At 41.7% G+C, this 72,089-nt stretch overlaps 1 long non-coding RNA gene across 3 annotated transcripts; it reads left to right on the forward strand.

The window, feature by feature from the left end:
- The first annotated feature begins 48,534 nt into the window (after positions 1-48,534).
- LOC138798805 (uncharacterized) lies at positions 48,535-56,573 on the forward strand. Of its 3 annotated transcripts, XR_011364172.1 has the most exons (5): positions 49,951-50,141; positions 51,514-51,614; positions 55,183-55,252; positions 55,420-55,595; positions 56,518-56,573. It is a non-coding gene; the product is annotated as an uncharacterized lncRNA (long non-coding RNA). The 3 variants fall into 3 exon arrangements; XR_011364173.1 differs by lacking the exons at positions 49,951-50,141; positions 56,518-56,573 and adding an exon at positions 48,535-48,680 and having other exon boundaries at positions 55,420-55,701; XR_011364171.1 differs by lacking the exon at positions 56,518-56,573 and having other exon boundaries at positions 55,420-55,701.
- Positions 56,574-72,089: the final 15,516 nt, after the last annotated feature.

Consider the following 72,089-nt stretch of genomic DNA (forward strand, 5'->3'; position numbering starts at 1 on the left):
TTTACTTCAAAACAGTCACCCCCTAGAGAGAAAAGGCAGTGGGACCTATCCGCAGTAGGGCACAGATGCAAGTTAGCTGATCTCCACTGATACAAGATATACACTTCACACACATCCCGGCAGTGTACTGTACTAATTAGGCATGGTCTCCTATCCGGCCCCTATCTACTGCTACAGCTTTTTTCTACTTTACCTTTACCTCAAGCTATTGTCATATCTTCTGTTTAGTGTACTACTAAAGCGCTGTTATATTTTTTGTATTGCATCACTAGAGAGCAGTGACATCACTGAGAATGTAGCCTATCCACTGGTCAACGGCCAAAAAGGTTCCGGCATGAAAACAGTTGATCTTAACTAATTTTGGGGTGCTGAAATCGAAAATGATGTTCAAATTTTGAAATTGGCTCTAATTTTCAAGATATGGACATACTTTCTATATTTCTCACAGCCTGTGATACAATACTGGGAAAAGTTTGCATCATCAGTATTGCATCATCAACTGGTATATTGCATCATCTTAGAATGACCAATATGGAAAAAAGGTATCAGGGTAAGGCTAGGTTCACACTGCGTTTTTGAAATCCGTTTGTTTTTTTGCAAAAAACGGATGAAAAAAACGTATGCATTTGTGTGCATCCGTTCTTCCATTGACTTCCATTATAAAAAAAAAACGGATCAAAACGGATCAGTTTTTTTGACAGACACAAAAGTAGTGTTAGGTACGTTTTTGTGTCCGTTAAAAAAAATGGATCCGTTTTTTTTTTTTTACAATGCTAGTCAATGGAAAAATGGATCAAAACAGATGCACACAATTGCATCCATTTTTTTCATCCGTTTTTTGCAAAAAACGAATGAAAAAAATGGATTGCAAAAACAGTGTGGACCTAGCCTCAATGGAACCCATCAATGCTTGCAGATTACTGTTGGACAGTTATCAGAGACATTCCCATGTATGAATACTAAAGACATGTGTAAATGCACTGAGTAGCCATTGAATAAGGAGCGACATCCCAGAGTTCAATAAACATCATTAATTTGTAAAAATTCTTAGCTATGCCTGTAAATTGTAGGTGATTTCAGTTAGAACTAAGTTTCCTATGAATATATTTCAAAAGTTTATGAACAGTAAACTTGCTTCCTTATGATTGCAGAAGTAATAAATCTGTTGGCTATTATACTGTATTCTATACAATTCACAAAACAGTAACATGAGAACTCTTCCATATCATAGAAACTAGAGACAATTAACATTTTTCCTTGTGATATTTGAATTCAGCACATAAAAATCATTAAGAAATGGCTAATTTTATTTCGGAACCAAACAACTTTTGAAAATTTGTTGGCCAGTGTAGAGAGCAGTGACATCACTGAGAATGCAGTCTATCCATCACTAGAGAGCAGTGACATCACTGAGATTACAGCCTATCCATCACTAGAGAGCAGTGACATCACTGAGAATGCAGCCTATCCATCACTAGAGAGCAGTGACATCACTGAGAATGCAGCCTATCCATCACTAGAGATCAGCAGTAACATCACTGAGAATGCAGCCTATCCATTACTAGAGAGCAGTGACATCACTGAGAATACAGCCTATCCATCACTAGAGAGCAGTGACATCACTGAGAATACAGCCTATCCATCACTAGAGAGCAGTGACATCACTGAGAATGCAGCCTATCCATCACTAGAGAGCAGTGACATCACTGAGAATACAGCCTATCCATCACTAGAGATCAGTGACATCACTGAGAATGCAGCCTATCCATCACTAGAGAGCAGTGACATCACTGAGAATGCAGCCTATCCATTACTAGAGAGCAGTGACATCACTGAGAATGCAGCCTTCCCATCACTAAAGAGCAGTGACATCACTGACAATGCAGCCTATCCATCACTAGAGAGCAGTGACATCACTGAGAATACAGCCTATCCATTACTAGAGAGCAGTGACATCACTGAGAATACAGCCTATCCATCACTAGAGAGCAGTGACATCACTGAGAATGCAGCCTACCCATCACTAGAGAGCAGTGACATCACTGAGAATACAGCCTATCCATCACTAGAGAGCAGTGACATCACTGAGAATACAGCCTATCCATCACTAGAGAGCAGTGACATCACTGAGAATGCAGCCTACCCATCACTAGAGAGCAGTGGCATCACTGAGAATACAGCCTATCCATTACTAGAGAGCAGTGACATCACTGAGAATACAGCCTATCCATCACTAGAGAGCAGCAGTGACATCACTGAGAATACAGCCTATCCATCACTAGAGAGCAGTGACATCACTGAGAATACAGCCTATCCATCACTAGAGAGCAGTGACATCACTGAGAATGCAGCCTATCCATCACTAGAGAGCAGTGACATCACTGAGAATGCAGCCTATCCATTACTAGAGAGCAGTGACATCACTGAGAATGCAGCCTTCCCATCACTAAAGAGCAGTGACATCACTGACAATGCAGCCTATCCATCACTAGAGAGCAGTGACATCACTGAGAATACAGCCTATCCATTACTAGAGAGCAGTGACATCACTGAGAATACAGCCTATCCATCACTAGAGAGCAGTGACATCACTGAGAATGCAGCCTACCCATCACTAGAGAGCAGTGACATCACTGAGAATACAGCCTATCCATCACTAGAGAGCAGTGACATCACTGAGAATACAGCCTATCCATCACTAGAGAGCAGTGACATCACTGAGAATGCAGCCTACCCATCACTAGAGAGCAGTGGCATCACTGAGAATACAGCCTATCCATTACTAGAGAGCAGTGACATCACTGAGAATACAGCCTATCCATCACTAGAGAGCAGCAGTGACATCACTGAGAATACAGCCTATCCATCACTAGAGAGCAGTGACATCACTGAGAATACAGCCTATCCATCACTAGAGAGCAGCAGTGACATCACTACTAATAAACCCTCATCTATTTAGCCCACACAATGTCTTCCTTCCTGCCCACACAGCAGGTTAATTTAGTGAAATTATAATGGCGTCAGATACAAGGGGGGGGCGCACTCTCGCTCCCCCTATCGCTCACAGCCGCGCGCCCATCTCTGCATTACTCTTACACGACATTTATAACTCGCCGCTCTGATCAGGCTACAACTTACTACCCAGATTACTTTTCTAAGTAGGAATATGTTTAAAAAGTAAAATCTTTATAGCTTCTTAAAACGCGCGGCGCCTCGTGATAAATTTTCGTATTTTGACTGTTAATATGTTTGAATGAAAATTATTTATACATTTCGGTGTGGTTGAACGCTCTTCATTTGATTGCTGCCTGTGGGAATAAAAGCAGAATAGCAGGAAATGTGGATGTCACGCGGTGATGTATACCCAGATTACCAAGCGATAGCGATTCAGATGAACACCACGTAAAGTCATTTGCATCAAACTATGACAACTGCAATTCCTGACAAGGCCTCTTAGTTTTTGGGCATAATATCGTACTGCAATCTAATCTAGCGGTGGCGGCGGCGCCGCGGCTTCTTAATGCATTTAAAAGTCAGGCAATGGAAGAATTCCTGAGTGTTGTAATTCGCCGCTGCGCCTGGGACTACCGAGGATATTAGATTTAAACATATGCACGTATGATAAGATGCATGAGATCCATCAACACGCTTAGTCACGGTTAGGCAGAGATGGTGGATCCGATATTACCGCCATATGTGCGGCGGAATAAAGATGTGATAATACAAATGGTATTGCAGGCTGCTGTAAGCAAATAAACAGAGCGCAGCCTTAGAAGGAAGGCTTAGATCTGACTATAATGAATTCATTTGGCAAGTACAGGCCCTGTGTCGTGTGCCGTGTAGGTCAGGGAGGAGTCGTCGCCGGCCTGTGGGACTACAAGTCACAGCATGGCTTGACAGCGGTTAATTGTTTAGGCAGGCTTTGTTCAGATATGTAAATCCTGAGCTGCAGGAGGTGCTCTGTGCTGCCATCTGCTGGACAGGATGGGTTATACAGGTTCCCAATCTACATGTCGATTATCACAGTGCAGTTCTGGATAAAGACTAATATAAATGATCAATTATAGATTGTCAGTCATTGGTGCTAGGATTTATTCTCATGACACGCACATATACCATAGAGCTGTGACTCCAAACTGTGGCTCCCCAGTTGTTGCAAAACTACAACTCCCAGTATGCTCAAAGATTTAGTATGTCAGCCCCTTCCATACACACATTCCCTCCTATAACAAATCCATCCTCATAAACTGTGATGTCATATATACACCACCATACTGTATTAAAACACTACATAGTACTGCCATACCGCACAAATGTATAAAACTACTTTATGTAAACTACTGTATTCATATTACTGGTATACAACATAAACACATATGGTAATACAGCTTGACCTAAACTATAGATAATACCAGTATACTGTACAACTAAATAATACTGTTGTATCTCAACTATAGATAATACCACTATACTGTACAACTACATAATACTGTTGTATCTAAACTATAGGTATAGGTATCTAAACTATAGAATTCATGACTTTTTTTTACTACTCGTTACATCAGGTGCTTATGGACGCGGTCAGGTGAGTGAACGGGCGACAGCCTGTTTCGCGTGATGACGTTCACGCTTCCTCTTGGCCCAGAGGAAGCGTGAACGTCATCACGCGAAACAGGCTGTCGCCCGTTCACTCACCTGACCGCGTCCATAAGCACCTGATGTAACGAGTGGTGAAATAAAGTTATGAATTCTACATGGACCTACGAGGGCCTCATCTTTCATTTCTTTACTGCGCATAATTTGAAGTAAGTTCTTTACCTATTTGGATGATTGAGCACCGTGAGAGACAAAGGGTCGACTATTAGCAGGTCACGCTACACGCGTACTGGGATCTGTAGTGCCGAGGTATCTGTCTCTTGTATGCATTGCTATACAAAACATGCACATACATTTCTTACACACATATATCAATACACAAATTACATATCTACAGAAACAGTAGAAACATACATCAATATTCATCCATGCTGTCAGTTTCCAGATCACACAAGTAGTGTATACTTACCTTCTGTGCTGCTGTGTGATCCAGAATCCCACTCTCCAACTTTCCCTTTCCCGGCAGCCGCCCTGGCTGCCTCTGTTTCTTCAGGCTCCTGCCTCCTGGGATGACTGGGGACTGCTAGATGAATGTTGCAAGGGGCGAGTGTTGCGGTACTGCTGAAGCACTTGTCAGCGGGTCTGAGTGGTATATGCCCTCTCTGTTTTGCCTAGGCCACAATCCAGGCTACAATATTTTGACAGAATTTTAGGTTTAATTATCCAGAACACTCTAGAAGACAAATCCTGCTGTGTTCCTCAAAAAAAAAAAAAAGACCTATCGCAAAATTAAAGGGAACCAATCACGCTTCCCAAACATACCCCTGTACCCTCCGTGCCCTCCTTGTTTAAATTTTTGAAGTCCCAGCTAGGCAGGGTCCAGGGCAGTTGTGAGCAGACCAGCGTTCCTGCGTTCCGCTGACGTCACCCAGGGCCTGAGTTCCACTTCGGCGGCGTCTTTAGCATGCCGCGCATGCGCAGTAGGGCAGGAGAAGACACTGAGGTACTGCGCTTGCATGGCGTGCTAAAGATGTCGCCACGCCGCCAATGTCGAATGCAGGCCCCAGGTGACGTCAACGGAGCGCAGGTCTTCAATCACGCCCCTCTGGGTGTGATTACAGCGCTCGCAACTGCCCAGGACCCTGCCTAGCTACGCCTAGGACCGTGACTACATACAGTTAATTACTATACAGCGCAGGACATTAGAAATGTAAGATTACGGTTTAAACAAGGAGGGCACAGAGGGTACAGGGGTATGTTTGGGAAGCATGCCGCGTGATGTACCAGCATGTTTCCTTATCATTAGGGGCATATTCGGAGTGATTGGTTCCCTTTAAAACCTAGCTTAATTTTCTAGGTTTTTTTGGAGTACTCCAAAAATAAGCCCTAGTTAAAGTCAGCTGACCAGATGCCTGAAACTGGGTGGCCCATCAGCCAATCAATGCCAGGCTTGTTATGCTCCACCCCCACCTGCTCAACACAAGCTGCAGCGGAGGCAGGAGGGGTAAGATGCACAGTAGAGGACAGTGAACATATGTATAGAGTATAGGGGGCCTTACTACAGAGGTGGTATGTATACAGTACGGGGAGAAGAACTACAGAAAGGAGAATGGAGGTATACAGTATGGGGAGGGCCTTACTGCGGGGAAGGGGGTATATATAGTCTGGGGGAACAACTACAGAGGGGGGAGAGAGAGATATACAGTATGGGGAAACGACTACAGGGGGTATACAGTATGGAGGCCTAGGTACTGGTGAACTTACAGTATAGGAGCCTAACAATGGTGGGACCTACAGTATGGCGGCTACCTACCGTATAGAGTAGTGTAGGGGCATACTTTGTTTCTCCAAAAATAAAACCTACCCCAAAATAAGCCCTAGCCCCTTTTTTCAGAGCAAAAAATATTATAAAACCCTGTCTTACTGTATACCTCCCCCTCTATCTTACTGTATACCTCCCCCTTTCTAGTTCTTCTCCCATGCCGTGGCCGAGGTTATTGGGACTGGTGTTGGGCCTGTAGGTGGGCTTTGGTGTTTTGGGGACTACTTTTCACGGTGGCCAGAAGTGGTAACACCCACCCCGGAAACGCAGCAACCGGTCCTTGGTTAGGACAGATGTGAGGTGCGGAGTGTATGTGCAGGTGCGGCGATATAGATGACAGAGTCCCACTTCCTGTACATTACACCAGTGCTCAGCCCATCCCCCTCCTGTACATTACACCAGTGCTCAGCCCATCCCGTTGTTGTACATTAAACAAGTTCTCAGCCCATCCCTTTCCTGTACATTACACCAGTGCTCAGCCCATCCCCCTCCTGTATATTACACCAGTGCTCAGTCCATCCCCCTCCTGTACATTACACCAGTGCTCAGTCCATTCTCCTCCTGTACATTACACCAGTGCTCAGCCCTTCCCCCTCCTGTACATTACACCAGTGCTCAGTCCATTCTCCTCCTGTAAATTACACCAGTGCTCAGCCCATCCCCCTCCTGGACATTACACCAGTGCTCAGCCCATCCCCCTCCTGGACATTACACCAGTGCTCAGCCCATCCTCCTCCTGTACATTACACCAGTGCTCAGTCCATTCTCCTCCTGTAAATTACACCAGTGCTCAGCCCATCCCCCTCCTGTACAGTACACCAGTGCTCAGCCCATCCCCCACCTGTACATTACACCAGTGCTCAGCCCATCCTCCACCTGTACATTACACCCAGGGCCGATTCTGGGGTTTCTGCCGCCTGAGGCAAACCTCAGGCGGCCGCCCCGAGTGATGGCCGGCACTCCCCCCCCCGTCGCCGCAGCCATCCACTCACTTGTCCCACGCCGCAGCCGGCCCGCGCTCTCTGCTGTCTTCACATCCCGTCAGGTCCCGCAATGTCACGGACCTCCAGGCTGTGGTGAGTGAGTGGGGTGATCGAGTCGCGCGGGGCGGTCCCGCGCGACCCGATCACCCCAGCGCGTCCCCCACCGACCCCGGGCACTCACCACAGCCTGGAGGTCCGTGACAGCTGCAGGGTGACATCGCGGGACCTGACGGGATGTGGAGAGCGCGGGCGACGGGACAGGTGAGCGGCCGCTGTCATTTTTGTTAAGTGATACTTAACAAAAATGACAGCAGGGGGGACATAATGCCGCTCCCTGCCGGACCGCAAAATCTGCCGCCTGAGGCGGAAGGCTCATTCCGCCTCATGGCAGAAGCGGGCCTGATTACACTAGTGCTCAGCGCATCCCCTTCGTGTACATTACACCAGTGCTCAGTCCATCCTCCTCCTGTACATTACACCAGTGCTCAGCCCATCCCCCTCCTGTACATTACACCAGTGCTCAGCCCATAACCCTCCTGTACAATACAATAGTGCTCAGCCCATCCTCCACCTGTACATTACACCAGTGCTCAGCCCATACCCCACCTGTACATTACACCAATGCTCAGTCCCATCCTCCTGTACATTACACCAGTGCTCAGCCCATCCTCCACCTGTACATTACACCAGTGCTCAGCCCATCCCCATCCTGTACATTACACCAGTGCTCAGCGCATCCCCTTCGTGTACATTACACCAGTGCTCAGTCCATCCTCCTCCTGTACATTACACCAGTGCTCAGCCCATCCCCCTCCTGTACATTACACCAGTGCTCAGCCCATCCCCCTCCTGGACATTACACCAGTGCTCAGCCCATCCCCTTCCTGTACATTACACCAGTGCTCAGCCCATCCCCCTCCTGGACATTACACCAGTGCTCAGCCCATCCCCTTCCTGTACATTACACCAGTGCTCAGCCCATCCTCCTCCTGTACATTACACCAGTGCTCAGCCCATCCCCCTCCTGTACATTACACCAGTGCTCAGCCCATCCTCCTCCTGTACATTACACCAGTGCTCAGCCCATCCCCCTCCTGTACATTACACCAGTGCTCAGCCCATCCTCCTCCTGTACATTACACCAGTGCTCAGCTCATCCTTCTGCTGTACATTACACCAGTACTCAGCCCATTCCCCTCCTGTACATTACACCAGTGCTCAGCCCATCCTCCTCCTGTACATTACACCAGTGCTCAGCCCATCCCCTTCCTGTACATTACACCAGTGCTCAGCCCATCCCCCTCCTGGACATTACACCAGTGCTCAGCCCATCCCCTTCCTGTACAGTACACCAGTGCTCAGCCCATCCTCCTCCTGTACATTACACCAGTGCTCAGCCCATCCCCTTCCTGTACATTACACCAGTGCTCAGCCCATCCTCCTCCTGTACATTACACCAGTGCTCAGCCCATCCCCTTCCTGTACATTACACCAATGCTCAGCCCATCCCCCACCTGTACATTACACCTGTGCTCAGCCCATCCTCCTCCTGTACATTACACCAGTGCTCAGCCCATCCCCCTCCTGTACATTACACCAGTGCTCAGCCCATCCTCCTCCTGTACATTACACCAGTGCTCAGCCCATCCCCCTCCTGTACATTACACCAGTGCTCAGCCCATAACCCTCCTGTACATTACACCAGTGCTCAGCCCATCCTCCTCCTGTACATTACACCAGTGCTCAGCCCATCCTCCTCCTGTACATTACACCAGTGCTCAGCCCATCCCCTTCCTCTACATTACACTAGTGCTCAGTCCCTAACTGTTTTGTACATTAATGGTGCGTTCACACCTACAGGATCTGCAGCTGATTTTCTGCAGCAGATTTCATTTAAATAACTGAACACCGCATCAAATCTGCTGCAGATCTGCTGCAGATCCTGTAGGTGTGAACGCACCCTAAGGGAGAGATTTATCAAACATGGTGTAAAGTGAAACTGGCTCAGTTGCCCCTAGCAACCAATAAGATTCCACCTTTCATTTTCCAAAGAGTCTGTGAGGAATGAAAGGTGGAATCTGATTGGTTGCTAGGGGCAACTGAGCCAGTTTCACTTTACACCATGTTTGATAAATCTCCCCCTAAATCTGTAAATCTATCACATAATAGATAGTGGATACCCCCTCTGTGGCCCCATATAGTAGTCAGGCCCTTCTGTACCTCCATATAGTTGTCAGCTATTCCATAACCCCCTCTGTACCCCCATATAGTAATTAGGCCTTTTGTGCCTCAATATAGTAGACATGTTCCTCTGTCTCCGCATAGTAGGTAGACCCCTCTGTGCCTCCATATAGAATTTAGCCGCCCCAACCCGTGCATCTATAATCATTCACAGGACTCTCTGAGCAGGTAGCTCCCCCCCCCGCAGTAGGTAGTACTCCCCATGCTGCTGCTCCTCCTCAGCACCCAGTAGGTAGTCATCCTTCTTTTAGGTAATCCCAAGTCAGTAGGTAATATAGCCGTATAGGCACCCCTGTAGGTAATCCCCCAGTATGTAGTTTTCTCCATGTAGGCCCCCCCAGTCCCATGTTAGATGACCCCCCCCCCCCCCCATTTATAAAGGGAGTAGTTAGGAAGAAATCTGTCATTAAAAAAATTGGGTTCAGCAAATATTGGGGTGTAATACGGAATGCCAACCGATATAAGGGGCCAATAAGGTGAGGATATATGAGAGGCCTCCAGCAGCATCTCCTCTAATGTATGAATATTTGCTCCTCAAAGTCAGACTATGGGGAATATTAGCATTTGACTAAATTATTCATCTCCTTCCCGAGAAATCAGGGGAATGATGTCTTGAGAATGGTGAGGTGACAGTGTAGCGAGCGGCAGAACGGGAAGGCTGTCATTTTTTCTTCAATTACAAAAGGCAAATATTTATTATTTATAAGTATTCACCTTGCATGGGCTTAAATGTTATTTATGAACCTGTTGCATAGTGATTTCCAATGTAACTCATTATTTTTAGCCTTAGGGTGTTGTAAAGGAGCCTGCCTGTATTTAATGGTGCTCTGTTAGGCAGTGCAATTACACTGTAATCATTATGTAAAATGTGCTATTAATTAAACCAATTTCTGCTTAGAACATTCTCTTCTGCAGGGCTTAATCTTAATCTTCCAGCATCCTTCACACTGTTTTTCATGATTTAACCCGCTCGCTGACAGCTATAGACCTAAGCGGCTATATCGATGATGTCCACACTATGTCATAGATGAATATTAGTCAAGAATAGAATAAGGAAGGCTATGGTGTACGGTCACAAAATGCGTAACATGTAATAGCACCCCCACCTACCAGTACTCAGTCCATACCCCTCCTGTACATAGCACCAGTGCTCTTATACATTCAATCTGAACCCTTATATAATAGATAAGCCCCCACTCCATGCCTCCATAAAGAAGATTAAGCCTCTGAGCACACATATAGTAGTCAGGCCCTTCTGTGCCTCCATATAGAAGTTAGCCCTTTTCTGTGCCCCAATACAGTAGTTAAGTTCCTCTGTCTCCATATAGTAGATGAATATTAGTCAAGAATAGAATAAGGAAGGCTATGGGTTATGGTAACAAAATGCGTATTATGTAATAGCGCCCCTACCCACCAGTGCTCAGTCCATACCCCTCCTGTACATTGCACCAGTGCTCAGTCTAGACCCCCCTTGTACACTGTATCTGTACCCTCATATAGTAGATAAGCCCCAACCTCATGTCTCCATATAGAAGATAGATCCTCTGTTCCTCTATCTCCATATAGTAGTTAGGCCCCTCTGTGATCCCAATCTGTGCATCTATATACTATTAAGGCCTTTCTGAGCAGGTAACCCCCTCCCAATAGGTTGTATCCCCCATCCAGCTGATCCTCCACACCCAGTTGGTTGTCACCCACCTTGTAGGTAATCCCAACCTACCAGTTTTAATACTAATGTATTGGGGGTGCACAGCTAAATGTTTTAGGATATTGGGCCCCTTTACAACTTAATAAAGCAAAAGCAATGTCACATAGTAAGTGAAGGATGGTGCTTATTTGGATTCTTGTAACAAATTTTTTATTGCATTTTTATTTAGTTGGTTTAAATGACAAGGGGGATTGGCCTAACATAAATAGGCGTGGCTTTATTTCTAAACAATGTCTGCAGTGTGGCCGGGGCATTATCTGCTGCCATTAGGGGGTGTCACTATCATGGGAATTAGTGTGTATAATAGTTAGGTAGGTGGTATGTGTCACAGTAACATCCACATGATACAAGGACAGTTTCCAGCAGAACATTGACCATCACACTGCCCTCGCCATCTTGTCTTCTTCCCATAGTGCATCCTGGTGCCATCTCCTCCTTGGGTAAGAGACACACAGGCACCCGGCCATCCTCATGATCGAGAACATGATCCATCAGACCAGACACCTTCTTCAATTGCTCCATCCTTCAGTTCTGATGTCCATTGTTGACCCTTTTGGTGGTGGACAGGGGTCAGTATGGGAGCTCTGACCAGTCTGCTGGGCTCCATACACAACAAGCTGTAATGTCCTGTATTATCTGATCTTTTCTACCATAGCCAGTAGTGTGTATGATTAAGAAAGTTTATAACCCCCCCCCCCCAATCTGGACAGGGTCCACCTATATGTGTCTTCTGTGTTGATGTTATATTCTTAACAGAAACCTTATCCATCTTCCCTTTAAAGGATCACAGAGGATCTTAATTTTTTTTAAAATCAGAAACCTATACAGATTTGTAAATGACTGCTATTAAAATAAAACTCCAGTCTTCCAGTACTTGTAAGCTGCTTTATGCCCTGCAGGAGTAGTGTATTCTTTCCACATTTTTTTTTTACACTAGCTGATTTTCTCTGGAGTCCCCTCTTAAATTGACAGAGTGGGTTGTAATACCACGTTTCTCCTGTAGTGGCCACTGCAGCAGAATTATGCACCTGCTCATCACTTCCTGCCATGATAACAGCGATCACCAGGATTTTAGCAGATGAACCACTACAGTGGTTTCTTTCATATAAAAATAGTCAACAACATAAAAATTAAAGGATTACATCCAATTTCTTAAAGAAAGTAGAATTTTTTGGAATACCTAAATTTAATATAAGGCGGTGGTGGGTACCAAATGCTGAGACTTGTAGTCCATCACACAGCTACAGAACAGTCTTTTCCAATATTTTCTTATCAGCAATATTTTTCCGCTTATATACTCGGGAATTAAGAAATGCAACGACTTTGGCGTCTTTGCGCCGTCAGGTAATTTTTTTCCCGGCTGTCATCACCTCTATAGGAAGATATTAGTTTATCCAATATGTGAAATAGCTCCATTGCCGGCTACATTGATCAGCTTTTTAATATACATTGTTGACCTTAATGATGCTCTATTGAGATGAGGGCAAGAGTTGTCTGATCAGGTTGAGATTAATTTCCGGCCGCTGTGTCTGGAAATGCATGAAAATGTACTCCCTCTCCTGGTATTAAGCTTGCAGGAGGGCGATGATTGATTGACTAGTTTACAAATGAAGGTGATAAAATTAGTTTGAGATTCACATACATTTCTTAAAGCGAGGCTGGCTGCTCGTTCAGACAATGAGGTTTGGACAGATTGTATTGCCGGGTTAGCCAATCTCCTGTACATGTCAAGATTTATAGAGCTGAATTGTAAAGTTACAATTGCAGCTGTGACTCCCGTGGACGGATCTTTTCAAATTCATCCCCACTTTACTTAAAAAAGCTATTACCGAGTTATAGGCTCCTCCATAGACCGGAGTGTAATACACTGAGCCCACCGCCCGATCCTAACAGATTACACTAAGATTATATTACATTAATGGGGTGGAACGGTAACAGGTATAGAGTTATGGGGTGCTAGGTATTATATGATAGATAGGAGATAGATGATAGATAGGTAGATAGATAGATAGATAGATAGATAGATAGATAGATAGATAGATAGATAGATATAGATAGATAGATAGATAGATAGATAATAAATAATTAGATAGTTAAGATAGATAGATAGGAGATAGATAGATAGATAGATAGGAAATAAATAAATAATTAGATAGTTAAGATAGATAGATAGGAGATAGATAGATAGAAGATAGATAGATAGATAGATAGATAGATAGATATAGATAGATAGATAGATAGATAGATAATAAATAATTAGATAGTTAAGATAGATAGATAGGAGATAGATAGATAGATAGATAGGAAATAAATAAATAATTAGATAGTTAAGATAGATAGATAGGAGATAGATAGATAGAAGATAGATAGATAGATAGATAGATAGATAGATAGAAGATTAATGAAATGATATAGTAGATAGATAGATGATAGATAAATAGATGATAGATAGATGATAGATGAAATGATAGATAGATAGATAGATAGATAGATAGATAGATAGATAGATAGGTAGATGATTGATAGATAGATAGATAGATAGATAGATAGAAGATAAATGAAATGATATAGTAGATAGAATAGATAGATAGGACATAGATAGGAGATAAATAGATAGATAGATAGATAGATAGATAGATACATAATAAATGAAATGATATAGTAGATAGATAATAGATAGATAGATAGATAGATAGGAGATAAATAAATAATTGGATAGATAGATAGAAGATAAATGAAATGATATAGTAGATAGATGATAGATAGATAGATAGATAGGTAGATGATAGATAGATAGATAGATAGATAGATAGAAGATAAATGAAATGATATAGTAGATAGATAGATAGATAGATAGATAGATAGAAGATAGATAGATAGGTAGATGATAGATAGATAGATAGATAGAAGATAGATAGATAGATAGATAGATAGATAGATAGAAGATAGATAGATAGATAGATAGATAGATAGATAGATAGATAGATAGATAGATAGATAGGAGATAGATAGATAGGAGATAGATAGGTAGATGATAGATAGATAGATAGATAGATAGATAGATAGGAGATAGGTAGATGATAGATAGATAGATAGATAGATAGATAGATAGATAGATAGATAGGAGATAGATAGGTAGATGATAGATAGATAGATAGATAGATAGATAATAGATATATAGATGGGAGAAATAGATAGGAGATAGATAGATAGATAAATAAATAATTAAATAGATAGATAGATGGAAGATAAATGAAATGATATAGTAGATAGAATAGATAGATAGAAAGATAGGAGATAAATAAATAGATAGATAGATAGATAGATATGAAATAAATAAAATAATAGGATAGTTAATAGATAGATTTGACCTTTCATTTGGCATCATTTGAAAGGAGAGCTTCTTTATTTAAAGACATTTTAGGGTCTGGATAATATAGATATAGGCTATTTTCCAACACAGTATTTTTGCTCAGTATTTTGGTCAGTATTTTGCAACCAAAAACAAGGAGTGGATTGAAAACACAAAAAGGCTATGTTCACACACTTAAAATTGAGTGGACGAACATAATTTAATGGCAAATAATTACTGTTATTTTGAAACAACGTCCCTGAAATTGATGAACGTTATTCGCCATTAAATGATGGCCATCCGTTCAACTTCAACAGTGTGTGAACATAGCTTTCCTGTGTTTTCAATCCACTCCTGGGTTTGGTTACAAAATAATGAGCAAAATACTGTTTGTGAACACAGCCCTAAACTGTTAACCTGCGAGGTCTTGTGAGGATCCAGTTTTGGTTGAGGATCGCTGTATTTACACTTTCAGACCATAACAATGGCATTTGGCGTCCTATTTGCTCTGTGTGTGTTGGTTATATCCATATTCATTACTGTAAGAGGGACAACATATATGAACCCCAGTATTATCTTAGCGTTTATTATTGTTATATGGTATATAATTGTAGTGTAGATACCAAACCTGGGCCTTTCTTTAATTCTTTATAGGGTTTCTAACATAAAAGAATCAGCCCGTAGCTCTATACTAACATGGGCCATTGGGACTGGAGCTGGCGATAAGCATTTCAAGGGGCACCCCTTCTAGATCTTTGGTTGTATCAGTAAGCGGTTCCTTCGACCCCATCACTTGTATCTTCTCTTGGGATTCGCATGCTTTCAATACTCAATCATTGTGGGACATGCCTTCTAGTCTCCAAAAGTGGTTAATATAAAGCTATATTGAAGATGTGAACTTCAGCTTCGATTGTTGAGGCTTTTAGGATATTAGGGACATGTGGTGCAAGAACATCATTCCCATTGCATCCATGTACCATTACATTGTAGATGGAAATGCCCTTGAAGACATATGGGGTACATCGACGACTCGCGACTCGGCTCCACTGGTGGGAGTAGCTTGATTATCATGAAGTCGGGGAGGCAAAAACATCAATCCCGGCCTGACATCTCGTCTTCATCATATTGGAAGTTTGCGACTCAACTAGTACAAGGTTATTTTAATTTCTCTCTCCGGCCTTCACTGTTTTCCAATTTCTCAGCGCTCACCGGGGACTTAAGGAGCCCGAGACGTAGATTCTTTTCAAAGGTTTGTATATGTTTAAGGCGCCTCTATTTTTCAAGTCACCCAATCCAGGGGCCTGTTAGTCTACAATTGTCTCCCATCTTTCTCTGATGGTCTGATGGATCACTTCCCTTGGTGCCACCGCTCAGGACCGGTGACAATCAGTGAACTGATTGTGTCTGCCGCTCCGCATATCTGTAATTGATTGCCTAAACCTGAGGACTCTTTTCTCCCACTTGATATGATGAAACATTGGAGGAAAATCACTCTCAACGAGGAGGAGTCGAGATCATTAGTTATTTAGCTCTCGGCTGGCTCCTCGCTCGTCTCCTGCCTGGATTGTCCCACAAGTGCACATTATGGTAATCAGACAGAATGTATGTATACGAATCAATCACACCCGAGCCCGTCACAAGAGTTATGACACCGCAAAGTCTGTTTGTAACTTTTGATTTATGGAAGGATTTCTGTTCTCTAAATTGGGACTGAGGCATTTCGGGATGAGTTAACCCTTGTTCTCCTCACCTGTAAGCGTGTAACCTCTGAAGACAGACATTTACCGAAAGGGGTTTTTCTAGAGAGTCTACAAAAATTCAGTATATGACACCAATGTAGGGATCTCTATGTAGGTTACACATTTATTTTAGTTAGGATTTTGCTGGTGGTGGATGTTTTCAATATTCATTAGTCACGATTGGCAACAAGGAAAGACTAGCTGTGATGGTTTATTGGCTCAGAGTTCAACTCTACATAGTCTATAAGAGAAGGTAAAGCTCTGTTCACACTTATTTTTTTTTGCTCTCCATCATATACATTGAATCTAGTATATGATTACATATACATTGCCTACAAGATGCTACAGTAAAAAAAATCTGTATACTACACGGTTTACCCTTACACCCCTTAGGCCACCATACAACTTTTAACAACTGATGGCGGCCGTCAGTTATGTTGACTGCATGCCGTCCGTCCTCCCCGTACACAGGAACGTTCGTCACAGCCTGTGTTCTCTATGGGGAGGGAAAAGCAGGGGGTAAATGGCTTATCTTTGACGGAATAAAGGGGTTGTCCAAGATTTTCCAGCATGGCTGGCCCCTCTCACCACCAACATCATCTGCCCCATGCGCCTTATATTGGCAGCCGAATCTGCTGCAAGACTATCAAATTATAGAGTGTATGGGGAACTTAAGACTCTGCTTGGAATGGTCTACAGAAGTTAAAAAATATAACAGTAAAATGACCACAATATATCCTTGTACATGTGCAGATTGTAGTTCAAAAAAGTATGAACAGTGTCTTACTTCACACATATCACACTACAGGCTGCCCTGATTCTGCCAAAGTGGGCTGCAAAAGAACTGGCATTCTCTAACTCTCACCGAGAAATAGACATTCTGGGGGAATTCTATTGCATTTGAGTGTATCCACAAGTTCCTCAGGGGCAGGGCTTAAATGTCCTGTTTTCAAATTTTGGTAACTATATAAGAAGTGGTTTTTCCCAACCATTACTTTAAAGCTGATGTCTAGGGATGGGATTTCTGTACTAGCCACTGAAAATGAGTATTTTGAGGACATTCCATAGCATTTTATGGCATTCCTAAATTCTTCAGGGTCACGGGGCTTACATATTATTTCAGAATTTTGGTAATTATATAATTAAACTACTTTACAGCTTAACTCTACTATGAAAGTCCTAACCACTGGCAACCCCACTAATCCTAAGAACAGGGGTAACTAGTCCCATTCCTAGCAGACAAGATAGTATATATAAAAGGTCATCTTCCAAAAAAAACAATGGATGGTTTCCCCATTGATTTTGATGGTTGGAGTTTTTGAGTAGAAGTTAGGGTGCGATAATTCATAAGAATTGCAACATAAATTCTTTTCAGTCCCTTTCTAGGACTGATTCTCTTTGATAACAGCCTAGCTCAGAAGCTAAGAAACAGAAAGTTCTTCACCGGTTCGAATAGGATTGGACCAAATTTAGACTGGACCATTTGTCCCAATGGACTCAATAGCAGCCCCTGTGGTATGTATGCCCTGTAATAGATAATGATCCAGGGGTAACCCTGACCCCATCAATAAGACTTGTATGACATATCTAGTGTATATATTGTGGGAGAACCCATGAGTTGACATTATCTTTCTTGTGAACAGTAGGGTTGGGTGGTCATTGGTAGGTTGATAGTATATAAGCTTGTGGATCAATCCTCAGCACTAAATTGCACCTTGTGTTAGAATATCTAAATTACATTGTAAAATGTAGTTGGAATATATAAATTAAAACATATGTTAAGTAAATTTTTCAAAAAGTTTTAAAAAAAAATTCTGGTGTCATTTCTGCATTGCTCATGTAAATTAGAATGAAATAAGGGATGTCCAAACGTAACCTGCTCTGGCTATTAGAATTCCCCTTGGGCTTCCATACATATAATTATTAGGCCATAAATTTCAGGGCCCTACAGCCCGCTACTGTGGCCTAATCTTTGACGCGCTCCCCCATCTCATTCTGTTTTTTGTTAGTGTATTAAACTTTTACTACAAGATCATTTTCATTATTTCTGACATTAGAATGTGATTATTGGGCAATAAAAGCGCCTGTCATATATCAGGGTGACCACGTACAGCGGGGCCGCATCACCTAATGAAAGCAATAACCCTAATTTATCATGGCCCTGCTGTTCCTGATGAAGGCCGGACATTCAGGCCTGTTTATCTAGAGGCATTCCAATCTAATATTTATTGCCGGGATTGATCATGGAGGACAAAGGAAATGTGTCAGCTCCCTTCAGGCAGAATTCACAGCCGACCACTGGACAACAATGTCTCAGCTGTTGTTCCTGAAGTGTCCAGACCCCTCATGTCTCTTCACTGCAAATGATCGATCTATCTATCTATCTATCTATCTATCTATCTATCTATCTATCTGGAGACTGACTTGTGGTCTCCTTATTTAAAGGGGTTATCCAGCGCTACAAAAACATGGCCACTTTCCCCCCTACTGTTGTCTCCATTTCAGGTGCGGTTTGCAATTAAGCTCCATTTACTTCAATGGAACTGAGTTTCAAAACCCCACCCAATCTGGAGACAAGAGAGGGTAAAAGTGGCCATGTTTTTGTAGCGTTGGATAACCCCTTTAATAATTCCCCTTATACTTAGTTTCCTTGTTTAAACAGATACTAATATGTGGCTGCTGTACTGAAATAGGCACTGTTATGTGGTTTCTAGATTTATATGGGATATGCAACACAGTTGTTACACGTATATGGGTGCTATTATATAGCTACTACATTTATATAATCACTGTTGGGTTTGCCACTTCTATATGGGTACTACTGATATATATTTATAATATTTACACAGGCACTAATATGTGATTACTACATTTACATGGATAATGTAATAATATGCTACATTTATTTAGGAAATTATATTTGGCTGCTACATTTATATGGGCACCAATATGTGGTCACTACATTTATTACTGTTATTATTATTTACTGTAACTATTATTTACTGTTATGTGCTCAATACATTTATATAGGCACTGATATGTGCTCAATACATTTATATGGGCACTGTTATGTGGTCACTACATATAAATGGGCACTGATATGTGCTCAATATATTTATATGGACACTTATATGTGGTTACTACATTTATATGGGCATCAATGTGCTCAATACATTTATATAGGCACTGATATGTGCTCATTACATTTATATGGGCACTGATATAGGGCTGTTACATATATATGGGCACTGATATGTGGTCACTACATTTATATGGGCACTGATGTGCTCATTACATTTATATGGGCACTGATATATGGTCACTTCATTTATATGGGCACTGACATGTGGTCAATATATGTATATGTTCGCTATATCAACCCTCAATATATAAACCCACAACCTCTTAGTACCCTTATGAGCAGCTGGTCCTATGTGGTCTTACTACTGTACTGTTCTTTGGACCCTATATAATGCCCATTCTAGACCCCTATATAAGTGCCAGTTTTGCAAGGCAAGATACTAAGGTTGACCATATACTTGAAGATGTGAATGGCTCACGTGATCTTCTTTGGCCTTACCCAATGCCCTATGGTCGCTCACTATAAAGAGTCCTGCTGGATATCAGCTTGGGAGTGGGAGTCTCCTCTAACAGCTTAATGTGACCTAATAGAACATAGAATATTTTTTGGGGTAATTATAGTAAATTAATAGACCTTGGCCAGTCCCATGGCTTGTAGATTCATGATGGCCAATCACTTAGCCAAGTTTTCAACTGCGGCTGATGAGACTTCAGTCGTCTGAACAACATTGAAAAATCTGCATAATTATTTTTACGACACTACGAGTTGTTGGCAGGCAGGAAAGTCGGCGTCAGCGCCTTTGTCTTCGGGCTTTCTAAATTATTAACCAGTATTGGCCGGGTAAATAGAAGATGCAAACTGTTTGTAGAATCCCAATTAAAGGCTCAGCAATGTTGTCATTTGCAATCATCTCACTATAAAAACAGGCCCAACGCGGCCCAGGAAAATCTTTTGAACTTGTGATCTGCTGCGAGCTTGATTTGTCACATAGGGTCGGCGGTCAGGGCAGAGGTGACTGTCGTGGTCAATATGAATGTCCGAGAGGACATGATCTTTTATTGTGAGAGATGATATCCTCAGGAGGGATTAAATTCAATCAGTGATTGCAGGGTTTAACCTCGTCCTTACGGGAGGAAAGCGGAGCACATGGAGAAAGAGAGGGGGAGGCTACGCTTCTTTTTGGATATCTAATATGGATTTATCTTCTCATATGCCATATATTATAGTTGGTGGTCCATGATTTCTGACTTTCAAGCGAATGTACCATCAGGTACATTCGCTTTAACATGACCCACGGACAGATCGGCGCCGACACAGGGAAGCCGGTGCCGCAGTCCATTTTTTGAACCGTGGCCTGGTTTGGCAACGTCCTATCCATGGGTGCCGGGTCAGGGCTGAAGCACTGGAGGTGGACAGGGCCGCCTCCAGTGGAAGGAATCCCCCGCCCCTCTATGGAATACCCCTGTCATGGAGGGGCAGGGGATTCCTTCCACTGGGGGTGGGCCGGCCTGTCTCCAGTGCTTCAGCCCCGGGCCCGGTACCTGTAGATAGAACGGTGCCGTACACAGGAACCGAGCCGCCATTCAAAAAATTAACCACGCCACCGGCTTCCTTGCGGCAGTGCCAATCTATCCGTGGGTCATGTTAAAGTGAATGTACCTGATAGTACATTAGCTTTAAGTGGTTGTGACCCCCGTTCTATACCAGAACCAGATCCAGGATTTAGGCTCTGTCGCTCCTCCACTACAGGATAAGTCTGAACATAGTGATTTCTACATTGTAGTGTAGTATGATATGTCCAGGGCCAGTTTGGTTTATAGGGTGGACATACAAGGGTCCAAAGGGTCCAAGGGCCTTCACCACTTTAGGTTCACAGACTTTTGTTGTATTTGCCATGCATTTCATGTCCCTACCTTAGATCTAGTGCTGTAGGCAAGACCCAGGAGGGCCAAAACATCTGCCTGTGAATATGATCTTATTGGGTACTCTGGAGATTTTTTTCTTTTATATCAACTTGTGTCAGAAAATTATACAGGTTTCTAGTTTAATTCTCTTTAAAATTTTCAAGTTTTCGAGTACTTATCAGCTGCTGTAGGTCCTGCAGGAAGTGATGTATTCTTTCCAGTCTGACACAGTGCTCTCTGCTGCCACCTCTGTCCATGACGGGAATTGTCCAGAGCAGTAGCAAATACCCATAGAAAACCTCTCCTGCTCTGTTCGTTAGTCTGATTCCCATGCATTTAATATTGATGGCCTATTTTAAGTATAGACTGTTTAAATGATAGCCCCTCTTTAAAAGGTGTTTTTCTTTCTGTAATGTACATGATATATAGATAGGATTGGTGGTGAACACTGGATTATGGCTACTTCTCCAGTGTTCAAATTGGGGCCTAGAAAGTCCATTCTTCTTGGCTATGACATAATTGCCTGAAATAAGCTTAGGCCATTCTACACAATCCCATTCATGAGCCTATAGACCCAGTCTATGGTCAGCGCCATGTTGGCACCATATTACAACACCTTCTGTAGTCAGCGCTAAGGGTTATGTCATGCTGATATCAGTACATCAAGCCAGTCCATCTAAACAAAGGCACAACAAGGAGCTGCACTCAAAAATGATTCCTTCTACAATATTAAAGATACATTTCTATAGGTTTTTGGATTTCTTTCACAATGAAATGTTTTGGGGATTTTTGACCCAAACGAGTCCTTGTCTGACTAGTCATTAATTTTGCTGTAAGCATAAATTGATATAATGATGGATATGACTGGTGTCCATGACCAGGATGGAGAGAACAGTGGCCCCCCGGCACTACTAGTGGCCCCCCAGGCCATAGAGATCAGAGAGGGAGGTTGGATGCTGATGAAGGATTACGGTGCACAGTGTATTGATGGATGACATAGCTGGAGGTCTCCAGATCTGTGGATGTCTACAACTTTCCCTGCAAGGGGTCTTCTAGAAAATCCTTCTGTGTCACAGCTTCTACCACCAGGTCTGTGCAAATATATAAATATAAGTGCTAAGATATTGTGCAGATGTTTCTTCCAAAACATTTCTATGTGCATGTTTCTTTAAATACCGTTTTACCCTCAGGACTAAGGGCCCTATTCCACGGGACAATTATCGTTCGAACAATCGTTAACAATAAACAATACAAATGGTCTCTATTGCGAAAGACCTGAAATCGTTCACCCACTTATATGGAACGATAATCGTTACTTATGATTGTTCTTGCGGTCATCTTGTCGTCGCTATTGCGTTCGTCACTACTGCAAACGACCGAACAACGTCTTATTCAATGCGAACGATTTGCGAACGAGCAACGATAAAAATAGGTCCAGGTCTTATTAAACGATCAACGATTTCTCGTTCGGTCGTTAATCGTTAACTGCTATTCAACCGAACGATTATCGTTTAGATTCAAATGATTTAACGATAATCTGAACGATAATCGTCCCGAGGAATAGGGCCCTTAATCTAGCCATAGTGGCACAGCTCTGTAACACAACAATACACATTGTCAGAGATGGCGAGGTATTGAAGCAAACGGTATATTACAAAGTTTAAAAACGTATCAATCAGCTTGTTCTACATAAAAGCAGAAAAACCCTTTAAATCATCTACGGCTATAAGACAGAATATTTAGTTCTTCTTACCATAGTTGGTGGGGGTTTTGTTGGAGGACTGTCTATGTGTAATACAGACAGCCTATTAATTTCTGTGTAATTCCCCATTTGCCCTGCGGGGGTGCTGTAGGGGAATGAAATACCTGTTGCTGGGTTCCCACAGTGATAAGCTGTATTCTATCTCAGCAGTCGGCAAAGGAAGATCTGTTTATGGTTAGGGGATTGTACAAGCTAGAGAACCCCTTTAATGAAGGTCCACTCAGGGAAATATAGGTGCGGCTATTTTGAAGCAGCAGCATTCTCTGTGTCCGTCCATAATGACATCATTGCAGCAGGCCATGATTGTCTGATGGGGTCACATGATGTAATCACCATCGATGACATTACTCAGCATTACATAATTACACCGTTTTACTAACCATGTTAAGATTAGTGGCTACATCTACCATAGCTGCTTCTGAGAGGGGCTCACTCTTGCCTGTTTCACTTTCTTATGATGTTAAATAGTCAAACTTTCTCAGACACTGCTCGTCGCACACACTAGTAGCAGTGGGTATGTACTCTCACATTCCCTTGCTCATTCTACCTTCTTATAACCGCAAGTATCACCTCCTGAAAGTAAAAAGAAACTATTACACCTTCATAGACACTGCTCACCACACGCACAGTGGCAGCGGGTATATACTCTCAGATTTCCCTGTCCACTCTACCTTATTGTGACCATGGCTTCCACCTCCTGGAAGTAATGCAAAACTAGCAAGTCCTCTCAAGGACTTCTCGTCTCACACACCAGTAGCAGCAGGTCTGTACTGTCACATTTATTTACCTATTCAACTTTCTCATAACCATGGCTCATAGAAGTAGAGCAAAACTAGCAAGTCCCCCCAAACATTCTTTGTCGCAAACACACTTTTAGCAGCAGGCATGGGCGTAGCTACCATAGAGGCAGGGTAGGCAGCTGCAATGGGGCCCGTGCAGCAGGGGGGCCCAAGGATGCACAGGGAAGATAGGAACCATCATGTGTCCTTCTGCTTAACCCCTTATGAGCTGCAGTGTGTAAGTGACCCAATGTTTATTCACACAAAAAAGGGTTAAAAGCAGAAGACAAAGAGATCTCTGTTTCACTGCACTGATAACCCCTGACCTCTGTTCTCCACCCTGCAGCAGGTATGTACCCTCACACAACTTTGTCCACTTTACCTTCTTGTAACCATGGCTACCACCTTCTAGAAATAGAGCAAAACTGTCAAGGCCTCTCGAACCCTGCTTATCACACACCAGTGGCACCAATTACACACTCTCACACTCTTTTGCCCTTTATACTTTTTTATAACCTTTGCTGCCCCCTCCTGGAACAGGAACAAAACTACTACACCATCCCAGAAACATGATCACTTTGTGGGCTCCAGGTGGTCACAGGATCCAGTCATGAAATCTATTTTTCAGTCTATTTACATCTAAAATTACAGGTGACTGGCGTGTTTGTGGTCTGGCCAATGGGGGAAATTTATCAAACATGGTATAAAGTGAAACTGGCTCAGTTGCCCCTAGCAACCAATCAGATTCCACCTTTCATTTTCCAAAGAGTCTGTGAGGAATGAAAGGTGGAATCTGATTGGTTGCTAGGGGCAACTGAGCCAGTCTCACTTTACACCATGTTTGATAACTCTCCCCCAATATGTCTGTCTCCATGTTGTACACCCAATGGATAAATGTTAATATTGTATAATTTCAACTGAAAATATGCCTCTAAAACATGAAGAAAAAGACAAATATAAGCAGAAGGTGTGATATAAGAGTGTAGGTGACGGACATTAGGGAGATGAGGGGAGTCACTCCGTATTTCACTCGCAGGTCTCAGTTAAATAGATGAGGATTTCCCGGCCTATAAATATATATCGCCTGTGCCTTATTGTGGAGGGATGATAATTAGGAAAAATTTCTATTCAGATTTTTCCAGAAAGAGAGAAAATATTACCCGATGAAATGACAAGGATAAAGTTAGATAAAAACCGGCCGTTAACTTGGCGGAGTCCACGTGGCGAGTCTCAGACTGTAAATCGTCAAATGGGATTCAGCGACACTGTAAAAGAGAAATGACAGATAAAGAGCTCAGCGGCCACGCTCGCATTGACAACTATTCAGAAATTGATTTCAGCCTGTGATAGCTTCCATGGTCCCTTGTGGGTCGGAGGCTGCGGCGGCATCATCTGCTAATCCTGTCATCCGATTTTCTTTTTTCCCCTTTTCATTCTGGCATTTAAGGCCTATTGACTTGTGAGGATCAAGAAAAAGAAGTCAAAATATCCTTTAAGTGTTTTTAAGAGACAGGCGGCCATACTGGCTCTGAGGATGAGGTGACCTGACAAAGCCGACACGACCTCTGTGGATATAAAGTGGGCTCCAAGGGCTTCACTTTTTAATGTTTTTTTTTTCTTTTAATAGAAATAGAAATTGACATTTTTGTAGATAAATAAATATATAGAAGATAGATAGATAGATAGATAGATAGATAGATAGATAGATAGATAGATAGATAGATAGATAGGAGCTGGATAGATAGGAGATGGATAGATAGATAGATAGATAGATAGATAGATAGATAGATAGATAGATAGATAGATAGATATGAGTGAGATAGACATTGCATGCGCCATTTGCCAATTCTTTTTTTTCCAGTTTTTCATGGAATAAATCACAGTTCAGATTTTTCACATTATACTGGAGTGGTAAAGAAGATAGATTGATAATAGATAGATAGATATGAGTGATAGATAGATAGATAGATAGATAGATAGATAGATAGATAGATAGATAGATAGATAGTTAGATAGACTATGTATCTCAAGGATTCAAAAAGTCTTGCAGGCAGGTAAAACTAAAAAGTTGATCACTGTCACATCTACAATTGTTCATTTTCTGGAAGGAAGAATAAGGCTATGTTCACACAACGTTTTTTCGGCTCCGTTTAAAATGACGTCCGCTATTTTGAGTCTAAAATAACGGATGTCATTTAGCTGTCTGACCTCCCCTTAGTGCAATGACTGGTGTTGGTACATTATTCTAGTTTGGTTACTAATTGGCCTTTGGATGCAGCCTATTTGATAAGTCCATTGAGTTTAATAGTAAAAACGGAGAAGAACGGTGACAAAAGAAAAACTGTGTGTGAACAACTAATAAAAAACGTCCGCTGTTTGTAAAAGACGTCCGAAAATAATGATCATGTTCATTATTTTGACATCCGCGGTAAAAACGGACGTTATTCAATGCATTGTGTGCATTGGACGTCTGTCTTCCCATTGACTTTAATGCATTGCTATTGCAGTCAGTTAAAGCGCGGCAAAAACTGACGTTTTTTTAAATATGAAAATTGGGCACCTTTTCTCAATTTTTGACGTTGTGTGAACATAGCCTAACTCTGGGATGTGAGAACAGTGCAGTGATTTAGAAGAGGCTCATTGCTACCTCTATGAAAAACTAGAACATAATAATTCAAAATATTATTTCAAAAATATTAAAAAAAAAATTTTTAAACGGACAAATTGTAAACAATATCGACCTTAATAATGAATATGTGAGTACAAATAAAAAATGTACACTTTTTTTTATAAAATGTATGTTGCACATTAGATTTGAGTCATATATATATATATATATGAGGGCTAATTAGTAAATCTTTCTTCTTAAATAATAAATTGTTAAAATAAGAAAATTACATTTGAACAAAAATATTATTTTTATTTTATTTATTTTTTTGTAATGCTATTGAAATGAAGCGTTTCACCCCTATTTTCCAGCACTAAATATTCTGGTAAATATTCTGGTAAAAAATCCTTTGAAGGTCAGGACCATTTCTTTAGAGTTCACCCTTCTATTTAATAACTTGCAGCTGTGTCAAAAAATGTATTCATCCTAGAGGAGAGCGCGGAAGTATTGTGCGGTGTAATTGCAGCTATCGATACGCTGTAGATGTCCCTGTTATTCCATATTCTGTCCATCCCTAGACAAGGCTGCGGGATACAAAGGCTACAGATCTTGTTAGGTAAAGCCTTTGACACTTTCACTATCAATTGTCTTTTGCAAGCTCTGATCATCACCTCAATTATCCGCTGTCCGGCCTACCTGATAGGTTTTTGCCAACTATAAGTCTTCTGTCGATGAACACAGAATAATGACAGCTAGGGCAAATGGACAGAATACCAAACAGACAGGGAATTGAAATCTACATTGAAAAGTAACAAAAGCAGAAAAGACAAATAAAGTATCCGTGGCCGACAGAGAATTTTCTTTTATAGTGTTTTTGGAACTTGTTTTTTTTAATCACTATAAATCTTATTATGATTATTATCAGTTTAGCTGTTAAAAATTAGAAAAAAAATCTAAATCAAAAGGTGTCCGTGTTATACTGAGATGAAGTAACATAGTAATAAAAAAAACATATAAAATGGGGGGCGGGGGTCCAACTACTGGGATCTCGAGAACAAGGCGTAGTGGGTCACAAATGTGCGTTTCTACTCCATTTATTTCCTAGAGAAGAGTTTGGCTGTTTCCGCGGCTCCCATAGATAATGTGAGAAGGGGCAATACGCGTGCGTGACCAATGCGTTCTAACAGGAGTCTGGGGTTCCTGGGAAGGTCCAGTGGTCAGACCATCCAACTTCTTTAGCCACCAGTATTCAAATGCTAAACAATCAGACTCGGGCATGCTCAAGTTGCGTTCATCGTTAGTGATAATGTCATGTGAGGTCAGGTGACACAGGACAGACCACTTCCTGTGACACATTAAGCACTGTGATTTTCTGGTGGACGGACTGCTGGTCACATGGCCTAGTTACAGTAATGAAATTTATGGATGCAGATATGCTGCTGTGAAACAGATGGCACTGTTAATGTTTATACTTTCTAACTTAGGGTGCGTTGACACCTACTGCAGCAGATTTGATGGCGCAGCTTTGAATCTGCAACAGAATTGCAAAAGATCTGCAGCAGATTTGATGGCCCAGATTAGATTCAAAGCAATGTGCAACTTCAAATCTACTACAGATCTGCTGCCGATCCTGTATGTGTGAACGCACCATTATTAAGCCCAACCGCGTATTTAAGTTTTAAGCATTAAAGCGGCGCTATCAGCAGGGTCTTTCCAGAGAACCTGCTGATATGCCGCAGTAGCTGTGTATGTCAATAGTACATAGCCATTAGTTTAACCCCTGTCCCCCCCGCTTGCGTGAACCCCCCAGGCCGCCGCCGATTCTCCCGAAGGTCCCTCAAGACGTAAGTAAAAAGTCTATCTTATACCTACGTCCTGAGGGACCTCCGGGAGGATCGGCGGCGGCCTGGGGGGTTCACGCATGTGAAGAAAGCAGCCTGTCTCCGACGGGACTACTTCCCTGCATAGTGGCCGGAACAGGAGGGAGCACGGCAATGCTCTCTGGCCCCGAGCAACGTCCTAAATCAGGGGTGGGGAACCTCCGGCCCGCGGGCCGCTTCCGGCCCCTGAGACCTCCCGATGCCCGCAGCTCCCCTGTGATGCGCGCCGCTCTGGAGGAGGAAGGAGCCGGCATACACAGCATCCTCCGGTGTCTGTGACAGCTGCCGGACACAGGAGGATGCTGTCTATGCCGGCTTCTTCCCCAGCAGAGCGGCGCGTGTCTTCAGTCTCCTGCGGGCCGCGCGCGATGACGTCATTTCATCGCGCGCCGCCTGCAGGAGAAAGACCGGCACAGAGGACCTGGGACAGAAGAGGACATGGGCAGCGTGGGAACGGAGGTAAGGTGAGTGGGATGTTTATTTTTTTTTATTTGGGGGTTAACTAGGCCACCAGGGACATGCCTGATGGGGGTTAACTAGGCCACCAGGGACATGCCTGATGGGGGTTAACTAGGCCACCAGGGACATGCCTGATGGGGGTTAACTAGGCCACCAGGGACAGGCCTGATGGGGGTTAACTAGGCCACCAGGGACATGCCTGATGGGGGTTAACTAGGCCACCAGGGACATGCCTGATGGGGGTTAACTAGGCCACCAGGGACATGCCTGATGGGGGTTAACTAGGCCACCAGGGACATGCCTGATGGGGGTTAACTAGGCCACCAGGGACATGCCTGATGGGGGTTAACTAGGCCACCAGGGACATGTCTGATGGGGGTTAACTAGGCCACCAGGGACATGCCTGATGGGGGTTAACTAGGCCACCAGGGACATGCCTGATGGGGGTTAACTAGGCCACCAGGGACATGACTGATGGGGGTTAACTAGGCCACCAGGGACATGCCTGATGGGGGTTAATTAGGCCACCAGGGACATGCCTGATGGGGGTTAACTAGGCTACCAGGGACATGACTGATGGGGGTTAATTAGGCCACCAGGGACATGCCTGATGGGGGTTAATTAGGCCACCAGGGACATGCCTGATGGGGGTTAATTAGGCCACCAGGGACATGCCTGATGGGGGTTAACTAGGCTACCAGGGACATGACTGATGGGGGTTAACTAGGCCACCTGGGACATGACTGATGGGGGTTAACTAGGCTTACCAGAGGCATCACTGGGGGGGTTAACTAGGCTACCAGGGACATGACTTGGGGGTTAACTAGACTACAAGGGGCATCACTGGGGGGGTTAACTACAATAGCAGGGGAACTAGGGGAACAATACTTTGCCTTGCCCTGGGTGCTGCAAACCCACGCTACTAACTGCCGCACACGGTATGCGGCCCTCGAATGATTTTATTAATGCCCGACCGGCCCTCGACATGGAAAAGGTTCCCCACCCCTGTCCTAAATGCTCTTAAGTAAGTCATTTGCATAAGAGCTTTTAGCGATTATACAAACAATGCGGGGGGGGGGGCAGGGGTTAAACTAATGGCTATGTATTACTGACATACAGGGGCGGTCTTGGCATTTCTGGGGCCCCAAGCGAAGTTATGTCTGGGGCCCCCCCTCGACACGCGTTCCAAAACAATAGACCGCTGTGTGTTGCCCCCAGTAGTATATACCTCTTGTGCGCTACCGCCAGTAATATATACTCTTTGTGTGCTGCCCCCAATAGTATATACCCCTTGTGTCCTGCCCCCAGTAGTATATACCCCTTGTTTGCTTCCCCCAGTAGTAAATAGACCCCTGTGTGTTCCCCCAGAAGTATATAGACCTCCTGTGTGCTGCCCCAGTTGTATATAGACCCACTGTGTGCTGCCCTCAGTTGTATATGCCCCCTGTGTGCTCCCCCACTAGTATATAGGCCCCCTGTGTGCTCCCTCAGGGGTATTTAGCCCCCCTGTGTGCTCCCCCACTTGGATATAGACCTCATGTGTGCTCCCCCACTTGGATATATACCCCTGTGTGCTCCTCCAGTAGTATATAAACCCCCTGTGTGGTTCCCCCAGTAGTATATAGACCCCCTGTGTGCCCCACCCGTATTATATAGATCCCTTGTGTGCTGCCCCAGTTGTATACAGACCCCTGTGTCCTATCCCCAGTTATATATAGACCACCTGTGTGCCTCACAAGTAGTATATAGACCCCCTGTATGTTCCCCCAGTAGTATATAGACCCCCTGTGTACCCCACCAGTATTATATAGACCCTTGTGTGCTGCCCCAGTTGTATACAGACCCCTATGTGCTCCCCCAGTTATATATAGACCACCTGTGTGCCTCACAAGTAGTATATAGACCCCCTGTATGTTCCCCCAGTAGTATATAGACCCCCTGTGTGCCCCGCCAGTAGTATATAGACCCCTGTGTGCTCCCCCAGTAGTATATAGCCCCCCTGTGTGCTCTCCCACTTGGATATAGACCTCCTGTGTGCTCTCCAAGTTGTATATAGACCCCATTCTGCTGCCCATAGTAGTACATAGACCCCCTGTGTGCTGCCCCCAGTAGTATATAGACCCCTCTGTGAACCCACAGTAGTCTATAGCCCCCCTGTGTGCTCCCCGTTATATAGCCCCCCTGTGTACTCCCCCCATTTATCTAGACCCCCGATGTGCACTCCCCCAGTTAAACAGACCCCTGTGTGCTCCCCCTCCCAAATAGTATATAACACAATAAAACAAACACTTATACTCACCTGGGTCCGGGCGTCTCCTCTTCTCTTCACTCTTGTGGCTGCAGGAAGGGTTTTCCCTGCGATCACAAGAGGCCACACTCCCCTTGTCCTGGCGCCAATGCTTTAGTGATGTCACTGGAGCACCGGCACCACAAGGACAAAGCTGCCACTTGTGACCACAGGGAAAACCCTTCCTGTGGCCACAAGAGTGACTGACAGGAAGGGAGCCAATGGCTCCCGCCCTGTCAGTGCTGCTGCATGTAACTATGAGCGCTCATTACAAGTGCTCATAGTTACAGTTCAGATGGCAGCAGCGAGCGGGACAGCGGCCCTGTCCAGCGGTCTTGAGCATAAGAGCGGGGCGTGGGGGCCCCCCTGGATGTTGGGGGCCCCAAGCGATCGCTTGGGTTGCTTGGTGCCAAAGACCGCCACTGCTGACATACACAGCTACTGCGGCATATCATCAGGTTCTCTGGGAAGAACCTGCTGATAGTGCTGCTTAAAGCTTAAATGCTAATAGCTCCCTAGTGTGCACGGGGTGCTGAGGATGAAGTTATGTCAATCCCGCTGCGTATATGTATTCTTATTGAAAATGACCGGCAAGGGATCCGCTGTGAATGTGGTACGTGTGATCCCACCCTTATGCCATCGGGATCAAAGTTTCTTTTTACAATACTTACTGTTGCTGCCACGTGCCGGCTGTCATCCACTGCTGTCCATCATACAGGTAATCACACAGGTCCAAATGCTGAGAGGGATTGGTTTAAGGATCTTATTACATGTACAGATACGCTAATTTAGTGAACGACAAACGATAACTTTTTCTTAAACGAAAGACATTTAGACGGGAAGATAAATCGCTATGAAAAGTCGTTAATGTGATCATAATTACACCCGTAAATATAATCGTAATTGCGTTCATATATACTGTGAATGATCGTAATTGCGTTCCTATCTATATTCTGTGACCGATGAGTGTTTACACTGAAAGACTTGCAAACAATTAACATTGAATTTGAAGTATGGATGGTCCGAACCTGCCGAGGTTCGGGTTTGTACAATCTATGAGGAATAGGGAGACACAAGAGGAGTAAGGACACTGATCAACAGAGCTTACACTCTATGAGGAGATAGGAGACACAAGAGGAGTAAGGACCCTGATCACAAGAGCTTACAATCTATGAGGAGATAGAAGACACAAGAGGAGTAAGGACCCTGGATCACAAGAGCTTACAATCTATCAGGGAATAGGAGACACAAGAGGAGTGAGGACCCTGATCACAAGAACTTACACTCTATAAGGAATAGGGAGACACAAGAGGAGTGAGGACCCTGATCACAAGAGCTTACACTCTATGAGGGAATAGGGAGACACAAGAGGGGTGAGGGCCCTGATCACAAGAGCTTACACTCTATAAGGAATAGGGAGACACAAGAGGAGTGAGGACCCTGATCACAAGAGCTTACAATCTATGAGGAAAAGGAGACACAAGAGGAGTGAGGACCCTGATCAACAGAGCTTACAATCTATGAGGGAATAGGACACAAAAGGAGTGAGCACCCTGATCACAAGAGCTTACAATCTATGAGGAGATAGGAGACACAAGAGGAGTAAGGACCCTGGATCACAAGAGCTTACAATCTATAAGGAATAGGGAGACACAAGAGGAGTGAGGACCCTGATCACAAGAGCTTACAATCTATGAGGGAATAGGAGACACAAAAGGAGTGAGCACCCTGATCACAAGAGCTTACAATCTATGAGGAGATAGGAGACACAAGAGGAGTAAGGACCCTGGATCACAAGAGCTTACAATCTATAAGGAATAGGGAGACACAAGAGGAGTGAGGACCCTGATCACAAGAGCTTACAATCTATGAGGGAATAGGAGAGACACAAGAGGAGTGAGGACCCTGATCACAAGAGCTTACAATCTATGAGGGAATAGGAGACACAAGAGGAGTGAGGACCCTGATCACAGGAGCTTACAATCTATGAGGGAATAGGAGAGACACAAGAGGAGTGAGGACCCTGATCACAAGAGCTTACAATCTATGGGGAGATAGGAGACACAAGAGAAGTGAGGATCCTGATCACAAGAGCTTACAATCTATGGGGAGATAGGAGACACAAGAGGAGTAAGGACCCTGGATCACAAGAGCTTACAATCTATGGGGAGATAGGAGACACAAGAGGAGTAAGGACCCTGATCACAAGAGCTTACAATCTATGAGGAAAAGGAGACACAAGAGGAGTGAGGAGCCTGATCACAAGAGCTTACAATCTATGAGGAGATAGGAGACACAGAAGGAGTAAGGACCCTGATCACAAGAGCTTACAATCTATGAGGAGATAGGAGACACAAGAGGAGTAAGGACCCTGATCACAAGAGCTTACAATCTATGAGGAAAAGGAGACACAAGAGGAGTGAGGAGCCTGATCACAAGAGCTTACAATCTATGAGGGAATAGGACACAAGAGGGGTGAGGAGCCTGATCACAAGAGCTTACAATCTATGAGGGAATAGGAGACACAAGAGGAGTGAGGGCCCTTATCACAAGAGCTTACAATCTATGAGGGAATAGGAGACACAAGAGGAGTGAGGACCCTGATCACAAGAGCTTACAACCTATGAGGAATAGGGAGACACAAGAGGAGTGAGGACCCTGATCACAGGAGCTTACAATCTATGAGGGAATAGGAGAGACACAAGAGGAGTGAGGACCCTGATCACAAGAGCTTACAATCTATGGGGAGATAGGAGACACAAGAGAAGTGAGGACCCTGATCACAAGAGCTTACAATCTATGAGGAGATAGGAGACACAGAAGGAGTAAGGACCCTGATCACAAGAGCTTACAATCTAAAAGGAATAGGACACAAGAGGGGTGAGGACCCTGATCACAAGAGCTTACAATCTATATTATTGTAATTAGTAAATATTCTGTAATTAAGCTCTATGAATCCATTACATGTAGCCGCTCGGCACGGTTCACATTGAGAACATCGGGGAGATAGTAAATTTCCCATTAATTGTGGATTTTTAATGGTGCGTGGTGATAATGATTTAATAAGGAAATAATAAGAGGCTCAGTATTTAAATAAATGACGCTTACATTCACCATATCAACAATAGGAACATTAAATAATATTTTTATTCTATGTAAATTTCCCCCATTCATCTCCGGCGTATAATGAATGGATATAATTATATTCTGCTTCATTGGAAGGAAGGTCATTGATAATCTTGTAATTTCTCATTGGTGTAAGGAATGAAAACACAAGTGTTTGTGATGAATGTATTCAACCTTTTGCATACTTTGCTACTCGCAACAAGCATTAAAATGCAACAAGAAATTAAGTTCTTTGCTTGTACAGAATTTGTAATCACATTCAGTTCATTTGTCATCGACTGAGAACACGACGTGCGGCCGGCGTGATTATGGAAGAGAGGGGATGAGATGTGCCGGACTCGTGGACCTGGGTTGTTATGACTGTGGTAGGTCTGGGAAGTTTCTTGCATGTATAATTCTACATTTTCCAACTTTGTTAAAGAATAATTAAGTTTCTACTATGCAAACTTAGTATCTCCATGGTAACAGACTGCAAATGGATCTTGTGTAGTCTGCTCCTGTAGTCATGCTTTCTTTTATTAATTTTCTTACTTTATCCTAAGGGTACTATTACACCAACAGATCTGACGAAAGATTATCTGCCAAAGATTTCAAGCCAAACCCAGGAACAGACTATAATCAGAGAACAGGTCATAAAGGAAAGACTGGATTTCTCCTCTTTTCAAATCCACTCCTGGGTTTGGCTTCAAATCTTTGGCAGATAATCTGTCGTCAGATCTGTTGGTGTAATAGTACCCTTACATGCATTCCATAGGTGAACATAATAGAGAAGTGTAAAGTAGGATCAGACTTCACAGGGTTTTGTTTGTAGTCTGTTACCATGGAGACACATAGGTCTGCCAGGAGTTGTGGATACATAACACTGGCAAATGTTTAGTAAGGCTACTGTACAATGGGAACCATGACGTCTGTGTGATTTGTAGTGTTTTTTTTTTTTTTTACGGTCACCTTAAAGCAAAACTGTATCGTCAGACATTACCCGCAAAACCCTTGGTACCATTTGTTTACGTATAAAACTATGTAGAACAACAGGTTAAACATACAAAAACTAATCTTGAAACCTATACATGTCTTTGCTTTACATTCATTTTTTTTTATTTGTTTTTTCTTTTTTGGTAGTTCGGTAGTTCTTCTCAATCCAACACCCAGCCTTCCCTCCCAGTGCCGATATTTGGGTAAAAGACACTGTCAAGGGGTTGAGGCCTACAGCATCCGTTACCTCTGCGCCCGTACCTGCCGAAAATGAATATCCTCCCAGGGGCAGGCCGGCACAGATGAAAGGCGGAGAGGGAGACACTGTAGGCCTAGGGCACAGAGCTTTAACACCACACACCTGAAACAAAAGAAGTCGTTTACCTGATTCGGAAGCGGTGCCTGGCAATATTTGCTTTGAGATCATCATAGACCTTCAATAGCTTTGGGATAAACACCTGACCAGCTGTTCAAGTGTGTGTGTGTGTGTGTGTGTGTGGGGAGGGGAGGGGACAGTTTCCTCTGATGGTGGGGTACCGTTAACCTGAAATCGTTCACCATATTACACAGAACGATAGTCGTTTACTACAATCGTTTACTCCATCTGATCCCAACAAAAGAATGAACAACGTGCAATTACACTGAACGATTAGTGAACGAATGCGTAACTACAGTGAACACATGGAATTACAGTGATCGATTAGCGAACGATTAGTTAACAATTAACAACGATTTTAGGGTCAGATCTAAATCAACAATCAGCGACACGCAAACGATTTTTCGATCTTTTCGATGATTAGCGTTTAAATTCGAGCGATATAACGATTGTTTGCGGTAACGCAACATTCCTTATAAGGAGGATGACATACTAGACACTGATTATAGACAAAGGAAATCTTTGTAAATCCCTTTAAATCCCACACAAAACTTCTTTGCAGTTGCTAAAGTAAAAATGAAATGTTATGGAAATTTTTGATAGCGCCGATTTAAAGTCCGATCAGTCAAGCCTAGGAATCCTATAATAATTCATAGTTGTCCGTATCAATAGTTGAATGGACTCTATTCGTACGGCGTCTTGTAAGGAATGCACAGACGATCCCGAAACGGTTCTATTAACCGGGCTTATATTTAATCTCATTATTGTAATAAATTCAAATCAATTAAGCGGGACAGAACGAAGGTCTAGTTCAAGCCGAGATTAGATCTAAGTTGTTTTTCGAGGACAATGAAGAGCAGGAGCGCGGCTAAGTTAATCAGCCTTTTTTGTCTCCTAATCCCCTTTTCCTGGAGCTCGTCTGAGTTTTTGAAGGAGGGCAATTTAGAAGCTGTCTTAGTGCAAATCTTACAAGGGCCCCGTGGCTACTCCGAGGGGAACAAAACCTCTCGGCATTCACCAAGATATGCTTCAAAGGAGATTGTACTCTTAATCCAATTTACTCGGCCGCATAGCTCCCACAGGTTCAGCTTGCCAACAAATTAAAATCCAGCTTCATAAAAGCACCTTGAATTTGGAAGGTATTGCCGAAACCGCTAGACTTGAAACTTCATTTATTCTGGCTAACTTCTCAATTATCTTCCTTGCAGTGGAGATGTGTAAAAGTCCAAAAATCAATAGGATTCCATTCCCCTTCTATTGGAAAGGGAAGAATTAATGAGATAGGACACTCTCTTAATCAGAAATAAATGTTTTAATTCAGGTAATGACATAGTTTTCCCTCGCCGAACGATGACAAATGCCGCCCCGCACCCCCAACAGAAGCATTTTCAATTTTATTGTAAATATAAAAGGTATTGATCGGCCCCATGTACAAACCCTATTGCTTACAAAAGCCATTCAGGGGGACTGGGAAAAACTATTAAGCACCAGGGCAGAAATCGATAAACAACACTGAAATGTTGTAGAGATCGCCCCCGGGCCTTGCGGATTCTTAGCAAGCCAGACGGGCGATACAGTGACGGATACATCTCCTGTGGAGCAATGTTAGGGATAAGGGGAGACGGCCGTTCCATCAGTGGAGGATAGAAAGATTTTTTATTTCGATATAGGGGAAATATTGCGGCTATTGGCAGCTACTGATCGGGGTGATGAGGCAAGTCACTCTATTACTGCGGGACTGCTACATGGCGATGAGACACAGGATTATAGCATATGGGAGGATAAAAAAGCAGCTTTTCTTTTTTTTTTACTTTTTTACTTTTTTTTATTCTTAGCCTTACTTTAAACCATATACAATAAAGTAAAAAAAAAAAAACCTTTTAATTACTGCAAACTTATCAGGAAGATTAAGGGTCTGTTCACATTGTATAATTAATTGAAAGGATTTCAACTGACATCTTCAGAGGCATTTCATTATTCATTATACTGGTATAACACACACATTTGTAGTACAGCTATACAACACACACACACACACACACATATATATAAGGAACCTCATCTGTCTTGTGTAGTATAATCATATATGGGCTCCAACTTTTTTTTATGTGAGATGCCTCTGTATGAAACATTACAAAAATATATAAAGTATAATATAGCAATATATACAAGCTCAAGGGGAACACTCTTTTGGTCTCTGACAGATGAATAGAGAACGATTACCAAAGAAAAAACAGCTCCAAAGTCTTGGTCACTAGGGGTCTCACTTCTCTGCAATCTTCTGTTCACTGCTTGTTGTTAGGGGAAATCTGACTCTGGTAACAGCTAGATCAGTACAAAACACGAGACCCGGGGGCTTGGTTTAACATGTGCACTGTGCAGGTAAAGGGAGAGAGCCTGAGCAAGTACGTCTTTGTGGAAGTTAAAAAAATAAAAAAATAAAAAATAATTTCGTTTCCATCAATTTTTCTTTATAATAAGTCAATGGAAAACGGATCCTGTTTTTCCCACCCATTTTTTTCCCTTTAATGGTGCGTTCACACCTACAGGATCTGCAGCTGATTTTCTGCAGCAGATTTCATTTAAATAACTGAACACAGCATCAAATCTGCTGCAGATCTGCTGCAGATCCTGTAGGTGTGAACGCACCCTAAATGTATACCTTAAAAGGACAGCAAAAACTCTTTTTTAGAAAAGTTAGGAATCACGTGGGCTATCACATGGGGGGAAGCTGCTTGAAATGACAGTCGCTGTTTATTAACAATAGTAATAACAATAACAATCTTTGATAGGATTTAGGCCTTATTCAGATGTTCCGCAAAATTGTTGGGGATCCCCAATCACGGGTCAACTTATTGACAATTGATTTGCGTTGTCAATAACCAATTCCGTTTATTTACGCAGGTCGTAATCAACCAATAGAAGTCTATGGGATCCTTTTTTTCACGGATGTCACTATAGTCACATCTGTGACATCTGTAAAAAATATGGAAAGAACGTGAAAAGTCTGTAAAAAACATTTATCTATCTATCTATCTCCTATCTATTATCTATCTATCTATCTATCTATCTATCTATCTATCTATCTATCTATCATCTATCTATCTCATATCTATGTATCTATCTATCTATCTATCTATCTATCTATCTATCTATCTATCCATCTGTCATCTATCGTCTATCTATCTATCTACCTCTTATCTATCTATCTATCTATCTATCTATCTATCTATCTATCATCTATCTATCTATCTATCTATCTATCTCGTATCTATCTATCTCGTATCTATCTATCTATCTATCTATCTATCTATCTATCTATCTATCTATCTTCCTATCTATCTATCTATCTATCTATCTATCTATCTGTCAGGCTTCTATCTTATTATCTTTCTATGTGTTTATCAACACAAACACATCCATGTACATCCAATAATATGTATATCCCTTCCCTTGCAGTTCAGGGTTAATACGTCGTCCTCTGAGGAGTTAACAGATAGAAGCGGTGGGGAGAACGTTCTCTCCCTTGAAGCCCCCTTCCCCCGGTGTGGATATGATTATGGATGGGTTGGGGTCATGTTACCCATCAGCAGGTGAAGTGTTCATTTTACTTTCATCTCACCTTCGATATTATGTCAGTATCATGTCATTCTCATCACACGGACTGATGGAAGCCTTGCCTACAACTCTTGTTATTACGGTCACTTGACCCCTGGTGTAACATCTGTATAATACCATCATCTCTGGCGTCTGCTGAAACGCACACACATCGGGGGCCGCGTCGCCCACCCTAAGTGAAAATATCCCAATCACTCCGTCGACTGGGACCCAATAGCACATGTTATTTTCCAGATGTGAAAGTGAAGACCTCAATGAATTGGCTGACATTTACCAGCTCCCACTTCTTTCTATACAACTTCCACAATTCAATAGACAGGAAGTAATAGAATTTCACATTTCGATACAAGATTCCATAAAACAGGCAGCACTCAATGATCTTGTGACTATAATACTCATTCTTAAAGGGGACTTGTCACATTCTGTCCTTAAAGGGATTGTTTATTTTGCTGTGTTTGATAAGTCTATGGGGGAGATTTATCAAACATGGTGTAAAGTGAAACTGGCCCAGTTGCACCTAGCAACCAATCAGATTCCAGCTTTCAATCCTCACAGACTCTTTGGAAAATGAAAGCTGGAATCTGATTGGTTGCTAGGGGCAACTGCGCCAGTTTCACTTTACACCATGTTTGATAAATCTTCAGATTTTCTATGGAGGTCTATAACGCCGGTTTCTGCCCAGCCTCTGTAAGCTGCTATAAACGCCCCAGTCTAGTGCCTTAGGCTTTAGCGTGACTCCGTCCTTCTCTTGTTTGGCACAACGTCCTCACAATTGCCAATAACTGTTGATCTCTCGATAAGATAAACATATGCACCGCACTTCTGATCTGGATCAGGACGTCAGTTGTTCTCATTGTGACCATGAGCAGCTGCTTGTTATAATGTCTCCCATTGTATGGGATGGACAGAAAGCTCATAAGCTCCTAGAATATGGAAGATAAGAGTAGTAGGATCATTGATGGCACCATGTTAGTGTCTACCTGAGGGGCCCGAGCTAAGATGTAATTGGAAGTAAAAACAGACAATAATACTCAGGATCAGTAAAAGTAAAGTAATGTATGTACACAGTGACCCCACCAGCAGAATAGTGAGTGCAGCTCTGGAGTATAATACAGGATGCAACTCAGTATCAGTAATGTATGTACACAGTGACCCCACCAGCAGAATAGTGAGTGCAGCTCTGAGGTATAATACAGGATGTAACCCAGGATCAGTACAGGATAAGTAATGTAATGTATGTGTAGTGTGCCATTGGATGATGTTATGCTGGTGGTTGTGATACAGCTCAGCTGGTGATGGTTCTGTTGTGACGCCAGTGCTAGTCCAGCACACAGGTTTCATGGTATACCTGCTTTTAGTGGTGGCTGGCTGTATCCCTGTAAAATGGTCGGTGACCTGACGGGTTGTGATGGGTCCCTTGGGATCTTGTCATAGTGGTCCGGAGTGGGGAGATGGCCCACTCGGACTGTTGGTACCACCACCCACAGAAAAGAGGAAGGTAACCCAAGGAGTGTGTAGCCAGTATGTGTAGGTGATGGTGCAATGATCACTGAGTCCCAGTAGAATAAATAAAATGGCTTTACTAATAGTCTCTTGGAATACAGGATAACTGGGCAATAGATAACTTCTGTGATACAGACTTGAGCTCACTGAATCTGTGCTGGGAGATACTTTAAGTGCTGAGGTAGAGGAGCAGTGCTGGTGTAGCTTAGTGTTGAAGAGAGTAGAGGAGTTTGTCAGGAGAGCCCCAACCCAGGGTAGTAGTATGCTCTGACGAAACTTGAGAGATACTGGAGAGATACTTGAGAGAAGAATAATAGAAAGAAGAATACTTGTGCCCGTGTTTCACTAACCACCTTCCACCCTACAGTGTCGGGGTACCCGTCCTACTAGAGTGACACATGCCCCAGACTAAGTTACCTGGGTGAAGCTAATTGTCTGAGAGTGTCCCAGTTTCACCTGCGCTGCGAGATAGAGTATGTAGACCTTGGTTATGGTTGCTTTGCTCTATTTGGGTCAGTTCCTCTGTCCTAGGACACTGCCCTGCACTTTTAAGAGAGTAAGGGTTTAACACTGCATACTGTTTGTAGTTATAGCATTAGGAAGAAAACTCTCTAGGTTCTCCATACATGTGTGTCTCTGACCACTAACACAGCTGGTCTGTCCTGGACAGGGAACCTGGCAGAGCCAGGCCCTGGCTAAGTTCAACAGGGATGCCTGTTCTGTGTGTGTCCTACTCCTTCAGAGAATCAGAGGTAAACTGATGCTACACTTCCCAAGTGACTACATCCTACAGGGTATGTAAGAGTCCCTGTGAGTGGTGGAGAAGAGAGTGTGCAGAGAAAAGATCGTAGAGATAGGTAGAGAAGAAAGAAGTATCTCCATTGGTCCACAGATCCAGATAATACAAGGAAACAATAACTCATTAGTGACTACAGCTGTGCAATACATATATACAAGCTTATACATAACACTGACATCTAGTGGCGAAACTCACAAACACCTTCATCACCATCTTAAGTTTGAGTACTAGGCTTTTGCGACAGGTGCCATACACCCGTGGTGGGACACCACATATGTACACAGTGACCCCACCAGCAGAAAAGTGAGTGCAGCTTTGGAGTATAATACAGGATATAACTTAGGATCAGTACAGGATAAGTAATCTAATGTATGTATGTATGTATGTATGTACACAGTGACCTCACCAGCAGAATAGTGAGTGCAGCTCTGGAGTATAATACAGGATGTAACTCAGGATCAGTACAGGATAAGTAATGTAATGTATGTACACAGTGACCCCACCAGCAGAATAGTGAGTGCAGCTCTGGAGTATAATACAGGATATAACTAAGGATCAGTACAGGATGAGTAATGTAATGTATGTACACAGTGACCCCACCAGCAGAATTGTGAGTGCAGCTCTGGAGTATAATACAGAACATTAGACCCCCAAACATTTGCCTCTTCTATAATAAAGTTCAGTCAGGAATTCTTTCCCTGTGAGTTGCAGCCATTGGTATTATACAATCAGCAGCTTCTCCTGTTTACCCCACTGGCGGATACTTCCAGGAACTGCAGTATATAACTTATATTATGTGCTAATGTTATTATGTTATTTATACAGTATGTGTTACTTACGAGGAGTCAAGGCCTTTCTGTGATTCTCCTATTAGATTATACGCTCATCAGCTCAGTGGCCTGACATAGTGCGCGGCTGACACTGATCAAGGTTAATACGCTTCCTTCTGAAAACATATACAGTGGTTCATGTGATATTAATCTACCAGACTCCCGTGACCCAAGCGGACAGGAAGCCCCCCCCCCCTTATGGCCCGAGAGTCTAATTCAAGATAATTCTAAGTTCACAAACAATTTTCTCAAAGAGTAATACATCTTGAAAGAGACAAAATACAGAATTAAGAATTGTTTACTGGACATGAAATGTGAGCTTAATTTTAAAGGAAATCTTTTTCTTTCAAATCCACTGGTTTCAGAAAGTTATATAGGTTTGTCATTTACTTCTGTTTAAAAATCTTAAGTCTTCCAGTACTTATCAGCTGCTGTATGTCATGCAGGAAATGTTGTTTTATTTCCAGTCACAGTGCTCTCTGCTGCCATCTCTGTCCATGTCAGGAACTGTCCAGAGCAGGATTTGTTACTGATCTGGACAGTTCCTGACATGGACAGCGGTGGCAGCAGAGAGCACTGTGTCAGACTGGAAAGAAAACATTTCCTGCATGACATACGGCAGCTGATAAGTATGAGAAGACTGGAGATTTTTTAATAGAAGTAAATTACAAATCTATATAACTTTGAAATAATTTTTTTTTCCACTGGACACCCACTTTAATAATGGGGGTGACTATCTTGTGATGGGGGGGATTATACAACTCCCTGACTGTGTAATCCCACTCATTACCTGTTATTTCCGCCCCTTATGAAAATCATGTTCACGCCCCTCTGACTATTAACTTTAAACCCACATATCTTGGGAATGGGAGGGTGTATCAAGAAACTGTAAAAAGGTGTGTGATCCGGGTAATAATTGTACAATCTTACCCCATCTCTTTTTGAGGGGTTAGCTACAGGTCCCTCTCTAATGGGGTTATCCAGGATTAGAAAACCCGCAGTTATTCAGTTGCAAAAACAGCTCCACCCCTGTTCTCATGATTTTGGTGGTATTACAAATCAGCCCTATTCATTTCAGTGAAACCGAGCTACAAAACCCCACACCCAAACTTGAACACAAGAGTTGTGCCTCTTCTGTAAGAAAGAAGCCATGTTTTTCTAAGCATGGATAATCCCTTTAAGACTCGTCTCAGATTAAGGGGTAGGAATTGCTGCCAGATCTTCTGTCCTCCCCAAAATCCCTTGTCTCCCTATAGAATAAAAGTTAAATTTCAACACACCCGTTCCTTCTGTCCCACATCATCAGCCATTGTGGGAGAGTCAGTCCTCCATAGTTATGCTCAGCCAATCGCGGCTGAGCAGCTGATGACGCGGCAGAGGGGGGCCGGCATGAGGGAGGGCTGGAGCGATTCGGCCAGCCAACTGAAGATGACGTCTTCGACCCAAGATGGCGGCCGGGGTCGACAGTGATTGGGTAAGTATACTGCACCACACTTCCAGGGTGGGGGGAACACAGGGAAGGGGGCCATTCACTTAAATAACACACATTACAAAGTTGTATAACTTTGTAATGTGTGTTATTTAGTGAATAAATGTTAAACGCCGCACTACCCCTTTAGGCTATGTTCACACTACGTAAAACTACGGCTGTAGTTCTCGCCGCAGAACTACGGCCGTCGTTTTGCGGGGTGGGACATAGCCTTCTGTGCAATTGGATCCCAGCCGGAGTGTACACACATCGTATACGCTCCGGCCGGGATCTGTGCGGCGCCGGAAAAAACTGACAGGTCAGTTTTCTGCGGCCGGAATTCAGTGAATTCCGTCCGCAGAAAGACCTGTCAGTTCACACAGTAAAGCGAGCGGCTCTGGCTCACTGTGGGCTATGGTAAGCTCTGATGCGGGCGCGCGCTGATGCGCCCGCATCAGAGCCCTGCGGCCGGAAAGATCATCCGGCCAGAGACCAGATGATCCGGCCAGAGACCGACCGTTCCGTGACCCGGACGGGGTCACGGAACGGCCGGTCTCATACGTAGTGTGAACATAGCCTTAAACTGTAATACCACACACAACCTGAGGGCATGGGTGGCGCTGTTTTTACAAAAAAAAATTGCTGTATTTTTTTAAGGATGGACAACACCCTTAGGGTTAAAAAAAAAAGAAGTCATTGAATAGCGTGGATCCCGTCCACCGCCAGGCCTTGTTTATCCAGATTGCAGATATATCTGCCCATTACGGCCAATGTCGCTTTATATTACCGTCTACGTTTTCTCCTCTGCCTTCCTCGTCTGTCCTCGTCGCTCTTTGACGTCCCTCGGTTCCCCCTGAATTGGTCATTTTGCAGCATGAACTATAGTCTCCAGCGCGGTAATTGTTGGAAAACAGGCGCCAGATATTTTGAGATAACATATTGTTTCACCATTACGGCTTTAAAGTTTTACCAAGATGCTTAGTTTTCCTCTGGTTTATAGCAGAACAAACTCCCCATTTTTCACCGGACCTGATGTATTTTGTGCTGATGACTAGTCCATAATTCAGACTAAAGCACACAGCCACTTTCCTGTACACTGTTTTCTCACCGAGGCGAGAGGCCTTGCATAGCGCAGCGGCGGAGCGAGGCAGAGGTAGAGACAATTTATGATGCACTGACACAGGCAGAAGGGGTGATTTATAGTTTAATTTGCTGTCGTAATGGACAGAGGATAATAACATGTAAAATATTAATCAATGTGTTGTAACAGCAGACATCATTTGCAAAGCTTGTTATTTGGAGATGTGCCCCTGACAGTGAACAATTAAACTGACATCTAAAAGGAAAGGCTTATACATAAGGCCATGCCTCGCCCGAACCCGCACAAGGAAATTAGCAAATAAAACAAGCCTTTATTTTCTTATTCGCAGTTAATTATTTATTTTCATAGAATCCCCTCCCAGGTTTGTTCTGTTATCATAGAGGCAGGGTGCAGTGATATCTAGGAGCCACTGGGGGCAGTGTTACAAATCAAGCTCTTTGTTTATTAGGTGGTTTAAAGATGAGCAAGACCAAAAAATATTGCTCTATCTTAAAGGGATTTCTTTTTTTTTTAATACTTTAAACAAACAAACAAAAATCTTATTGACCTCTAGTGGCACATGTTAAAAACACAGTTTTATGTTAAAGGAATTACCTGGGATCATTTTTCCCATACACAGTGCCACTCTTGTCCATAGGTTAGGTCATGTTTTATGTTTTATCTGTGTTCTGCAATACCAGACATTACCTTTAGGCAAGAGTGGCGCTGTTTCTGGAAGGAAGCTAATTTTTTTTTTAAAAAATCAAAAGATGGGGGACCTGCTGCCCTGCCATCTCATCCCATGGACAGCCAGAGCGTAAAGGGATTTTTTTTTTTTAAATACTGGACAACCTCTGTAAACGACTAAGGATGAGTAAACGACTAAGTATATGGGAACGGCACCAGGGATGAAGGTAAGAGACATAACTTCATCAAGATGTGGAGAGAAAACTCACACACAGTTTTTTGTGTCTTCAGCAGAAAGCAGCAGCTCAGAACTGAGGGAAGGCGACTGAATAGACAAGTATGGAAAAAATTCTTAGTCTTACCATGGGCAGCAACATATGAAAAGTTATGTTTAAGGGGAATACCCCTTTAAGGCCCAAAATGCATGTCAGGTGAAGGGGTTAAAACAGCTCCACCCCTGGCATCAGGTTATGTATGGTATTACAACTTTTCTTCATGTAAATGGAACTGAGATGCAACACCACAAACAACCTAAGGACAGGTGTGGTGCTGTTACTGGAATAAAGCTGCTATGCTGATAACCCAAGAAGCAATTTTGGTAAAGAAATAAGATACAACAAGATATGAGAACTGTATTACACATGGGGCAAATAAAATAGTGTTATTCATATACATAAATAATCAGAACGTGGGAGCACAGTTCAATTGTTATAGACATTTCCAGTTTTCTTTTGTATACGTTCTCAAAGTGAGCCCATAAAAGTTATTTCATCATGTGTAACACCTGGTTGTCCACTAGGGGTGCTACACCTGCTGCTATAAGTTATAACATCTAGAGCGCCCTACATGCTGTTGTAAGGTGATCCAGGAGAGGGAGGAGAGAAGGGAGGCTCCACTATAGGTAGGCATGTAGAATGTGTAACTATAGGTGTGTGTATTATACATATGTGTGTAATTTATATGTGTATGTGAGAGTACTGTGTAGGGAATGTGTGTGTGTGTGTGTGTTGTGCATTGTATAAGTAATACATATGAGTGTATTTACTGGGTATGTATGTGTTGTGCATGTAATATGAACATACATGTGTGGTGTGTGTATGTAATATGTACATACATGCGTGGTGTGGTGTGTGCATGTAATATGTACATACATGCGTGGTGTGGTGTGTGTATGTAATATGTACATACATGCGTGGTGTGTGTGTATGTAATATGACCATATGTGCGTGGTGTGGTGTGTGCATGTAATATGTACATACGTGTGATGTGTGTGCATGTAATATGTACATACGTGTGTTGTGTGTGCATGTAATATGTACATACGTGTGTTGTGTGTGCATGTAATATGTACATACATGTGTGGTGTGGTGTGTGCATGTAATATGTACATACGTGTGTGGTGTGGTGTGTGCATGTAATATGTACATACGTGTGTGGTGTGGTGTGTGCATGTAATATGTACATACATGTGTGGTGTGGTGTGTGCATGGAATATGTACATACATGCGTGGTGTGGTGTGTGCATGTAATATGTACATACATGTGTGGTGTGGTGTGTGCATGTAATATGTACATACATGCGTGGTGTGGTGTGTGTATGTAATATGACCATATGTGCGTGGTGTGGTGTGTGCATGTAATATGTACATACGTGTGTTGTGTGTGCATGTAATATGTACATACATGTGTGGTGTTGTGTGTGCATGTAATATGTACATACATGTGTGGTGTGGTGTGTGCATGGAATATGTACATACATGTGTGGTGTGGTGTGTGCATGGAATATGTACATACATGTGTGGTGTGGTGTGTGCATGTAATATGTACATACATGTGTGGTGTGGTGTGTGCATTTATTATGTACATACATGTGTGGTGTGGTGTGTGTATGTATACAATTGTGTTTAACCAGTGAATGTACCTATCTACCTATTTTTTTTTCTGTTCCAGGTGAAGAAAAGCCTAGCTAGAACTCAGTGTTCTAGCTATAGATACACGGATAGTGTTCTAGTACATTTATACATTTATATTGTGTCATAGTTAATTTACCTGATACAGCATTCTAGCTATTAATAGATTGTTCTATCTATATGTACATACATACATTAGTGTACTATCAGGAATATATACCCTGTTTCCCTGAAAATGAGGCATAGTGGAGGATTCACAGGATGTTCATTTTTTTTTGGTTCAACAATAAGTGTGAATTCTTTTTCATGGAAAAGACACCCCCTGAAAATAAGACGTGGTGCCTCTTTGGGAGCAAAAACTAATATAAGACACTTATTTAATATAAGACATCTTATTTTCGGGGAAACATTGTAGATCAATGCAGTATGCCGGCTATGTATGCATTGGTGCAGTATGCTACGTATAGATACAGTGTTCTAGCTATAGCTCCATTCTTCAGTGTTCTAGCTATAGATACATTGGTGCAATGCACGGCCTTACCAGAGACACAATTACATTAACAACAGCAAGGGAATGGCGCTGAGGATGAAGGCAACACACATATCTTAATCCTTGTGTGCAATAGGAAGCTATCAGCAGGTTGGATTCATCTAACCTGCTAATAGTTCCCCTTTAAGTTATTGTCCACCCCCTCACGCCGTACACTAAACACACATTTGGCAGTGTATCAGATCTGTCCGGAGTCTTCCTTCATAGACGTATATATTTAAAGGCAAAAAAAATCACTGATTCCATCTATCGTGAATACTGTCTCGAAAATCTTGCGGTCACTTTGAGCCAACTTTAGGTGCGGGGACGGTTGTTAGCATTTTAGTGAATTTACCTGCACCATATTACAATCTTTTCTTGTATACTAGCACACACTGATTCCCTCTTTGTCCGTGTCCGCCATGTCAGATGGTGATACTATCATTGCACAGATAACCTGGGCCGCTGTCTGCTGGGAATACTTACGATATATACCATCATCTTCTTATCCATCATGGCCGGATGCTGCGATTCCCATCATAACGTATCAGGGCATTACTAGTCTAGCAGTTTCCTTGTGTAAGTATTAAAGTGATTCGGAGCTTCTGTAATGATGTGGATATCCTTCTAAATGTCACCTCCTTAATGTCATATCCTCCGCCGGCGTCTGCAGGGTTCCTGTCCCCGGATAATTACATGAGACATTAAAACCGTCTTTTGTAGGAAACACAGAGAGAGCGCAGCTCCGAGGTGTCATATAGAAGGCAGGAGGACATTTACATACCATGTCAGGAGGCTGCATAGTCTGCCAGTATTCTGGGTGGGGGCTTCTTACCACGTCTCTGGGGTAATAGGGGCAACGTAAGGGCAACAGTAATGTATCCCCACAACAACAACAACACACAAGGTATATTCATGATAACAGAGGATAGGAAAGCTACGTAATAACTGTCTCCTTACCAATTCGTATAGTCTAATAAGGGCAATGTAATAACAACAGTAATGTCTCCACGCAACAACAGTACAAAACACATTTGTACAGGGGCGTAGTTAGGATTCATGGGGCCCCATAGTAAGAAACTGTATGGGGGGCTCTTCTTGAGGCTGGAGGTGCAATGCTGCCTCCAGCCACAAGAGAGACTAGCAGGGCAGGGAGCTCAGCCAGTGTGTGCCGTGAACCGTAACAACTATCGAGGCAGATCATGCGACTGCTATGGGACCAGTGCAGCAGGGGGCCCCCTGGTGAAGCGCAGTCAGCCTCTATGCTTTTTACGGCCCACAGCACACACTAGCAGAGCTTCCTGCCTCTATGGTAGCTACGCCACTGCGTTTGTGTATATAGGACACCATTTTGTCAGACAAAATTTGCTTCAATGACGCAAAATACAATTAAAAGAGTCACACAGTTTTTGTGTACACGGAATTTATTTTGTGCTCACACAATCAATTGCGCAAAAGGTACAGGAATTAATTTTACACACACAAAATACATTTGGTCACACACAGTTTTATTTTTGTGCCACAGAATTGTGATAATGTGTGACACATTCGGCCTCATTTACTAACAATGCGTCAATTATTATAGCAGTTATGTTGTCGGTTGTGTCTAGTTTTTTCCCCATTAATGTGGTGCATGCTGTTTGTAAATCTGGAAGGTTTTTCAAAGGACAAAACTAAGGGGGAGATTTATCAAACATGGTGTAAAGTGAAACTGGCTCAGTTGCCCCTAGCAACCAATCAGATTCCACCTTTCATTTTCCAAAGAGTCTGTGAGGAATGAAAGGTGGAATCTGATTGGTTGCTAGGGGCAACTGAGCCAGTTTTACTTTACACCATATTTGACAAATCTCCCCCTAAATGCCTGTCTCAGTGGAGGGATTGGCTGCTCAGCCAATCAGTAACTAGAGCTGCGTCCCACCCCAGTCCCTGACTGGCTGAGCGACCAGTCCATCACCTAGGTCGTGAAGTGTCAGTGCCGGTGATCGCGGAGCTTGGGGGTCCCAAGGCAGATCCCACTGGTCACCGGGCGCACGGGGAGAGGTAAGTTCCTACTGGTCATAAAATTCCCCCCGCCCCTGCTGGCTGTCAAATTGTAAAAGTATTTTCCTTTAATGTAAAAAACGTCCATCTTTTGATAATGCCGGACGTTATTAATGATCATGAGCATTAATGACGTCCACCGTTATCAAAAGACGGATATTTTTCACGTAAAAAAAGATATTGTGGGAACATAGCCTATGTCAGACAAAATATTATTCTGTGTCGCATTAGAATCTGTGTCAGTCTCACAGGCTAAGGCCATGTTTACACAACGTAAGTAAAGTATTAATCACGGCCATTGTTGCCGATTTGCAACACAGCCGTGATTAGTACTTAACTTTCATTGTGCTGCAGCCAGAGGGAATCCCGGCCTGAGTGTATACTTCATTGAATAGCGGCCGCAGAGAACCTGTCAGTTCACACAACGGAGCATGCGGCTCCGGCCGCACACTCCATTGTGCGCAGCGGGGAATTTGGATGTGGACTCACACTAATGCACCCGCATCCAAAATCAGCTGAAGTGAAGATCATCCGGCCTGTACTGCAGTACCGGCCAGGATGATCTTCTCAGACACCGGCCGTTCTGTGACTCCGGTTAGAGAATGGCCGGTGTCTTATGCCATGTGAACATGGCCTAATAGGGGGAAACATAGAAACAACAATAATGTACGACAACAGAGAGTAGCAGAGCAACATGCTAAAAGTAACCTCAGGTCGCTCCATCTTCTTACCACCTCTCATAGGCTAATAAGGGCAATGTAATAACAACAGGAATGTATCTACACAACAACAGTACAAAACACATCTTATGTTCATGATACTGTAACAACAGGGACAATGAGAGCTACATGATAACTCAAGTACTTTCCCAGTTACCTTAAAGGCTAAGAAGGTCAATATATAAAAAATAAATACAACAATAAAGTATCAACACAACAACAATCCAAACCACGTCTTACATTCATGATAATGTGACAACAAAGATTAGGAAAGCTGCATTATAACTAGTACAAGTGCAAATAAACTCATCTTCTTACCCATTGTCATAGGCTAATAAGGGCAACGTAATGACAACAGGAAAGTATCTACACAACAACAATATAAAAAATATATGTGTATGACAACAAACACTAGAAAAACTACCACTTATCATAAGAACATGGTAAATGATACTAGGAAACTACATCATAACACTTTTATAACAATTTTCATAACAATTTTTTATTCATATATCTCCAATTTATGCCGTGGTGCTGTACTGATCTTGCCATCACTTACTATTATATAGCTCCAACCTATGCCGTGGTGCAGTACTTATCTTGTCATCACTTACCATCTAAATTTCACACAAACCTATCAGTATGTTTTTCAGTTGTTGGGCTGAAGTGGAAAAACTGAAGAAGAAAATACAAACTCAGATGTGACCCTTGGCTGGATTAAAACCCAGGTCCCTAGGGCTGCAATGCAACAATGGTAACCACTAATATTATTTATCATATTATGCGGTTCAGGGAAGAAACAGAGTGCTGCACCTCACACCCATGGCTGATACTAGTGCCCCTAGGCTAAATAAAAAACACATCAGAATTTTGTGTATGAATTGATCAAGCCATACTGCCCCATGTACCTCGGGCCGGTATCTGATACACATGGGTCCCTACACTAAGTCCACACCGTGCCAGTCAGTGGCCACCAACTCCGCAGGCGTGCACAGTCAGGGAACGGGGGCCATGGGACGGCCCTGCGACCCCCATGCCACAGGACCAGACCCAAAAACACCACACCAGAACCCGGCCAGCACCGCCGGCGGAGAAGGTCGCCCCCAAGCAGCACAAGTCTGGATAAGGAATTACACTCACCATAGCTGCAGCAAACAGAATGGGAAAAAACAGGAGGGATTAAAACCATGTGCACTCAGGTGTCTCCTGCTAATTGCGGTCATGTGGGTCTCACCAGGAGGAGTGCAAAACACGGAGAAAAGAGAGAAACAAAATGCGGTTCAGGGAAGAAACAGAGTGCTGCACCTCACACCTATGGCTGATACTAGTGCCGCTAGGCTAAATAAAAAACACATCAGAATTTTGTGTATGAATCCAGACTTGTGCTGCTTGGGGGCGACCTTCTCCGCCGGCGGTGCTGGCCGGGTTCTGGTGTGGTGTTTTTGGGTCTGGTCCTGTGGCATGGGGGTCGCAGGGCCGTCCCATGGCCCCCGTTCCCTGGCTGTGCACGCCTGCGGGGTTGGTGGCCGCTGACTGGCACGGTGTGGACTTAGTGTAGGGACCCATGTGTATCAGATACCGGCACGAGGTACATGGGGCAGTATGGCTTGATCAATTCATACACAAAATTCTGATGTGTTTTTTATTTAGCCTAGCGGCACTAGTGTCAGCCATAGGTGTGAGGTGCAGCACTCTGTTTCTTCCCTGAACCGCATTTATCATATTATATTTAACATAAAGATTTTGAATTTCTATTAGTATCTATCTATCTATCTATCTTTTTCAAATCTATTATCTATCTATCTATCTATCTATCTCCTATCTATCTCCTATCTATCTATCTATCTATCTATCTATCTATCTATCTATTATCTATCTATCTATCTATTATCTATCTATCTATCTATCTCCTATCTATCTATCTATTATCTATCTATCTATCTCCTATCTATCTATCTATCTATCTATTCATCTATCTATCTATCTATCTATCTATCTCCTATCTATCTATCTATCTATCTATCTCCTATCTATCTATCTATTCATCTATCTATCTATCTATCTATCTATCTATCTATCTATCAATCTATCTATTCATCTATGGGTCCACTTACACAAAAAGATTATCTGACAAAGATTTGAGGGCAAAGCCAGAAACCGACTATAAACAGAGATCAGGTGATAAAGGAAAGCCTGAGATTTCTCCTCTTTTCAAATCCATTCCTGGCTTTGGCGCCAAATCTTTGGCAGATAATTTGTCAGATAATCTTTCTGTGTGGACCCTATCTATCTATCTATCTATCTATCTCCTATCTTTCTATCTATCTTTATCTATCTATCTATCTATCTATCTATCTATCTATCTATCTATCTATCTATCTATCTATCTATCTTTATCTCTATCTTTATGTATCTTCTATCATCTATTTATCTCAAATTAATTATCTATCTATGTATCTATCTCTATTATTTATTTATCTGTCTATCTATTATCTATCTATCTATTTTCTATCTATATATCTCTTATCTATTATCTATCTATCTATCTATCATCTATCTATCTATCATCTATCTATCTATCTATCTATCTATCTATCTATCTATCTATCTCCTATCTATCTCCTATCTATCTATCTATCTATCTATCTATCTATCTATCTATCTATCTATCTATCTATCTATCTATCTCCTATCTATCTATCTATCTATCTCCTATCTATTATCTATCTATCTATCTATCTATCTATCTATCTATCTATCTATCTATCTATCTCATATCTATTATCTATCTATCTATCTATCTATCTATCTATCTATCTATATATCTCCTATCTATCTCCTATCTATCTATCTATCTATCTATCTATCTATCTATCTATCTCCTATCTCTCTATCTATCTATCTATCTATCTATCTATCTATCTATATATCTGTCTATCTATCTCCTATCTATCTATCTATCTATCTATCTATCTATCTATCTATCTATCTATCTATCTCCTATCTATTATCTATCTATCTATCTATCTATCTATCTATCTATCTATCTATCTATCTATCTATCTATTTTTCCCCTTATGTTGCCTTAACCGTTATTCTCTCTTGAATCCATTTCCAAAATGACTGCTTGTGTATTTTTCCCCCCATAAATTCCATCAAGCAATCTCCCTGCCAACAGCGGTAAAAAAAAACAAAAAAAAAAAACAGCGAGCAACGAGGAGCTATGTAACCGCAGATCTATGGAAGGTCAGCACGGGAGATGAGCAAAGCAATAGGAGTCTAACAAGAAGCTTTCAAAAATTCAATTACAGCCACAGAAATTAATAAATCCTTTCTGTTGCTATAGAACGAGAATTTGTCAACCTGTCCATTTTTCAGCATCTCCCTCTGACCCTGGTCAATTACATTGCTTGTAAATAGTTTTTATACATGTTCAAATAATTGCTCATTTTAATGTGCAGTGATCTGTATTCGTCACGCACCGCAGACTTAGCCCATCACTACGCTGCCACCAGGACCCATTACGCGGCTGTATGTGAAATTGAAATTGAAGTTATAATTGATACAGGGGCCCATCACCATAATGGGTTCATCATAGCGCCATCTAAAATATTAATTTTCTAATTATGGGTAAATGATCAGACAAGCTGAGCCAGTGCTAGCAATGGGGCCCCTGGGAATCGCAGCTTGCTGGATGGGAGGAAAAGGCCTTGTAGCAAGTGCAGATCTTTTCTCCTCGTCTATAGTGGAGCGCGGCGAGATTCCATTTGCCCAGATAATAGGTAAATAACGCTTAAGGATCCGGCTTTTAGACTCGATTTTCCTCCCTTTGTCTCCGTCTTCTCGCTCTTCCTCCTCGGCTGACTTTCATAATTTAAAGTAATATCATTAGTTCAGCGATTCCACATTCATTTGTCAGTGAGCCTAGAACATCATTTCATTTCCATCACAATAACAAGACAATGTGTTAATAATTTCACCTCTCGCCATTTGTCTTTGGGAGAATTTTTTTTTTTTTTTACCTTTTATTTATCTGGGTTCTTTTTTATATCCATATGGGCAGAACAGCATTTGAAGAATATATATATATATATATATATATATATATATATATATACACACAATTTTTCAAATTTTTTTAATTACATATCTATACACACACACACATCATCTATATATATATATATATATATATAAATATATATATATATATATATATATATATATATATATATATATACTTTTTAATGTGCTACTTAACTTTTTGATTTAAAAAAAAATCATTAACATAAATTTTTAACAAATTCTTTACATTTTCACAGAAAGATAACACAAACAAAACTTTTTGGGTGAAAAAATGCTGCGGCCTGATGTTCTCTGGAAGACAATAAGGTAAATTATAAAACGCATGATCTATAATGTTTATTTATTTATTTATTTTTTGTGGCATTTTATCTCACTTGAGTTTATGGTGTTCGTTCACCCCTAGACTGCCATACTTTTTTTTTTTAAGCAGGAAAAAAAAAAAACTAAGAAGTGTTTGCTTGTGTTTTTTACAGCGTTGTCTCATTCTTCGTAAGAAATTCTGGAATCACATGATCAGAGAAAAATCACATGACTTGTAACTGGAAAGACTCATGGATTGCAATTCACTATCTGCAACGACACCACTAAAACTGCACCATAAGAAGCTAAACTAATTTTTTTTTTTAAAGCCACAAAAGCACTATAAAAAGTATGTGTGAAAGGGGCCATTAATATTTTTTCTAAGAATTTTTTGTTACATTTTTTTTTTTTTTTTGTGGCTTATTTAGTGTATTATGTGTACTTTTTATGCCTTTCTTTCCAGCATTATATAAAAATAATAGGGGGAAATAAATGCACCTGCACCTATTATTTTGTATCCATTGTTTCATGGCCATATTTACATGGCTATATTTATCATGTATTTGCGCCTTGCTCACCAGTTTTGCTTTCTGACAAATGTTGTGGCCCAGGCTTGGCTGGAGTAAGGTTTTTAGACATTTATTATGCAGTTAAAAAAAAAAAAAAAGCTAAATTTTTGCATAGTCTCCCTCCACCCTATGGGCGGTTTAGGAAATGACAAGACTTTAAAGTATTTTGGAAAATACACAAAATTCACTGTATATGGCACAATAACATGATGAAATGTACAAGGTGGAAAGTTACAAGGTGGAAAAACGGGCTGATAAAGGTTTGAATAAAATAAAAAATAAAAAATAAAAAATAAAAAAAAAAATATATATATATATATATAATTACATAGTAAAAAAAATGACAGGCCCAAAAAATGTAAAGTGAAGAGAATTATTACATAAATGGCATTGTACGTATTCTTTTATATTTCACCATTGACTTCCAGTTAACATCAGTCCGCCATGTTTTTCAGGCAAAAAAAAAAAAAAAAAAAAAATTTTGCAGCATTTTTCTTGAAAACACTATGCACGCCACCGCCTCTAGGTCACCTGGTATGTTTCTGCAGAACATATTATGGAACTTGTTGATATTCATTATATAAATATATGTATTTTTTTTTATTATTATTATTTTTTTACGTTTTCATATTAATAGGTTGGTTATTATACGACAAAGAAAAAAACTAAATCTATGTAATATTTCATTTCTTTTGTCGGCAGGAGCGCGGGCCATTACACATGAGCACAAATGGCGCATCTTAAAAATATTCATGCGTTAAATCCAATTGGGTTTTTCTTATTTTAACCCTGATGTTGCTTGGTTTAAACCTTATATCGCGTCTTTGCTGCTTTTATGTTGTCCTACCCAGATCATAGCAAACTGTGCGCTCTTTTAGATTGCAAGCTCTTTGACCAAGTCAAATCTTTTAATTTTTTTTTTTAAATGAGAAAATAGAGGATGATGAGGCAGTTGTTGATTTTCTGTTTCTTCGGCCCTGGTTGTATAATCCGGGTGATGACAAAGGACACCCCCAGCGCGCCTCTGTGTCCTCTCGCTATCCAGGCCTTGCCATGGCTGGAGGCGGGTACTCTGCGCCAAGTATCTGCTCACCTTTACCATTTGTCAACCTGTTCATTACAGGAGAGGATTTGACACACCAGAAATGTCTTTTTGACAGGAAAGTTTATACTGGAATGAAAACTGAAGCTAGGGGGAAAAAAAAGAGAGAGGGAAGCGTAAGAAGGATGAACAGGTAATTTATAACCCCGGGCTGGCAATAGTAGTCTTGTCTATGAGACAGGATATATGTCAGCTCCTTGGAAGCAGAGAGATACAAGATTCATGTGCCTGGGGCGGTGATGGGGGTGCACAGGTGCTGCCGAGAGCTCATTCACACAGCAGCGGGGTGTCCAGAAATGGCGCAGGGTGGACGCTGGAGCCTCACGGAGAGGGAGAAAATATCTGTGCACAAGTACATGGTTCCCCCTCAGTCTGTAGAGATAGAGATGTAACACCGGACCCCCATCTGATAGACACCTTCATGTCATCTGGATGCAAATATTTATAACATTTTCCAAGTTATACCCATTATCTATCCATGTGTAACCTAACAAATCTATCTATCTATCTATATATCTATCTATCTCCTATCTATCTATCTATCTATCTATCTATCTATCTTCTATCTATCTATCTATCTATCTATCTATCTATCTCCTATCTATCTATCTATCTATCTATCTATCTATCTATCTCCTATCTATCTATCTATCTCCTATCTATCTATCTATCTATCTATCTTCTATCTATCTATCTATCTATCTATCTATCTATCTATCTCCTATCTATCTATCTATCTATCTATCTCCTATCTATCTATCTATCTATCTATCTCCTATATATCTATTTATCTATCTATCTCCTATCTATCTATCTATCTATCTATCTATCTATCTATCTATCCATTATCTATCTATCTATCTATCTATCTATCAATCAATCTATTTATCTCCTATCTATCTACACTATTTATTAATCTCCTATCTATTATCTATTTCATATCTATCTATATATATCTATCCATCCATTATCTATCTATCTATCTATCTATCTATCTATCTATCTATCTATCTATCTATCTATCTATCTATCTATCTATCCATCCATCCATCCATGAAGAAAACTGAACCATCTAATTGCAGCTGGCTGTATGACCCAGAGATCCATCGCATGGGACATTTTTCTTATAAAAGGTTATAACTATATCATGTGGTGTTGCAGATTGACCTTGATGGATCTCAGCATTTTCTGCAAAATTCACCAATAATCTTCTGTGTATGTTGGCAGTGTCCAGAGATCAGTCTGGAAGAATAAATCAGCACCTAGAAGTCAATACATGATATATATTATGGGAAGATTCTGATTGATTTATCCATGGAGGAAATGTGAGGTAAGCATATGAATCTGCAAAGGAATGGATAGATAGATAGATAGATAGATAGATAGATAGATAGATAGATAGATAGATAGATAGATAGATAGATACAGATAGGAGATAGATAGATAGATAGATAGATAGATAGATAGATAGATAGATAGATAGAAGATTGATTGATGGATGGATGGATAGATAAATAAATAAATAGAGATAAGGGATAGATAGATAGATAGATAGATAGATAGATAGATAGGAGATAGAGAGATAGATAGATAGATAGATAGATAGATAGGAGATAGATAGATATATAATAGACAGATAATAGGAGATAGATAAGAGATAGATAGATGATTGATAGATAGAGATGGATAGATAGATAGATAGATAGATAGATAGATAGATAGACAGACAGACAGACACTGGATACGCTCTATACTAAAATGTTCCCCCCACTTACCATGTAGATTACTGGGTCTTTGTGGCATTTTTAATGAATTCCCAAGAGCGCCCCCTAGTGGCACAACCAAGAACATTGGAATCTCGGGGTAATGGTGGGGTCCCCTCTGGATAGGGAGAACAGCACAGATATAAAGTGTAAGCAAACCCAGGAACCGGCATACAAAGCAAATGTTTCTTTAATATTTGTAATTTTTTTTTTTTTTTTAATGACATCAGACAGAACCGTTGACTTAAACGGAAATTTACTTTTTGTTTTAATTTACAGGATGTCATTTGTTTCCCTGAATAGAATTGGTAATGATTGATCTCCAAATGTCAACTATAACAAAGTAAAAGATGTAAAAAAAAAAAATCTGGCTCTTTTGGGAAATGTCTACCATGGCGGAGCAGAGCGGAGCTGGATGTGGCGTCCAGGAATGTATCACCAGCACAAGATTGATGTCTGTATTTCCAAATCAAGGGACTGAGGATGAAGAGCGTCATTGAGAGACTTCTCCGGCAAGAACTTATTACATTCATTGTCGTCTTATGCGGCCTAAGAGCGCAAAACAGGGCTCCATTCATGCATTTAGACTGTAGCAAACGTGGGTAATTACCATGAAAAGACACTAAGTGAGCTCTGCTGGAGCTTCCATTATCCCCTTGGACATCTTATTTACTTAAGAAGCAATAGAAAACAAGATGAAAGCACCAAAAACTGATGTTTTTTTGTCTGCGCTAAAGGCTGATAATGTACATACAAGAAGAGTGTTTGGTAAACCGGTCCTCTAATGGTCTAGGGTGTCTGTCAGCAGGGAAACCATACTAAGTGTTCATCATATTACTTGACCTTCTTTAACCCACCGATTTTGGTTCCTTACTAAAAATTCTAGATGATCAAATAGTTTCAAAATTTTATTCTTAAGAACGAAGAACATCTAAAAACATAAGGAGAGATTTATCAAAGATGGTGTAAAGTGAAACTGGCTCAGTCGCCCCTAGCAACCAATCAGATTCCACCTTTCATTTTCCAAAGTGTCTGTGAGGGATGAAAGGTGGAATCTGATTGGTTGCTAGGGGCAACTGAGCAAGTTTCACTTTACACCATCCTTGATAAATCTCACCAATAGTTTCGAGATGGCGAAAACATTGATGATTATCAAAATTTGGAAAATATTATGGGTGCCATTGTAATATCAATAGCATAGACCTCCAACTATTACCTCTATTACCCATGGCAAGGATGGGGAACCTTCGGCCCTCCAACTGTTGAAAAACTACAATTCCCATCATGCTTTGCTTTGGCTGTCCAGGCATGATGGGAATTGTAGTTTTGCAACAGCTGGAGGGCCGAAGGTTCCCCATCCCTGACCTATGAGCTTTGGTGCAACCTCTGCACTTACTATAGCACTGTTTCTCCAGCTGTTGCAAAGCTACAACTCCCATCATAACCTGACAGCCTTCAACTGGAGTGCTACAGGTTAGGGAACACCATGCTATAGCAACAGCCTTATGAAATGTCACATTAACAATAACTAATATATGATGAATATTAACATCTTCGGCATGTAGGTACTGACTGGATGGGCATTAGATAAGAAGCCAAGAAGACCAAGCTCAATGTGATTGTAATGAAAATTGTGAGTGTCTTCTACTTTGCTATAAGTGCTGAAAGTACCACTTCCACCACAAGGACATGGACCCACATAGACCCAGAAGGAGAGGGACTGGAAGTGTGATTTGGAAGAAGAAGCAGGGAACGGAACAAGAAGCCACGGAAATTTGCAACCGAGGCCACAACACTAAAATGGGGCTTGGGATGTTTGGGGATCTAGAGCTCTTACTCTTAAAACTTCTCTCCCAATGTGTACCCCAATGCTCACCCAACTTTCGATGCTGCTGACCTCAATGGACTCTTGGAGCTTACTCTAGAAGCATGGGCCCCTCCAGTACTACTTACTTTATCTAAATTGTTTGTGATCAGTAAACAGTAGGAAAATACTGCAATTTGGGTAAATTAGTTGAAGAATACCTTCATGCTAAGGATCTATTAATAAGATGTAGATCTTTAGCCCATGGTCGTTCTATGCCATGATTTGTGGCCTGGTATTATCTGTTCTGTCGTTTGGCATCAACCACTTTACAACTACAGGAACCAACAAGGACCATAAAAACCTTCTGATCAACCTCCTGACATACGTTTGCTTTCAGTGGGCATCTGACATAACGTTGTGCCAATGGATGGTACAATTTGGTAGGTGGCAATTTTAAAAGAATTTTTAATATGGATGGACAGTTGGGCAGCATGTTCTTGTGAATATGGACCTCCATTGAGCTGGCAACGCACTAGGGGTTCAGAGGATTGGCAGATGTTCTCTGAGACGGTGGGTTTATAGAATATCTGGACATTCTTCCACCCAAGCAACTTGCTAAACTATGATGATGTCGTGTGATGATATCATCAGTCCGAGATGACATAGCAGGACATGGAAGACTTTAAATCAGGTGAACATAATGTGTGGCTGGCACTGTTAAGAGGGCACACCAAGCTGGTGCTGTGAGGGTATGTGGCTAAAGGCACAAGAGGTGGGTCAGTAGATGTTCCTCAGAATGTGGTGTAGACCAGAAGTCTACAAAGACTCCATTGCCCAAGGGCTCTTGTAAATCTAAAGTCCTGGTTAAGATATTTAGCAACCTATGGCTCACAGTAAACTGGACCCAGACGTAACATCAATCAACCGTGTAATAAAGAGAAATATTTTCCTCAGAGAGGGGTAACTTGAAGCTCTCGCTCCTCGAACCAGGGCCCATCACCGACCATGTGCCATCTCTTATACTGGTGTCTTCTGGGGTAGAGGAGCCTTTGAGCCTGAGGAGGAACCATGGCCTGGGTTTAACAGTACGTCCTACACCCCCCTATAGCTACATTCCTACCCCCATATGTAATGTTTGGCTTCCAACAATTTTCTGTGTGGTAGCCTCTGATCATATTGGTGGCTCACAGATAATGACAGCAGTAAGACCCCAAGTGATAAGAAAAGGGTTAATTCCTTCAAGCGAGAAGGGCAATAGAAACAATAGCGGGTCAACAGGAAGTTCAACATGAAGCTTGAAATCCCAGCAATCACTTTTACACCATTGAGCAAGTATTCCATTTCCCTGCAGTGCCACCACAGGAGATATGGAGTATTACAGCCTGTTCATGTAATGCTAAGATTTAATGAGTCCTCCAGGGCAAGAGAAACTCCTTTAAGCTAGTTTCCACTGTAGATGATAGATGTGGCCTAGAATATTAGATCCCCTTCTCTATTTACAGAAAATATGGTTTTTCTAAACTAATCTAACAACCTGTTATCTACACACAAAAAAAACCCAGATGATAGATTCTTAAAGGGGTTATCCAGGATTATAAATACACAGCTACTTTTTTCAAAAAGGATAATTCCTTTAAAAAGAAATGTCTTCTATGATGGCAGTGTATCCGGAACCTTCCAGGTCTTCATCCGTCCCCGTATTTGCTTTCTCTAAGACGTTATGTAATACAGAAAGACTGGCGTCAAGATGCACTCAATCCTGTTCGCATTCTATTCCCGCTGTTGATACGGTGTAACAACAATATATCACAGGGCCTGACCCCTTGGCCCTTCTGAGTTATCTGTTTTAGAAAGATGTGAAAACCACTTTTTATTCCCTCATAATAGATACTTTGAGATTGTCGATCAATACTGAACAAGTTTGCTGCGGCATTTAATGGCTGCCATAGGGACACTGTGACATTGACCTCTGACACGCGCCATGACAAAAAATCTATAGCGAAGAAGGCATAAAGCAGGCTGTCACGCCGCGCCGGCCCTTTAAATTATGAATGTAGATTGACAGCAAGTAAATAAGTATAACTTTATGGAGTCTGAAATGTGTCATGCCTTAAAGGGCCATGATTCAGAAATCCGTCATCAGATGGGATTGATCTCAGCTGGTGACAAGGAGGGACATGACAAAGTCTCTGGCATCAAGAGGCCGCCCCGCTGACCGGGAACAAGGCGCAGAGGATTATAAACAACAGAGCACTCTATAATATCATATTCTCTCCTTGTTCTGCTCCGTTTATGCTGCCACTTCTACTTCTGGGAAAGAATATCGAGAGAAGTCTATTACCTGGTTATTAGGTAAAATATCATTCTCTGTATAACACACATTATTCTGTATAAGGACAGTGTGTTATGTGACTCCATAAATACACACAGGTAGATAGATAGATAGATAGATAGATAGATAGATAGATAGATAGGAGATAGATAGATAGATAGATAGATATAACACACATTATTCTGTAAAAGGACAGTGTGTTATGTGACTCTATAAATACACACAGATAGATAGATAGATAGATAGATAGATAGATAGATAGATAGATAGATAGATAGATAAGGGATGGATGGATGGATGGATAGATAGATCATAGGAGATAGATAGATAGATAGATAGATAGATAGATAGATAGATAGATAGATAGATAGGAGATAGATAGATAGATAATAGTAGATATTGGATGGATGGATAGATAAATAGAGAAATATTCGATAGATAGATAGATAGATAGATAGATAGATAGATAGATAGATAGATATGGGATGGATGGATAGATAGATAAATAGAGAAATATTCAATAGATAGATAGATAGATATTGGATAGATAGATAGATAGATAGAAGATAGATAAATAGATAGATAGATAGATAGATAGATAGATAGATATAACACATTATTCTGTAAAAGGACAGTGTGTTATGTGACTCCATAAATACACACAGATAGAAGATAGATAGATAGATAGATAGATAGATAGATAGGAGATAGATAGATAGATAGATAGATAGATAGATAGATAGATAGATAGATAGATAAGGGATGGATGGATGGATAGATAGATAGATAGATCATAGGAGATAGATAGATAGATAGATATGGGATGGATGGATAGATAGATAAATATTCGATAGATAGATAGATAGATAGATAATAGATATTGGATGGATGGATAGATAGATAAATAGAGAAATATTCAATAGATAGATAGATAGATATTGGATAGATAGATAGATAGATAGAAGATAGATAAATAGATAGATAGATAGATAGATATAACACATTATTCTGTAAAAGGACAGTGTGTTATGTGACTCCATAAATACACACAGATAGAAGATAGATAGATAGATAGATAGATAGATAGATAGATAGGAGATAGATAGATAGATAGATAGATAGATAAGGGATGGATGGATGGATAGATAGATAGATAGATCATAGGAGATAGATAGATAGATAGATAGATATGGGATGGATGGATAGATAGATAAATATTCGATAGATAGATAGATAGATAGATAGATAGATAGATAGATAGATAGATAATAGATATTGGATGGATGGATAGATATGAAATAGATAGATATTGGATAGATAGTTTGCACCCTATCAGGTGTGTTATGGTTAATTAAAAAAAAATATATAAATTCAGAATTTAAATAAAAATAGATAGATAGATAGCAAATAGATAATCCACGGCAAATAGATAAGACACGACGTTTCGGTAACCTCACGTTACCATCCTCAAGTGTACACGACGTTTCGGTAACCTCACGTTACCATCCTCAAGTGTACACTTGAGGATGGTAACGTGAGGTTACCGAAACGTCGTGTCTTGTTTTGGAATGCTGCAATAAATCACTTACTTTTTTCACCGTTTAACCCCGTGAGTGCCGTGGATTATCTATTTGCTATTTGGTAACGATCTGTGGTCAGGATCCAGGACCGCTGGCACCCGAACATTTTTGAGCAGTGCTGCTTAGATTTTCTGTTACATAGATAGATAGATAGATAGATAGATAGATAGATAGATAAAAAGATAGATAGGAGAGAGAAAGAAAGATAGATATAAAATAGATAGATAGTGGTTAGGTATTAGGTAGAAGATTATATCCAGCAGGGTAGACACCCTTGGGGGGAATAATCAGGTCTCCAGGTAGGGACTCACCTCCTGCGGTTTCCACACTATTGCATTCCAGCACTGACTCACTAATGTAGTGTGAATGAAGCTCTGGAGGCAGTGTGTATTCATCTTACTGTACTCAGTCTGGATGTCATGCTTTCTTAGAAGGTTTGTAGACTGCCCCAGGTTCCCAGAAGCGATGCCCCAGGATGCGGGATAAGTATAGGGTGCAATGTTTACTTGGTGGTAAAATGGCGTCCTGAGTGCTGGGAAATTACTGCCGTCAGTGCAGGGTCCTGTTATTATACTGGAAGACGTCTCATTAGACAACAAATTACACAGATCAGTCCGTACAAGCTGATAAAAATGTATCTCCGGGCAAAGACAGGAAAGTTACTTTTTATCTTGGTTGAACTTGAAGTCTCACTTGCCTAGAAGAGATCTTAGGTATCCTCCAGGACCAATCATGGCACCGGCACCTAGCGGCAGGTAGTTCCAAAGTCACCTATTAATTGTCTTGACCTGGACCTTATGGGACTTTGGACCCACTTATAGTGAACATGTTCTGTATAGATAATGTTCCAAATAATTATTTTGGGCAAAGGAATCAATGCAACACTGGCTGGAATGATGTTAGCTTGGGGGCCCCGATACCACTTTAACCCTATGTGACCTCCTCAATATCCGACCTAAAGATCCCCTGAGATCTCTGCATAGCGGAACAACAGGTATAGGCAGTAAGCCACACAAGACTGATTAAACATTTTTTTGCCCATAGAAGATTCACTTGTGATTCATCTGATCATTTCAGCCTAAACTAATGATCAGTGTGTGTGACAGTCCCTAAATCTAATCTAGACTATATGTATGTTGGGCAGGTTCCAGGATGATATAGGGCTAGAAACAAGGTCTACCATAATGAGTTTGTTTGGATGACCCATTTTTATATGGCACATACAAATAGAGGGTCCTGCTGGTTGATGGGGATGGACACAAGGGATCCATATTTGTTTTGGCACCATTCATTACTGGGAAATGTCCCTTGGGTATGGGAGGACCATAAGTAAAAGACCTCCATTGGCCAATGTTATTCAACCCAATGGCCAAGAAGTACAAGAAGTAGAGGGGTCTGGGTCCTATAACAGGAAAAATGTTCTTCCTACCTTAGATGGTGGATCTGAGACTTACTAACTGCTGGTTAAAGCCTCATAAGTAGATTTGGAAAACGGTGGAGCTACAAGTAGACTAGTTGAGCACATACATGTCATATAAAAGCCCCCCAAGGGTGTAGCTATAGCCAGTGCGGGGGTAACAATCATACCCAGTTCTTAGTTTCACCTGTGGCACGTAAGAGGTCACCAGTTGCATAGATAGTACAAAGTAGACAGGGACCATGTTACAGATGTGAATGGGATCTGGGAGATTTGAGTTGCAGCTTTACTGGCAAAGGACCCCCACTCTCTACAGGACCCACAGTGTTATTTCCAAATGGGGGGCAAGTGGGCCCACTTCCACAGTCCCTGACTATCTTTAGAAGAATAAAAGGTAATCTAAAAAAAATTCTTCAAAGAGACAAAATCTTTGACTTAGAGCAGGGATGGGGAACCTTCGGCTCCCCAGGCATGATGGGAATTGTAATTTTGCAACAGCTGGAGGGCCTAAGGTTCCGCATCCCTTACTTAGAAGGTTGTAAGCCGCCACTGATTCAAGTTGCACTTTCATCGACTTTCGGACAAGTCTCCACCGCGTGTTAATTGTGGATCTCCTCTAAGCCGCCGGATGGTTCAATAGCAGCTTTAGCTAATATCATTATGAAAATCAATGCAGTAAAATCTAAAGTACACAGTTTTGTCTCATAATTGTCAGGGGCTTAATATAGAATTTTCACTTCCGACTCGCTTCATATATTAAATTGTCTCCTCTTTTGCTTTTTAATTAACTTTATTCAATACCAAAACAATTTGCAATCCTGCAAGCTTAATGAATGTCAAATAAACAGACAGCGGTCAAAAATACGTATAATTATCGGTTATTTATGAGCGGCTGCTGCCGGCGTGGAGAGGAGAAAAAAGGGGGAATTTAATTTCTACAAATGTAATTGAGCATTGTGGAAACTGTTTTCTTTGTAATAAACTCCATTCTTTTTCATAAATTGATAATACAATTAAAGGCTTGTTAATGACTGTAATATATCAGCGGCCACTTTGTACTTATGGGGGGGGGAAAAAACGGCACTTGATTAAAACATGAAAACTGTTTAGGATGTTTTTGGGCTTGTTATTTGCAAGCAAAGAAAGTGAACCCTTTGGAATTACTTAATTTCTGCATCGATTCCTAATAAAATGTGGTTGGATGTTATGTGAGTTACAATTATAGACTATTAACACACAGACAGTTGTATCATTCTTGTCTTTTATTGAGCACATTGAGTAAACATCCACAGCGCAGGGGGGAAAAGTAAGTAAACCCTTTGGAATGACTTGGATTTCAGCATTGATTATTAATAAAGTGTGGTCTGATGTTATCTAGGCCACAATTAGGCTATGTGCCTAGTTCGGCCGTCTCGTAACATAGATAATAATAGATAATAATGATCGGCCATCTATTTAACTAGACAACCGCCTTTTCCCGATATGTTCCCGAAGTGTGAACATAGCATATAGACAAAGGCAATGCAGCTAAACTAATACACTAAAACACAAACACAATGCATTTTATTAAGCACATTAAGTAAACATCCACAATGCAGGGAGAAAAAGTGAAAGATTTGGAATCAACTGGATTTCTGCATTGAATTGGATCTGATTGCTTTCTACATAACAGTTAAAGGCAAACACAAGATAACTAAAGTAATAACATACAGGCAACTGTACTGTTCATGTCTTTCATTGAGCACATTTAGTAAACAACCACAGTGCAAGCCATATATATATATATATATATATATATATATATATATATAGTGATCTGATTCTGGGGATAAACACAACATAACTAAACTAATAACATACAGACAGTTGTAGTGTTCATGCAAATTAAGTAAACATACACAGTACACATAGAAAAAGTAAGTGAACCTTATGGAATTACCTTGATTTCTACATTAGTTGTTAATAATATGTGGTCTGACAAACACAATGGCCCAGATTTATCAAAGTTTGTAAAATAAAACCTTGTGTTAACTATCCACAACGACATGGCTTAACTCTGGTAAATAGAAAGCTGAGCTGTGATGTGAGTTTATATAGACATCTGCACCAATGTGATTTTACACTATAAGTTGGAGCCCAATGTAACTAAATTAAAAGCATACATACGGCATTCATGTCTTTTATTGAGCACATTGAGTAAACATCCACAGCGCAGGGAGAAAAAGTAAGCAAACTCTTGGGAAGGACTTGGATTTCAGCATTGATTATTTATAAAGTTTGGTCTGATGTTATCTGAACCACAATTATAGACACAGGAAATGCAGTAATACACAGACAGTCCATGTCTTAGTTACCCCTAGTAAACATCAACAGTGTGGAGAGAAAAAGTGAAAGCTTTGGAATAACCTGGATCTCTGCATTGAATCGAATCTGATTGGTTTTACAACACCAATGTCTATTTCACACACTTTAATAAATCGGGGCTAATGTAACTAAATTGATTACATGCATACAGTTGTAACATTCATGTGTTTTATTGAGCAAATTGAGTAAACATCCACAGTCCAGGGAGAAAAATTAAGTAAACCTCTATGTTACTAATTTCTCAACAGAGAATTGGCCAAAGTTTTTTCAGGCGTGGACCTAGACTGCACCTTCTGTATTCCCTCTGTCATCTCCAACCCTGCCGAACTACTCCATGCTGGAAAGATGCATGCTGGGAGCTGTAGTTTTGCAATCGTTGGAGAGCCACTGCCCTGTGGATACATTGCAACACACTACAGCTGTGCATAACTGGATCAATATTAGGTTGTGTTGTCTATAAATTTGCTTACTTTACAGGAAGCAGGAACTGAAAGAAATGAGATATGATTGGGTGGAGAATCTGATTGGGATCTTGAGATCTGTAGTCAGTCTAACAAGGCAAACAGAAGAAGACGTTTCATGTCTTACAAATGGTGCCAAGCACTAGGAACAAAACCATCTCTTGTAAGAGCACTTGACACTTGAGATGCCATAGATCACCCATTGTGCTCCTGAATGAGGGATTAATGAGATTAAGCCTCCTGTGATTTCCCCGAGCTGGACAGACGCACTGGGCCTCTGTAGATGGATCGCTGCAGACGAGTTAATGGGATTTCTTTGCATATTAATATGGAGGCATTTTGGGCCGTAGCCCAGGGCCCTGAGCAGTAAAGGGGACCAACACTTTACTCTGTTAAGACTCAGTGGTACAATTATGACCTTGACAAGACCATTGGGAGAGAGATTTTCTTATATCCCATCAAAGGATTTAACGCACATCAGCTCCAGGTTACTCCAAGTTATTCCTAAAATCCAAAAAGTTTCCGTTCAAGTGATAAACTCCATCCGGCCGATTCTTCAGTGTATCAGATTCTGTCTGGAAAAAAAGTTTCCTTTGTTTTTGAAAAGTTTTCAAGCTGTAAATAACTTTAAATAGTTGTTTATTAGGTTTGTGTTCAGACTTGCTGGCTGACTTATGGCAGCCCTACACCCAAAAGTAATGGCTGAATGATGTTTTTGTTGTTAGTTATCTCCTTCTCTCACTTGAACACCAAATAGGTCATTGGAGAAGGTTCCGGAAGTTGGATCCTTGCCAGTCTAATATTCTACGCATGAGCCATCATTTCTATAAAATTTCTAAACAGTTCTACCTTGGAGGCGAGCAATATGGCAACTTTGTGTCTCGTAGCTTGTTTCACTGTAGTTCCACTAATTCTACTCTAAAGGTGTTGACCCATTAGGGCATTTGGAGGGGTCTCCAAATGAGGGCCCCTCCAAATGCTTGTCTGTTAGTGACAAGCAGGGGCTGGTAGCCCTGTATTAACTAGATGTGTTTTGAATCGCTCAGCATCTGATTACCAGTAGCTGGCAAAGTTGGATGCAGCCCAAGGGGGTTCTGGAAAACATGAATACAGTCATAGGTCATAAGCTGTATCCATGTTTTCCAGGACTCCCTAGGGTTACATCCAACTTCTTCAGCCACCGGTATTGAAATGCCAACTGATCCAACTCAAGCATACTCAAGTTGCCGTCTAAAGTACTGTGTTTCGCTGAAAATAAGACATCCCTCTAAAATAAGACACCTCAACTAGCCTACCAACTAGCCTAAAGTAAGGCATCCCCCTGAAAATAAGGCACCCCCGAAAGTAAGGACGCCTGTCGCCACCCTGGACTCACCTAATCTCCTTGTGGAGCTTCACAGCCAGCACCGCAGGCATACTGGTCCATGGCCACCATGTACTGCACACATCCCGACCAGGGACGGATTAACTTTACTATAGGCCCTGGGCTGTTCATCAAGCCGGGCCCCGCCACACACACACTGTAACTATATCTTTAGTATTCCTCCTCCATATTGCAGACTGTACAGAACCTAAGGTGACATGAAGTCACATGTTAAGGTCCTTCAGTATGTTTTTTAATGTTACTAAATTGTCTTTTGGCTACAGTTTTGCCCTGGTTTGTAAAAAATTGTGGTAAAAAAGCTGTGATTTCTTTTGCTGTACCTAGGAGACAATACTCCACGGGAAATATATGTCTGTTTGGGTGGCCATGGGCCCCCCAGGAGCTCTGGGCCCCGGACTACCGTCCGAAACGGACCTATTATAGTCCTCTACTGATCCTGACGCATTCAGCCACACGTTTTGACGCATGTCTCGCTGCTGATGCACTCCTGCTTCTACAAGGATGCTGGTGAGTATTCCGGGGAAGACTTCTCCCGAAAATAAGACATAGGGGGAGATTTATCAAACTGGTGTAAAGTAGAATTGTCTTAGTTGCCCCTAGCAACCAATCAGATTCCACCTTTCATTTTTCAAAGAATCTGTGAGGAATGAGAGGTGGCATCTGATTGGTTGCTAGGGGTAACTAAGACAGTTCTACGTTACACCAGTTTGATAAATATCCCTCATAGTGCCTGTTTTTGATCAAAAATTTATATTTTTGGGAAAACACAGTATTAACATTACATCTGTATGGCCACCATGTAATACTACATTCCTCCTGTAGGGGCAGCTTTAAGTTTGCACTGTGTTACTTTGGCAGGCCCACAAGTGTGTAACCAATTCATTTGTCACAATCAGCAGTCACAAGAAGTTTGGTCACATGACCTTGCCTTCTTACATCACCCCCCTGGGTACCACATAAGGAGTGCAGAGTAATATTTTTGGACTTTAAACAATGGGGGAGATTTATCAAATGTGGTGTAAAGTGAAACTGGCTCAGTTGCCCCTAGCAACCAATCAGATTCCACCTTTCATTCCTCACAGACTCTGGAAAATGAAAAGTGGAATCTGATTGGTTGCTAGGGGCAACTGAGCCAGTCTCACTTTACACCATGTTTGATAAATCTCCCCCTATGAGTATAAAGAGGTGGGATATTTGTAGCATTACACTACCATGGTGGTCTGAGATGGTCACTCACTTCACTCTATTGCATAGAGAGTTCATTTGCGTACTTATTTCCCAGGGATGATGTCACCCCAGCTCGTATCCCTCTGGCGGCGCAGACACAGGATTTCATCTCAGCCCTGTTTGTTTGTAAGCCTGGGATCTTCTCTAGTCGCCAATTATGCGCTGATTTCTCTGATGATGTCACGGTGAATAATAAAGCTGATGGTTAACGGCCCGTTTTACTGAGCTGTAACCGCTACCTGATAAAATGGACTTTTACATGAAAGTTTAATCTGCAGAACCCTAACCATAAATTACGCACAATCCAGTCCCTGTGCTGCTTGTAATACATCAAAGGCAAATGTTTCTACAGTCTTAATAGTTTTCTTTATCTGAGTATAAACGTGGTAGGGCCTGATCATTTCTACTTAAAGGGGACGCGCAGGTTTGGAATAATATGGCTGTTTTATACTAGAAACAGCGCCACACCTATCTGTAGGTTGTGTCAGGTATCGCAGCTCAGTGTCACTGAAAAAAATGGGTCTGAGCTGTAGTATCACATACAACATGTGGACAGGTGCGGCACAGCCACCTATAAAATGTGTTTGGCACAGAATTGCGGCAATGGGGGACAAGTCTATTCTCTTTATTAATGGAGGGTGTCATCTGAGTGGACCAAAAAGAATGCAAACACTTTACTTTTAGTTTGTCCCATTGATTTATTGTTAACACTTATCTGGCAGCCATTTTAAATTCCTTTAATTTCCTTCAAATGAGATTTTCTTTATGTCTAGAATACAGACTTCCTGTTTCTGCTGTACACTGTAGCCAGGAATTCAGCCAACTCTAACTCTCCCA

Source organism: Dendropsophus ebraccatus, chromosome 8, assembly GCF_027789765.1.
Source record: "Dendropsophus ebraccatus isolate aDenEbr1 chromosome 8, aDenEbr1.pat, whole genome shotgun sequence".
Classification (NCBI taxonomy): domain Eukaryota; kingdom Metazoa; phylum Chordata; class Amphibia; order Anura; family Hylidae; genus Dendropsophus; species Dendropsophus ebraccatus.